We start from the raw sequence: 70167 nt of genomic DNA on the forward strand, positions 1-70167 counted from the left end.
ACTTGGGTGTAAGTGGCTAGAGAGAGAAATTAAGTAGCAATCCTTGGCTGACTTGGTAATTCTGCTCTCCCTCTCAGGGGCAGTTGTGAGCATTCAATGAGAGCGTGCATATGCAAATTCTTTGAAAAGCCCAAAGAACTATCCCCACATAAGGGCTTATTGTTAAATTGTTCATAAGTAGCCTCCATAGTTAGAGAGCTCCACCACCACTAGATGTGGTTTGGGAAAAGGGCTGAGAGGTGGAAGGGTATAGTAATAATGAAGACAGGGCCATAGGGTATTGAAGTTGTCTAGAATTAGTAAGTTTGTGTACAGAGGGGAGGTGATTCCCAAGAGATCACGCAGCTCTGATGAGCCTGATACAGTTGCATATTGCTGGTAGTAGTCCAAACTGTTTGAATTCCTCTGGGAAGCAACATGGTGATTTTATAAATATACAGAAGCTATACAATTTGCATATTTATTAACCCTATAATCCTGTACCCTGTAATCCCAGGACGGTAATTTAAGAAAATAATCCCAAGGAAGTAAAAGATGCTCTATACATGAAAGTGTACATTTTAGAGCTATTTATGTAACATCAAAACAAAACAACTTACATTTTCAACAATAGGGCGATGGTTGATTAAATTCAGGCACATTCCTTCAATGGAATATTACACACCCATTAAAAACCAGAAACATGTAAACTTTGCCACAACTAAAAGGATGTTTATGATAAGACATTAAGTGGGCAAAAAGCAGATACAAAGTTGATTACAACCATATGTGAATAATTATGCTTAAAAATTAAGAATAAAAGAGAATCCACAAACAGGTCAATGTTGCTTTGTTAGGGTAGGAAGGCTACAGGTGATTTCCCACCCTACCCTATTTTCTAGGTCTCCTTTATGTTATATCATTACAATAATAATAAATTATAACAAAGATATTATTAGTATCTTTTTAACAATCCAAAGAATTTGTGAGGGAAGAAGAGGTGTTAAGTAGCAAGAGGACTATGGATACCAAAGGAGAGGGGTTGAAATGGTGAGGAGACTTGTGGGGTTTTCAGAGGTGAGGCGAGGAAGGGAGAGCCCCTGAAAATTGGCTTTTAGTTCATAGGAGCCTTGGCTACAAGGAAATGTGAGTCAGTTAATTGGGCCTGGCAGTTCTGGGTTACCCAAAGGCAAACTAAGCATGTAACTAAGGAGCAGAAGTTCCTAAGAGTCATTAAAATCCATTTCAAAAATATTTGATATTTGAAGTTTTGAGCAAACATCAAAGAAGTCTCACAGGGCCAAGAAGATGAGAACTTCGCTGGACTTTGTTATATGTATTTTATGATTTGATCTTGTTTTTATTTTGGAATGGATGGTGGGGGAGGCATTATAGCCTTTTCTGTGGTTGGGGTCTCTGAAAGTCTGCATCTGGCCCTGGGCTGGAATCTTATTGTTCAATCAGCTACAAGTCAGTCATGTACTCCATGAGCGACAGTGGCATTCACTTTCCGGCCGGCAGATTGCTGTGTGGGAAGTTCCATGCAGTGATGAAACAGTTAACAGACCTCCTCAAAGCACCTCCACCTGCGCCCTCTTGGGACTAACTTGCTCAGCAAGGAAGGCTTGGGGCTTGGTCCTGAGGCTGTCTCTAGACACTCAACTCACTTTAATAATAAGATTGTTTACCAGGTGGTGCCATGCATAGCATCTCAGCCTGCTCCTGAAAACCCCAGGAGGGAAAAACCAAGGACGGGGTTGGCTGAATAAGTCCCCAAGGTCAGAGTCAATGGCAAAAGGTGGAGTCCGCTCCCTCCCTGAGCTTTCACCCACCATGGAAGTGGGAGTAGCATTTTATAATCCACAACCTGTTGCCTTGTCTTGGAACCCTGGTTCACCACCCACATGAGCAAGGGAAGGGGTCCCCCTGCAGGGAGATCCATGTAACTGCGGCTCCCTCTGCTCTTTCTCCAGGGAGGGAGCTGGTTTTTCCCCAGAGCTTCCTCCCAGGCCAGGGAGATGCTACCGTGCCTGACTTTGGAAAGCGAGAAAGGGGCAGGCTTCGAAGAGAGGGAGGACAGTTCCACAGAAGATCCAGAAGAAATCATCATGCTGGCTTTTGTGAGAGAGAACACTGGGATGCAAAAGGGGCTTCAGAATGCCCAGCAGCAAGGCAAGAAGAAGAGGAAGAAAAAGAGGTTAGGATTGAAAGATGGGGAGTGGGGATCCCTGTTGGTGAGAACAAGAAGGACCTAGGGGGAAAGGGGTCTGGCTGATGATGAGAGGGTAAAGAAGAAACTGTGTGCGGAGACTGGCAAAATCACACCGCTTTCAGTTCATATAAAAAGAATTTACTTTTGATGATCTGTTTTATAGAATCAAATAATGGTGTGTATAATCCAAAACCACACCTTGTCCTAATTTTCATTCTATTTGTGTTTAGAATGCCTTTTTTTTAAGTGGGTGGGAAGAGAAGATTTCCTTGTTTTAAGAAAGTGCTTATTTGTGCTGGGAATTTAGCACACCTTTGATATAACAGAAACCATGCTGGCTTATTAGGACCTGACTGCACCTTGTACATTCCAGTTCTTGTTTAATATTTCACCATGCCTTGCTCCATTCAGACTGATTGATAAATGAGAGCTTGTCCACTTTCTAATTCACAGCTTCCCTTAATGGGGCGAAGGAGGGGGAAGACAAATATTTCGGCCAAAAAGATTTTCAATTTCTGTCCCTGGTGGACCACTGGAGTAAAAGGACTGAGGCAATGATGTTAATATAAAGCTACAAGCAATATTAGCCATAATTGCAGTACAGAATTTCTACCTCGTGGGCAGAGTAATAGTCTTTTGATTCCATGTTTTCTGCCACTCTGTACCCCTTTGGATTTGTGCCTTTAGTAAACAGGGACTGTCAAACCAGGCTTCGTGTGGCAGGCTAGGTTTCATGCAGCCCCACCTGAGACAGGCTGTTTCTGGGTACAGTCCTTTATTCTGGCAAGTGTGTCTGTCTCTGTCTTGCTGTTTTCCTTTTTCTCTTTTCCAGATGATTGGTGATCAATTTATCCAGCTGCCGGTATGAGAGCGGTGAGCATCTGGGATCTATGCGGGGGACCCACAGGATTCCCTCAAAGGGCTGGGAAGGGTCACTCTTGTACGTTCTTGAGGATGAAGGGGGTGTCTCCAAATCTTGTCCTTTAGTTCTCCTAGCTCAGTGAACTATTTGAAGAAGTTGGGGATCTCACTCTAAGAATCATGGGCTTTGACCACAATGATGTGTACTTCACCTATCTGTAATTCTTATATACGGTGATTTGGGGGTCTGATTGTAGAAGAGGCAGATGTTGATGCAATCAGTGGCTGTGTTTTAGAGCACAAATCACAGACTGGCAGTCCATAAATGGATCCTGGCCTACAGACCTATTCTGTACTAAAGAGCATGGTGTTGCTGTTGTATTTTAAATCCAAATTTAAATGCTTTAAGCTGGTCTTGTATAATACTCTCCTGGTTACTGCAGGTACTTCTCCCTCTCTGGGCCCTTGAGTTTGTGTTGGAGTCAACTCCCCGTTCCAATACTACAAGGGCAGGGAAAGAAGGATGTGATAGCATATATGTGGTTTTGAAATACATTGTATACTTTTTTATATAGATATACTCAGTGTATTATGTGTAATTTTTTTTCCTGCCAATTTATCTCACTAATTCAGTTTGGTTCTGGCTGGTGTTAAGGATTAGTTTATATTCCCTGAACATTCAGAGTTTAGTGGTTTGGAGGAAAGCCAGAGGCCTGCTTCCTGGCAGGTAAAACATTCATCCCAGATAACCTTCTGTAAGGAACATTGTGCATGGGCTGTGTTCTGCAATAGCTTTCCACTCCCCACATTCCTACCTTGGCAGTGGTGTGCCCAGGCAGGGCAAGATGGCTTCCAGCCCCAAGTTCTCTCGCTTTTGTACCTGGTCTGGGAGCACCTAGAAATGGAACCTCCCCACCCCACACTGCTCCCCCACTTCCCAGACTCACAGGCTTTCCTTTCTTCACCTCCACTGCAGTGCGCAGGGCAGCTCAGCAGTATGGCCTTAGAGAGGGAGGGGAAAATGATGACTGTACTCTCTACTGGACAGAAGACTCGGTGTCGCTGGAGCGCATGATGGAAATGAAAAGTTACCAGGTATCTGGGGCAGTGCCCGTGCTCAGTGTGGCACCTACACAGGGGGGCCCTCATTTTTATAACTGCCTCCCGAGGGGATCTCCCGGGCCTTTGTGTCCCCCAGTGGTTCATGAATTCCGGCTTCTTTTGCAGAAAATCAATCACTTCCCTGGGATGAATGAAATCTGCCGCAAGGACTTGCTGGCCAGGAATATGAGCCGCATGTGCAAGATGTTCCCTAAAGATTTCCACTTTTTCCCTAGGACTTGGTGTCTTCCTGCTGAGTGAGTGACCCCTGTGCCTCCTTCTCCACTCCCTGCCTCCGTTTATTAATGTTTTCCTCTTGCTCCCATGCCCCGGTGGTTACTGTCCCTTCCCATACGATCTCCCATCTCTCTGGCTACTGTTCAGGAAGAGAAAGGATAAAGGGTGTGTCCAAGGTTGAGAAAACACAAGGCTCTGCCTATAAAACTAGATGACATTTAGGGGCTGGGTGCCTTGGAGCCTGTACTTGCAGTAGGGATGGGAGTTTTTTCTGACCCTGAAAGCTGTTGATTTTGAACTTATTCCAACCATTCAACTGTGCAGTTTCTGAATTTTTAAGGACCACGAGCACCTCCAGAGAAAGAAGGGTCATGGTTAGCTCCCAGGTTAGGAGCAGGGAGGGATGCCTGGCATTTGTCCCATGCAGTTCCATGGGTAGTGGTCAATGCTTCCTCTTCTCTGGTCTCATTTTGTCCATTTCAAAACTGAATATCCTTTCCTGGTCTGTAAAATGCTCTGGACCGCTAAGGAGAGGCTGAGAGCTCCCTGGAGCTCTTGGTTTGGGGAAGCTCTGGACCGCACCACCAAGAAACAGGATACATGTGAGATGACATGAACGTGATCTGGGGGCAATCTGGTAGTTGAGTCAGGGCAGAGGGGGGTGGAGAAGTGACACCATCAGAAATATACTCACATGGCAAGGGCACCAGAGGAATCCCACCATCTCCTCTCCACCCAGTGCTTCCCCAAACCAAGAACTCCAGGGAGCTCTCAGCCTCTCCTTAGCTTGTTGGGAACAACTTCCAGGGCTCAGCACCAACTTAGAAGGAAGTGTCTTTGCCATCAGGTCAATAGGAACTCTAGATTTCATGACCACTGAGGAGCATTGCAGTTAAGTGACTTCTCCAATGGTCACAAGGTTCCTTTGAGTTAAAATGCAAAACAAGAAGTATAGCAAGACTGGGAGATAAAATCCATTAAATTGGTTTCTTTCTTCTGAATATACTTTCTTCAAAGTATGTTCAAAGATATTATTTGCTTTCCCATATTATGGCTGAAAGGATAAGAAACTGATTGACCCAAGGTCACATCACTCATCAGGGGTTGAGCCAGATCTGGATTCCAAATCTGTATGCAAACCCAGAAAACCAAACTGCCTGGGTCATGGCCACCTTTATGGGGTGCATAGCACATATCAGCGCTTTGTCTGCCTTATGTCATGTACCCAGCCACCACAGGAGATGAGTGTCATTAGTGTCTTCATTGTAGAGATGGTGAAGTTGAGGGTTAGAGAGGTCAGATCCTTGCAAAGGGTTACACAGCCGGGAAATGGCATTGCCTGGGTTGAAATCCAGGCCTGAATTGCCTCTGAAGACCACACTCTCCACTGCATATTGCTTACCCGCCCCCATTGCCGTAGCTCTGAGTGACTGTCAACACCAGGGCTTTGTCACATTAGATAGCTTTTCTTTCTTTCTTCTCATAAAAAGTTAGCCTGGCTTTTCATTGTTCCCCAGCTAAAGATGTGTTTTGTTCCCTCCCTGCTCTGGTAGCTGGGGAGATTTGCAGACCTACAGCAGGTCAAGAAAAAATAAGACATATATTTGTAAGCCGGATTCAGGCTGCCAAGGGAGAGGTATATTCATTACCCAGACGGTGAAAGAAATCAAACCAGGGGAGGATATGATCTGTCAGCTGTATATTTCAAAGGTACTTCCTCATTGTGATTATTTATTTATCACCCATAGCAACCTCGGGCTCCACAGGACAGAATGTGAAATGAGGGACTGGAGGGTGGAGGTGGGGGTGAAGCGCAGAGCCCATCTTCTGCTGTGGATTTTGTCAGACCAAGCTTTCTGACCCGGGGTGCTGGCATGTGCTTGGGCCACAGTGTCCCTCACCCTTGCACTCTTTATTTTGTTGTTGTCAAAAGTCAAAAACAATGCACCCTTGTCATTTAGTCTGGCCTAGTAGGCTGGCTCTTTCCCTCTGACACATGCACATGAGGGCTGGGAGAGCACCTTGGGATTGTGGAAGCCCCACCTTATTTGGGAAAAGTGGGTAGAGTCCTGGGGCTGTTCATGGTAACCAGCTTTCCTCTATGGCTGGAGGTCAGAGGTCATAGTGGGATAACCCACCCTGGAAGGGAGCCCTCTAGAAGCGTGGGTGGAGGGGGAAACAAAATGGCCAAGGGACGACATTGCAGGAAGAGCTCTTGCAGAACTGTAACTACAGTAGCCCTGGATGGTGACCATATGTCCTTTCATCAAAAGACTGTTTTTTTTTTGAGACAGGGTCTTGTTCTGTCGCCCACGTCATAGTGCAGTGGTGTCATCATAGCTCACTACAACCTCTAACTCCTGGGCTCAAGCCATGCTCCTACCTTGGCCTTCTAAAGTGCTAGGATTACAGATGTGAGCCACTGTGCCTGGCCCACCAAAGGACTTTTTAATGTCACTTTGTTTAGTTGCCACAATGTCTCCTGGAGGTGGTTACTTGTGCTATTGGACAGATCAGGAAATTGAGGCACAGTGTGGCTTAGTGACCTCCACAAGGTCACACGTTGGGTCACAGAGCCTAAATCTCCTTCCCCCCCACCCTCCCATCTCCGACCCTGGCCAAGCCTGCCCTCTATAACACTAGGCAATGTTGGAGCCCACCCCATGAAAACAAGGTGGTAGCTAGTGATTTTCAAGTGTGAATTTCCCCTCTGATGCTTGTCTGACTTCTGTTCTGTCCTCCCAGCCCTTTATCATTGATGGGTTCAAGTTTGATCTACGGATTTATGTGCTGGTGACATCCTGTGACCCTCTCAGGATTTTTGTGTACAACGAAGGGCTGGCCCGCTTTGCTACGACCACCTATTCCCGCCCTTGCACAGACAACCTGGTGAGCTAAAGGGGTACCCTGCCTCAGCCTACCCTCTTAGCATGGTAAAAAAATCCTAGTTAAATCCACATTCTCAAGACACTGTGGATGTGGCCATCCTTTGTTGAGCACTTACTATGTGCTGGGTTGTATATGTTCTCTCATTTAGCCCTCTCTGGAGTCCTAAAGAGAGGGATTGTTATCCCCATTTTACAGACAAGGAGGTTAAAACCCAGAGCATTAGGCACTGGTCCAAGGTCACAGAGCTAGGAAGAGCTGAGTCTGGAACTTGTGGCCAGGTCTGCCTGACTCCACAATTCAGGCGTGCCCAAGGAGAAAAGCCATGGGTGAGCTCTTCTGCCATCCTTCCCACCCCAGGCCCCCAGGATCCCTGAGGTTGTCCTCAGGCAGGGCACCACCCAATCTCAGGAGAGCTGGAGTTTTGCAGGGCACCCCTTCCTACTTCCTCTATTTTGCTAGTTCAAGTGAGCCCTAAGTCTTCACTTTCTTCCCATCCCTTTAAGCCCCAGGGGCCAAAGGAGGGCACAGCGGGGAAGCGGGAGGCCCAAGCTTCCGGCCTGACCCCACAGACTGTGTCTCTCTCCCCAGGATGACATCTGCATGCACCTGACTAATTATTCCATTAATAAGCACAGTTCGAATTTCAGTCGAGATGCTCACTCTGGCAGCAAGAGGTAAGGAAGCGGCTTCCCCTTTCTTTCCTTTCCCCGCCAGCCTCACAGCTGCTATCTGGGATTCTACCCAAACCCCGCCAGCCCCCATTAGTGTTTCCATCTTGAGTCACATGGTCTCAGAAAATACTTCCTTGCCTCTCAGCCCAGAATAGACTCCTTCATCTCTGCCGTCTGGGCTGTTAATCATTAAAAGAAGGCCACATTGTAAACCCTAGGAGGCTGGCAGGAGGAGAGATAAACATGAGCCACTTCCCCAGCAGAATGTGCACAAACTCCAAAACATACCCTTATGACAGTTGGCCCTTCTGACATCTCCAAATCCAAAGATATTTATTGATTGCTAGTCCACCACGCAAGAAGGACTTGCCAGGCGATTGTTTTTTGGCCTGTGGTTCCCCAGGGTGTTGCTCCACTGAGATTCTCAAATGATGTGTCACTATCCCCCGACATGTGGCTCGCTGGCTTTAAGAGTCCCCAGAAGGGGGGAAATGAGAGGAATTCCTTACAGCATCTTCACAAGTGGTTTTTCCATTCATGTTATTGTCTAATCGGGTCTCATTTGGGTTTCAGAAAAAGGGGGACTGGGGAACGTGAACACGCCCAGGCACAGGGCAGAAGGGGAAAGGAACACATATTTCTGGGGTCTCCTGTGTGTTGGGGCCTGTGCCAGGTGCTGGGTGTGCATCTGTTGTTGTTGAATTTTCCTAACAACACTATGGCAAAGGCATAATTGTCTGCCCTTTGGGGGCGGAGAACTGTGAGTTAGGTGTCATCTCCATTTTACAGACGAGGAAACTGAGTCTCTGAGAGGTTAGATCCATTACCCCAGGTCACACAGCTCTGAATGCTAGAGTAGGGCCAGAAGCCTGGTCTGTCAGACCCCACATTTCTTCCTCATTCTACTGTACCGGGCTTCAAAGGATGGATGAACAGGCCGTCCATTTGGCTTCAGAGCATCACAGAAGCATGTGACATTTCACAACTTCCTCAGTGGCAAAATTCCAAAAAGCACATAGAAAATCACTAGGTTAAACCTGCTGGAAGGGGACGAGTGAGGCTGGGAGGAGGCGATCTCCCCCCTTTCAGAGCCCGCCAGCCTCCTGTGCTGCCTGAAGCTCTCCCACCCCTCCTCTCCCCACCGAGACTGCACCAGTTGAGCCGCTGGTATTGCTGCAGGTTGAGCACTGGTGCACGGTGAGGACCGGTTTGCTGTCCCGGCTCTGACGCTAGCCAGCTGAGCAAGTGTGGACAAGTTACGTCATCTCTCTGAGCCTCCATGTCTTGGTCTGTGAGATGAGGATGTAAAACTCCTTGCCCTGCCCTGTCTGCGTCGTAGGGTCCCTGTGAGGCTCAAACGACCTGTGATGGCAGCATGGACAGTGTTTGTGGTGACTGTTATTTTTCCTTAGTCTAAGGACGTGTGATGGAAGGGTTCTCATTTCCCTCCTCTGATGAGAACTGACACCCCAACAACAGGCTCTGGGCCCTCAGGCCGTGATGGAGCTGGTGTTACAGGGCTGCAGGACTAAGGTGAGGTTATGGAGACTTGGAGTATTGTTCTGCTGCCCTCGACGCCCCCTTCCTCTTCCTTCTCCTCCTGTCCTTCTCACCCCTCCTCTTCCACCCTCTGCTGGAGCAGCCATCTGCCCCCACGGCCTCCTCCGCCTGCCCTGGCTTGGCTCGGCCTCTCTCCCCGGGGCTCCAGGCCCATCTCTCCTCAGCTCCACCTGGACGTCACCCTGTTGCTTCCAGCTCAGCATTTCCCGACCTGGATGCGTGCTTTCTCCTGCTTCAAAGTGGTCTCCCCGCCCAACTTTCCATCTCTACCTTCTTTGCTCCACCGTTGAGGAGCTTGGACATTTCCTTTTCCAGAGACTCATTCAGTCCTGAAGGTTCCTCCTTCACGAGTCTCTGCACCCCTTTCTTTGTGCCAGGCCCGGGCCCTTCTTCAGGCTCAGCCCCGATGGCCGCATGGGCCTCCTCGCTCTTCTCCCCAGCTCTGGGCACTTGTGCATAACCTCTCCGTACCTCCCTTTTCTCATCTCTAACATGACATATGAAGTAGGAATGCTGGCTGGTCTGCCTTATAGATGTACTGGAAGGATTTAGTCAGGGGATGTGTACGAGTGGGCTTCAAAAACAACAACCCCACACAAGGGGCTGCTGTCGGTGTTGTGCATTCCGTACACTTACTACAGCTACTCGCAGGTGACCGGTGTGGCTCTCAGGTACCTGGAGCATCAAGTTCAAACTCCTCTGCTCAGGCTACTGTAATTTTCACTCGTATTACTACGGCACTAATACCCAATATCTTATCTGTTGAGCACTAGCTACATGGCATGCACTGCTCTAGGCAATTTACACACTTTAAACCACTGCATCTTCATGACAAGGCTATGAAGTAGGCATTTTCATCACCTCTATTTTGCATATTAGGAAACTGGGGTGTGAAAAGGTTGAGTAACTTGCCCAAGGTCGCACAGCTAGGAGATGATAGAGCTGGAAATGGAACTCAGGCTGTCTGGCTCCTGAGTTTGTGCTCTTACCTGCTAACCTACACTGGCCCATGCTATTCACGCCATCAAGTTCTGCCAGGACACCTTCTTTTGCTTAGGCCTTGCTCATTCCCAGCTCTCTGCCTTTGCTCAGTTCCAACCAAAAGCATGGGAGAGGCTGGGCATGGTGGCTCACACCTGTAATCCTAGCACTCTGGGGGGCTGAGTCAGGAGGATCGCTGGAGGTCAGGAGTTTGAGACCAGCCTAGCAAGAGAGTGAGACCCTGTCTCTACTAAAAAAGAGAAAAAATTAGCCAGGCAACTAAAAATAGAAAAAATTAGCTGGATGTGGTGGCACGAGCTTGTAGGCCCAGCCTCTCAGGAGGCTGAGGCAGGAGGATTGCTTGAGCCCAGGAATTTGAGGTTGCTGTGAGCTAGGGTGATGCCATGGCACTCTAGCCTGGGCAACAGAGTGAGACTCTGTCTCAAAAAAAAAATTAAATTAAATTAAAAAAGCATGGGAGAATATCTTTAAAAGCCCCTCTTCTGTCTCGCTAAGCTTCCATGTTGCCTTCTCTGACCTGGTCCTAGCATCTGGTCTAGCTGGATAACCACTGCAGTGTGGGCAAAACCCATCTTCTCTTTGGGCCTCTGCTTCCTCACTCACCAGATGAGAGGACTGGAATCCGCGTCCAAGGACAAGCCTATGGAATCTGAGTCTAACCACCCACAGTGACTTTCCCTCTGAACTTGCACCACTATCAGCCACAGCCCGCAACTGTTCTTTCTCTGTGCATGTGTTTGTCTTGGTCCCCAGTTGCACTTAGCTCCCAGAGGGAGAACGGTGCCCCGGCCTTTGGGGCGCTTCCCATATTGCCAGGCAGAGTTCTTCGTTCCTTCTCCCTGTCCCTTTTCCTTTCTTCCTCCCCATCTTTTGAGACAATCTGCTTCTCATCCTGTCTCACCTGCCCCAAAGTTGGCGGTGGAGGCCAACTGCCCTCCCAGTCAATCCCCCACTGGGGTGCAAACTCAGTAGGAGTGGTCCTCGGGTCAGTGTGAAAGGGAAGAGAGAAAAACTAAAAACTCGGCGGGACTCTGGGGCAGACACCAGGCCACCTTCATGTCTTAGCGTTCCCAGCGCATGGCTGATGTTGAATTGAATTGACTAACCACTGGGCGTTATGAAATTGTGCAATAACGTATAAATATATTCATCACGATGGGCCCTGAGTCATCAGGAAAAGGTTATGTTTTGTTTTATAACGTCTGCTATAAGAAGTCAGGGAAGTATATAATCTATTTAAGGAAAATTTATTTCCCAATAAGGAAAATTAAATACATTTTTTTTCTACTTGAAAGGATTGGCTTCAAACGATCTGGAAAATCCGTTTATGTGCAACACTCCATTCCCCAACAATGGCAGGTAGAGGAGGTGGCCTCTATATTGAGTGGCCTTTGCTTATCTGTCTTTATATAAATGCATCCTTAGTTGTTTCATATGTATGTTGACTCCCCAAGTGGTCCTTAGGCTTCTCACGAGAGAGGTGGCAGTTCCTAGGTGTCCCCTCCTTGCATGAAGCTTTGCATGCACAGCAGGCCCCCAGCAAAGGTGCACTGACTGGCTGACCCTGCTTCCTCTCTGACCCCTTTGGCTGGATGAGCCATATCTCTTTTCTTCATCCACCCCTCTGCTCCTCACTCTTCTGCATCTCCTCCTTCCATATTTCCACTTCCACATCAGCTTTCTGTGCACATGCGTGTGCGTGGGCGGAGGGACAAGTGTCCGTCCCCATCATTGCCTCTTGGATCTGTCAGATTATTCCTCTCTCTGTACTGCCCAGCTCAGAGCTGACTGGAGCATCCACTCAGATGTTCCTCATGAACCCCTCCGCCTGGGGCAGATGTCCTCTGATTTCCTCCGTGATAGGGTCACTTTCCTTTTGCCTGCAACTGAGGGGTTTCCTGGAATGTGGGACTTTCAGTTCTAAAAATGGGATAGTCCAGTTTCCTTGGGACAGTTGGTAGCCCTATCTGTGGAAATGCGTTGGGGCTGCCATTTCCCCATAAGAAGCCCTAAAACAAGATTTCTGTGTTTGGTGTCCCCAGAATCCCCTCAGATGGCTGAGGTGGGACCCGAGTGTCAGTATTCCCAAAAGGCTCTCCAGGTGCTTCTTTGTTTTTTTTTTTTTTGAGACAGAGTCTCGCTCTGTCACTCAGGCTAGAGTGCTGTGGCATCAGCCTAGCTCACAGCAACCTCAAACTTCTGGGCTTAAGCAATCCTTCTGTCTCACTCTCCCAAGTAGCTGGGACTACAGGCATGTATCACCATGCCTGGCTAATTTTTTTCTATATATATTTTTAGCTGTCCAGATCATTTCTTTCTATTTTTAGTAGAGACGGGGGGGGGGTATCACTCTTGTTCAGGCTGGTCTTGAACTCCTGACCTCTAGCGATCCTCCTGCCTTGGCCTTCCAGAGTGCTAGGATTACAGGCGTGAGCCACCGCACCTGGTCCAGGTGCTTCTGATATACACTAAAGGCTGAGAAACCATTGCCCCCCAAAGCAAAACCATGATCTAGGTGGTTGATTGGTTTGTTTCATCCAAGCTTCTGCTTGTGATACCCAAGCCCGTCCCTGCCCACAGGTGTTTTCTGGGTCATAGTGAAAGTGTGCGGGCCATGTCTTACGTGGCTTTATATCTGTGCCCACCTCAGGGCTCTGGAGGCTTGGGAAGGATGGCCCTGTGACTCCTGCAGGCCTCCTCTCCTGCCGATACAGCCATGGTGTCACCTGGGCTGTGGGCAGTCACCCCACTGGCTCTGGAGCCTTCTCTTCTCCAGCAGATTCTGGTTCCAGCCTTGGATGACCAGAGGCCACTGTCTGGCCTGATGGCCTGTGGTTCCCTTCCAGGAAGCTGTCCACGTTCAATATGTACATGGAGAAGCACAGCTACGATGTGGAGCGGATATGGAGGGACATCGAGGACGTCATCGTCAAGACGATCATCTCGGCCCAGCCCATCATCAAGCACAACTACCACACCTGCTTCCCCAACCACACTCTCAACAGCGCCTGCTTCGAAATCCTGGGCTTTGACATCTTGCTGGACCGCAAACTCAAACCCTGGCTGCTGGAGGTAGGGGGTTTGGGCGAGGGGGGAAACTGATCCTGTGATTGGGGTCAGCCAGCTTCAGGGACTCCGCCCTCCAGGCTCACCTGGATTGTTTTAATCAACTTCCGGAGCCACTTCCTCCGCTGGTGCCTGCCGCCTGGGGCTCCTCGCTCAGCTGAGAAGTGGCCACCAGAGGGGGGTAGACGGCTGGGAATCAGAGAATTCATTGCGCCTTCCACCCAGACTTGGAAACGCTGATCTCACGCACAGAGTGTTTCTGAAGACACCTCTACCTTTTGTGACAGAGTTGTCTCCCCAAAAGGGGGTGTTCTTCGTTAGAGCTGGGCCAACAGTGTTCAGTGTCAGACAGGGCCTGCTGTGCCCGGCTCTCGGGGGCCTGGACTACTCAGTTCTGAGCCCCAGCAGAGATGGGTGGGAGAGCCACTCAGTGAGTTTCCTGCCTCCCCCAGACCCATGGGGCCGTGGGAGGAGGAAGAGAAGCTTTCTGGGTGGCTGCCTCTCTTTCTTATCAGACCTGTCCTCAGGAGCCCTTTTGAGTGGCCATTCAGTGAGCAAAGTGTGCGAGAAGTCAGGGGTGCTAGTGCCAGGTGCCAACAACACAGTCAGACTTCAGAGTGGAGAACCCAGAATTACAGATCAGATTCCTGGGCTCCGCCCAGCCCTTGTTCCCAGGCATGGTGGGAAGCGGGTAAGGCTGTCTGGAGCTCTCACCGAAGAGCAGAATAAGCTACTAGGAGCCAACTTCAGGAAACTGCTAGAGAGGCCAGGTGTGGTGGCTCATACTTGTAACCCCAGCACTTTGGGAGGCCGAGGCAGGAGGATCACTTGAGGCCAGGAGTTCAAGACCAGCTGAGCAGTATAGTGAGACCCTGTCCCTACAAAACATAGACAAATTTAAAAATTAGCCGGATGTGGTGGCACATACCTGTAGTCCCAGCTACTAGGGAGGCTGAGGCAGGAAGATTGCTTCAGCCCAGGAGTTTGAGGTTGCTGTGAGCTATGATGAGGCCACTGCACTCTAGCCCGGGCAACAGAGTGAGACCCTTTCTCAAAAAATAAATAAATAGAATTAAAAAAAAGGAACTGCTAGAAATTTACAAATGTCACCTAGTGCCTCTGAACAATATAGACTTTTTGGTGGGCAGGAGTGAGTCCCTGTCCACCTGTCTCCCCTCCACCCCAGGTGGCTCCTGCGTTCCTGCAGCAGTATTGGTTCTCTCGGGAGATCAGGTGCAGTTGCACCCACTGGACCCCAGGGGCCTGGTTCTCTGACTTCCCTGCTCCCGATGAGACTGGCCTGTCCTGGTCCAAATTATGACTGGAATGCTCCGTCCTCTCTACTCCCTGCCTCCCAGGCTGCCCCTCCGGACTGCCCTTTCCATCCTGCCCCGTGGAATGCTCAGTGTGAGTGAGAGAACACATGCACTCCAGATGGAGCGGAACACGCACACCAAAGAGAGGGCAACCGCCGATGCTGCCAGAGAAGAAAGGGCTGAGATAAAAGCCAGTTTAACTAGAGGGAATTCCACTTCCTCCAGTCCAGACACTCTCCTCTCCCTTCCACTCATCTTGGTAGCCAGGGCCCTGAGGTGGGCTTTGGTCGCAGCCAGGAGGTGGCATCTTGGCTTCAGTCTCTGCTTTCACTTTGGACAGCCCTGTTCCCATCTTGCCCTACAGGTCAACCACTCTCCAAGCTTCTCCACCGACTCCTGGTTGGATAAAGAGGTGAAGGACAACCTGCTGTATGACACCTTCGTTCTGATCAACCTGAGAAGCTGTAACAAAAAGAAAGTCTTGGAGAAGGAGAGACAACGAGGGCGGTTCCTGCAGCAGTGTCGTTCCCGGGAGATCAGGTACAGTGGCATCCCAGGGGCCTGGTTCTCTGACTTCCTTACTCGCTCCCAACAAAACTGGCCTGTCCTAGTCCACGCTCTGACTCCACAGCCTACTAGTTATGTGGTCTTTCTGTCACTTCTCTGAGCCTCAGTGATCTTTCTGTGAAATGGAGCTAATGATTCAGAGGGTTCTTGGGGGAATTAAATGAGATAATGCATAGAAAAATTTTAGCATGGTGTCTGGCATGATAATTTACATTAGAAGTTATTAAGCATCTTGTCTATAGTTGGGGGAATCATTTCTAACAAATGATAATTCTGTTTGGAAAATGGGTTCCTACTTGCAGAATGTAGCAGTTTGAATGGTTTTACTATGAATATTCTTTCATTCCTAGAAATAGGAGGTTAAGTTGCAGACATATAATTACATATAATGGATAGAAATTGATTAATATCATGTGAAGATTTAAGAATTACCAGGGCTAGGTGCAATGGCTCATGCCTGTAATTCCAGGACTTTGGAAGGCTGAGGTGGGAGGATTGCTTGAGCTCAGGAATTCAAGACCAGCCTGGGCAACACAGAGAGATCCCATCTCTAAAAAAAAAAAAACTAGCCAGGCACAGTGCTGGGCACCTGTGCCCAGCTACTCGAGAGGTGGAGCTACTCGAGAGGAGGAGCTACTCGAGAGGTTGTCCGAGCTACTCGAGAGGCGGAGGTGAGGCAGGAGGAAGCTTGAGCCCAGGACTTGGAGGCTGCAGAGAGCTATGATCATGCCACTGCACTCCAGCCTAGGCAACAGAGCAAGACCCTGTCTCCAAAAAACAACAAAAAAGAAATTATTGATCTAAAAAAATAAAGGCATTCCTTTATTTTTACTGAAGAGAAAGATTTGCTGGCTGCCCCGTGCTCCGGTGCTGGCAGGAGATAACGTCCCCCTGCTTCCTGCTCAGCATCATTTACCTTGTAATTGGAGCCTTCACTCTGCAGGGAGATCCTGGTGTCAGAGACTCCGAGCCTGGTCCAGGAGATGCCTTTGTGGCTTTAACGATCCCACTACAGCCCCCATCCTCCTCCAGGCACCCTCTCCAGAGCAGAGCCAGCCTCACCCTTCAGGACCGAGTTTCTGGAACTGAGGCCATACATAGTGTTTATGTTTGGATGACACCGTGTTTCTCAGGCCCTGTCACCCGTGCTGTCTTCCCTGTAAGGAGTGGGGAGGTGGGTGGGTTGGGGTGTCGTGTGGTCCTGTGCTTGAAGGCAAGAGACCAAGACTCCAGAAAGGGAACTGACTTGCACAAGGTCACCTCGCTGGTAAGTGACAGGTCTGGATCCAGAGCCCAGGGGTTTTGCAGCCTGGGATTCCAGGATCCCTTCCACTGTGCCATGTCATCCCTACACTCCTTGGGAAGGAGGCAGCCTCATATTAAGGATCAGCCATCAGGGTAAGGGTCTCTTCTGAAGCAGTCTGCTCCTTACTGGGCCCCGGATGTCTCAGTGGCTCTTGGTTTCCCTGCTGTAAAAGGAGGCCAATCGTTCCTCCCAGCCTGACCTCCACCTCCCTGGGGGGCTGTGAGGAAGAATGAGATCATGACAGCTCGTAAAGGCTCACCAAGCCCATCCAAGCAGCCTTCAAATTTAGCAAAACACAAGCTGCCATTCTCCAGAGAGGAGGGGGATCAGGGCTGTGGATGGGAAGGTGGGGACAATCTGCCTGGGCAGCACTGAGCTGAGGGGAAACAGGTTTTATTTGTAACAGGAGAGACTTTGGTGAGCTGCCAGAAAGACTGTCCTAACCAGCTCTTAGTGCATTTTGACACTGGCTGCCCTGGGAGGGCTAGAGGGAAACACTCACGCATTTGTTTAGCAAATACTGATTGACCGCTATTATGTGCAAGGCCTCCATCTGGCCCTAGATGACATCCAGCCTGGACATGTCCCTTCCAGGCTTTGTCCCAAGAAAACTGAACTGCAGCCCTGTGTTCCCAATAGAATTGAGGAAGCCAAGGGTTTCCAGGCCTCGTGGTTACAGAAAACTGAGAAGTACGAGAAGGAAAACTGTGGAGGGTTCCGGCTGATTTATCCCAGTCTGAACTCGGAGAAGTATGAGAAATTTTTCCAGGACAACAGCTCCCGCTTCCAGAATACTGTTTCGTCCAGGGCTCGGGAGGTGTATGCCCGGTAGGAAGGCTCCCGGGTGAGGTGGGCGGGGTGTCCTGGGGCTTGTGCCTGACCTGCTGGCTGACTGGCCTGGGGTTGGGGGGGGTGCGCGGAGAGTCTCAGAGCCATGGTCCCCAACCTTGAAGCTGCCAGGGGAACATTTACTCTGGTCTCACAAGGACCAGGAATTGGAAAATTCCCCAGTGCGGGGTCTAGAAGGGTAGCTGTTTCTAGAAACTCTCCCCTGAGACAGACACCCCCACCCTCCTCCTGGGCGTCCACTCCCTCAGAGCTGCCTCGTGGACTCACCCAGACACAAAATCTAAGAGCTGGACGGACTCATCCCACAGAGTCCAGCCGCTACTCCCACCTCGTTTTATGGAAGGGGAGGGCAGAGCAGAGAGGAGATCACATAGAAAAATGATGGCAGAAGAGCGCCCAGAACCGCCCTGCCTCCTGAGTCACGAGTCCAAATTATTTCTACTATATTATGTCACATTTATCTACTCTTGGGACCCATTGGCCAGAGAGGCCCAGCATATGAAGTGGCCCAACATGGGAGCCCCCGGCTTTAGCCTCCTGAGCAGACCCTCTTCCCAGCACCTGCCGTGGTGGGGAACCAGCCTGCTGGGAGGTGGGAGGAGATGGGGTGTGGTGGAGTGGGGGCGGCCCCTCCCTGTGCATCTCTCCTTGGATGCTGTTCCCGAGACTGGGGGCAGCCGGGTTGGAGGGATGACTCTTCCCTCCACACCCTGCTCTTTGACCTTCAGTCACTTGTGCAGACTGGACATGCTCGGGGAGGGACCGTGGTGCACTCCGCTGCCTCGCCCAGGCTGGCCCATCCCTCAGGGAGAACGCCTGCCTGCTCAGCCTGTCCCTGACCTGGTGACACTCACTTGTTCCTCAATGGGCAGGCAACTGATCCAGAAGCTGAGACTGAAACAGGAGAAAAAAACCTTCCAGACCAAGGAGAGGAAGGTAGAGATGCCGGGAGAATTGGCAGGCGAGCAGGCCAGAGGCAACGGTGCGAGGACCTGGCGACAGAAGCAACAGAAACGAGAGGCTGCCACCCACAGCACCTCCAAACAAGTAAACCCGGATGGGAGGGGAGCACGCATGCCCAGCACCCTTCCCCAGCTGGGCCCGATCCGCTGTGGGGTGCTGAGGAGACCACTGCTCAGAGCCCAGACACATTGAAGGGCTGCGCAGAGGTGTGGGGAGCCCCGAAGGCACACGGGCTGCTGTCTTTAGAGGATCCCTCCATCCAGGCAACAGGGGACTCTCGCTGCTCTGTCCTTCTTGCCTCCTCCAATAGGAGCAAAAGCAGCCAGGCGGGCCACTCTGGGAGGCTGGGCATGAGCCCCATTACGGGAACGGGCTCCAGGACTGCGTGCACCATGGTCCTCTACTCCTGCTGGGGTTGGAACACTCCCCTCCAGCGGGCCAGGGGCACAGCTGAGAGAGCAGGCCACTGGGAAGGGCTTCCTGGGTGGCGGGACTCTGAGAACATCACACATGGGATGGCGACCATGGCAGGTCCTTCTGTGCAAAATGAGGCACAGCCCCAGGCTGTGGGCCGGCTGTCCAGGTTGGCCTATGATCTAAGTCTTTGACTTCCCCTGCTCTGCCCAGTGCTTTGGTCTAGCTCAGTGGAAAGATTCAGTTAACTTTTCAGTCCATCTCCTTTATCTCAAAGGCTCACCTGAAAAAACAAGATTAGACCAGGGTTTTTTTGGTGTTTTTCTTTCTAACTTTCTTAGGGTCATAGACCCTTTGAGAATCTGATAAAGGCTACGGAATCTCTTGCTGTAAAGCCCACAATGCACAATTTTGAGACTGCAGTTTCAAGTGGCTCAAAGATCTCCTGAAGCCATCCATGAGCCCTCCAAGGGTCCCAGAATTCCTGGTTAAGAGCCCCAGCTTAGAGAGACTTTGCTATCGACTGCTTTCTTTCTCCTCATCTTCTTTGCACCTACCTCTGGGTGCACATGAACCTGGATGTGGACAGAGCTGGGTTCCCATGGGCTGTGTGTTTGCTCTCCTTCCCAGTACTCCCAGCCGTTGACATTAGTGTCCTGCACACCTGACTTGCTCTTGAGTGTCAGAGATGAAAAGAAAAATGAAACAGACAGCAGCCTCGACCAGGAGGCCCCCAAGGAGGAGGCTGATCCTCTTCCCCCAAAGCCTACATCTGCAAGGCAGTACAGATCTGTACCCAACCTGAGGAATTCAAGTCTCAGCTGCTCCAGGCTGGAGTTCGGTAAACCCAACCCCCAAATCAAGGAGGCCAAGTCTGCCACTGCAGTGAACATATGCACTGGCATCATGGTAAGCAGAGGGCCAAGCTCTGGGAGGTTGGGAGTCTTGCTTTGTGGTCACTTCTATACCCCTGACTTGCTGGCCCTTTTAGTAAGCCAGTGAGCCTTCCAGGGTCTCCATTTCCCAGCTTTCAAAACCCATGTGTGGAGGGGTGTGCCTGCTGGGAGGATAGGCCTGGGATGGCTTTTAGAAAGGCTCTCTAATGCACCCCCTCTTCTAAAGCAGGTTGCCACCTCAGACATGGTGGTTTCCTAGGGGTGCTATGCCGAATCTGGCTGTGTACAACGGCACAGTGTATTCTCTCACAGCTCTAGAGGCTAGAAGTTTGAAATCAAGATGTCTGGGGCCGTGCTCCCTCTGAAGGCTCGGGAGGATCCTTCATTGTTCTTGATAGATTCTGGTGGTTGCTGGCAATCCTTGGCATTGCTTCATTTGTGGCAGCGTGATTCCAACCTCTGCCTCTTCTGTCACATTGCCTTCTACCCTGTGTTCCTCCTCTGGGTATCTTTACATGACATTCTTATAAGGACACCAGTCATTGGATTTAGGGACCACTCTAATCTGGTATGACCTCATCTTAACTTGACTCATTATACCTGCAAAGACCCCTTTCCCAATAAGGTCACATTCTGAGAGGTGCCGGTGGACACGAATTTTAGAGTACTCCTCTGAACTCAGCACATGACCTGAACAGCGTTTTTCAGACTCCATTGATGTATAGACACCTTTTGAAGGAAAGAAAGCTCCCTCAGACCCACATTGTAGACCTAAATTATTTTTATAAATATACATAAGCATAGAATCAGATATAAAATATTTATACTTAGAGCTCTTATTTAACTATAGAGCCAAAACAAAACAGCACCAATAAAATTCAAATAAAAATGTTAATTTAAGGTGACAGTTGCTTCTCTATTTTTGTAAAAACAGAGTTGTCATATGAGTATGGTACTGACTGCTCTAGCACAGGTCCCTTTGTGCTCCTCACACTGAGACTCACTGAGGGCCGTGTGATGACCCCCCTGTAACTACTGGGAAATCTTCGGCATTGCTGGGCCTTTGCTGGGTCCCAGTGCAGTAGAGAGTAGTGCAATGTGTTTCAAAAATTTTACCCATAGCCCACAGTAAGATGTCCATTTTATTTTACAGTCCACTATACACACAACCAGAAAAAAGTTTCTGAAACAATGCTTATCCATACTACACTTAATGACTCATTTAATATTTTCTATTCTGTGCATTCTGTCCTATTCTGTAAAAATTACCAGTTACAACCCAGTAGATTAATTTCATGACCTATTAATACGTTTATGACCCATAGTTTGAAAAGTACCTTTAACAGAATATGCTTTGGATCTTCATGACATTGTATTGTCAATACTTTCTTGGGCATGACACCAAAACACAGGCAAGAAAAGCAAAAATAGACAAATGGGACTACATCACTCTTAAAACTTCCGTGCAGCAAAGGCAATAATCAACAGGGTGAAAAGGCAACATATGCAATGGGAGGAAACATTAGCAAACCATATATCTGATGAGGAGTTTGTCTTGTCTGTTCAGGCTGCTATAACAAAATACCTTAGACTGGGTAGTTTATAAACAACTGAACTTTAGCTTTCATAGTTCTAGAGGCTGCGAAGTCAAGATCAAGGCACTGGCAGATTCAGTGTCTGCCAAGGGCTCATTCCTCATAGCTGGCAGCTTCTCACTGTTGTCTTCACATGGTAGAAGGAGCTAGCTAGATCTCTTAGGTTTCGTTTTAAGGGCACTAATCCTCTTCAGGAGGGCTATGCCTTCATCGCCTATTCATCTCCCAAAGGCCCCACCTCTTACTACCATCACCTTGGGCGTTAGGACTTCAACATAAGAATTTTGGGGGATGATAAACATTCAGACCTGCCTCCAAAAAAAACCCTTGCATTGGAATGCTCAAATCTTAGCCATACAATTTTAACCCACATGTCTACCATAATATAGAACATTTTGATATATCCAAAAAGTTCCCTCCTGTCTCTTCCCAGGCAGTCTACCCCCCATCCCTCTGCAAGGCATCCACTATGCTAATTCTGATTTCTCTGCCTTTTTTTCCACTTCAAATTAATTTTGCCTACTTTAGACTTTTATGTAAATGAAGTGATACAGTTGTATATGTGTTTTGTGTCTAGCTTCTTTAGCTCAGTATTATATCTCTGAGATTCATCCATATTGTGTGTAACAGTAGTTTGTTCTTTTTTATTGCTGAGTTTTATTTCATTGTACAAATATGCTGCAGTTTGTTTATCCATTCTCCTATTGATAGGCTTTTGGGTTCTTAGTTTTTTGTTTGGGATTTTTTGTTTTGTTTTCTTTTATTTTTTGCTGTTGTCACTGAAGATCCTATGAACATCCCTGTACATACCTTTTTGTGGGCATACGTTTTCATTTCTCTTGGACAACTACCAAGGAGAAGGATTGCTGGTTCAAAGGGTAAATCTATGTGTAACTTTATATGGAACTCCAAAATCTTTATCCAAAGTGATTATAGCATTGTACATTTCAACTAGCAATGTGTGAGAGTTCCAGTTGCTCCATATCTTTGTCAACACTTGGTATTAACTGTCTTTTACAGTTTAGCCACTCTAATGGCTATGTTGTGATATTTCGTTGTAGTTTTAATGTGTATTTCCCTGATGCCTACTGGTCATTCAGGTATCTTTCATTGTAGAGAGTCCATTCAAGTTTTTGCTCCCTCTCTTTTTTAATAGGATTGTTTGCCTTTTTATTATTGAGTTGTAGGAATTCTTTATATATTCTGGAAACTTGCCTACTTTTTCTTTTCTTTCTTTCTTTCTTTTTTTTTTTTTGGAGACAGAGTCTCAGTCTGTTGCCTGGGTTAGAGTGCTGTGGCATCAGCCTAGCTCACAGCAATCTCCAACTCCTGGGCTCAAGTGATCCTCCTGCCTCAGCCTTCCAAGTAGCTGGGACTACAGGCATGTGCCACCGTGCCTGGCTAATTTTTTCTGTATATTTTTTATTGTCCAGCTAATTTCTGTCTATTTTTTTAGTAGAGACGGGGTCAGCTCAGGCTGGTCTCGAACTCCTGAGCTCAAATGATCCACCCGCCTCGGCCTCCCAGAGTGCTAGGATTACAGGCGTGAGCCACCGTGCCCGGCCAGGTGGTATTTTTTTATTGCGTTGCCTGGGATCCTCTCCTCCCTCCCCGCCACTCACACTACCTCACCCCAGCATGTGTAGTTTATGAGTCAGCCAAACTGCACATTAAAGGATTTCCCCTTCCACAATTTGCACCCTAGCTCTCTGAATTCTCTGACTGCTTCAAACTCTATCTTTTCACATCTCTTGCTGCCCATGTTATGGGGATTATGGGTGTACTTGGAGAAAAAGCTGCAAAGCTTCAAATCTCATTAAGTGAAGTTCCTTTTTTTCCAAGAATAGGTTTCTTGCTTGATACTTTATTATGCTGGAAAAAAAAAAAAGAATAGGTTTCAACCATTCATTTCACCCTATCAATTCCCCAAGATATAGACATGCAGATTGCCCCACTACAAATAACACCGCAGTGAACATCCCTCTATATGTTTTTAAAATTATGATAAAATATACATAACAAAATTTACCATTTTAACCATTTTTAAGTGTACAATTCAATGGCATTAAGAACAGTCACAAATGTATGCAACTATCACCACTATCCATTTCCAGAACTTTTTCATCATCTGAAACAGAAACTCTGTACCCACTAAACATAATTCTTCATTCTGCCCTCACCCCCAGTCCCTGGTAACCTCTATTCTACTTTCCATCTCTATGAATTTGACTCCTCTAGGTATTTCATATTAGTGGAATCATACAATATTTGTCCAGTTTGTTTCACTTAGCATAATGTTTTCAAGGTTCATTCATGTTGTAGCATGTATCAGAATTTTCTTCCTTTTCAAGACTGAATAATAGCCCATTGTATATATATGCCACATTTTGTTCATTCATGGCTTGGTAGACATTTGTGTTGTTTTTGCCTTTTGGCCATTGTGAATGATGCTGCTGTGAACATTGGTGAACATGTATTTTTTAAGGGACTCTCTAATAACTTCTTTAGTATACATGCTTAGCATAGACTTGCTAGGTCACAGAGTATTTGTAATCTTACTTTGCCAAGTATTTCTAGATGGTTCAGAATGGCTGTACCATTCTACATTCTAGCAGCAGAGAGTTCCTATACCTCTGCATGCCCACCAACACTGGCATTACCCAGCCTTCTAATTTTTGCCAGTCTAACAGCTGTAAAATAATACTTATTTTTCAGATTACCAGTCTCTAGTATTTATAATCTTCTCCATGTTTAAAGACCTCCAGAGGAGGCTGTAGGTTTCTCTTCCATCTTCTGCCCTAGTATAACCAATTGGTGGTTAGAAAACTATTCGGACCTAATCTTTCTTGCTGCTAATGAACCCAGCTCTTTTTTTTTTTTCTTTTTTTGGAGACAGAGTCTCACTCTGTTGCCCCGGCTAGAGTGCCGTGGCGTCAGCCTAGCTCACAGCAACCTCAAATTCCTGGGCTTACACAATCCTTCTGCCTCAGCCTCCCAAGTAGCTGGGACTACAGGCATTCGCGACCATGCCCGGCTAATTTTTTTTCTATATATTTTTAGTTGTCCAGATAATTTCTTTCTATTTTTAGTAGAGACAGGATCTTGCTCTTGTTCAGGCTGGTCTCGAACTCCTGACCTCGAGCGATCCTCCTGCCTTGGCCTCCCAGAGTGCTAGGATTACAGGCATGAGCCACCACATCTGGCTGAACCCAGCTCTTAATCTGTTGGTTTTAATCAAGAATAGCATAGGAAGGAGCCCTCTACTTTCCACAGTCTCATTTTGGACTATCTTCTCTTCTAGCCCTTAACCTCAGTAGAAACCTCCCCAGAATCCACCACCCAGATCTCAGCCTCCCCAAAGTCTCTGCAAGCCTGGTCCACATCCGCCAGCTCTGAGTGCAGCAGCCCAGAGATTGATGGGATGGTCTCCTTTAAACACAACCAGCAGCAGATCTCCCAGCAGTGCATCCAGGAAAAAATCCCAAAAACTTCTCTGTCTACAAAATCCCTTAGCTTCTCAGGTCGTCTGAACCCAAGCTGGGTGTCACTAAAGAATGACATGAAGAAGCAGCAGCTGATGTCAGAACTATTCACCAACGTTCACCCGAGGAGGAAGCTGTCTGTGTTTCCAGCTCACTACGACACAAAGCTGGTGGCCAGTAACCAGTCACGTGAGTGCCCTTGTGTCCAGGGCTGTGCCAGGAGCTTAGGGGTGAGGTGAACCAACAGAACCAGTCCTAATCTGTGAGGACCCCCCAGTCTGGGAGCAGGGACACAGCTTCTACCCTCAAGGAGACCGCAGTCTGATAGTGGAGCCATAGTCCGTGCCCTTAGGTGTCTCTAGTCTGATTGGGAAGACAAAAAGGTAAAATAAAATAGAATGATATGTCTGAGTCCACTTTCACTTTTCAATATTTCCTGGTTCCTTCAGATGAGGCCCATGTAGCTGTGTCTGTCCTGGGTACGGACGTTAAGTATGGAAACTGGGGCAGGAGAGCTATTTGGAGGAAAAGAGCAATGGCTGACTCTATACTAGTTCAAAGAGCTTCAGCCACTCCCAGACCATGGGATCCTAGTGGGAGGTGGCCTTTACCAGGAATCTGTGCTGAATCCAGCAGCACACGTAGATGATGCCGATGCCTTTGCCTTTCCAGAAAACTCCTCCCTGCCCATGGATTGTTACTTCCACAGCCACAGCTCTGGTGAGAAGAGGCAGCTGGATGTGCCCTCCCTCCTCCTTTTGCAGAGTCCTCAAAGCTACAATGTTTCTCTGAATGACCTGCTGGTGGCCACTCCAGCCCGCCTGGACCCGAGGCCCAGCAGAAGCCATACAGGTGCTGTGAGGGACCTGAGGACACAGGATCGGGAAGCATGCAGCCACTGCCTGATCTCTGGCCACAAAGGATGTGAGAGGAACTAGGTAGGCCTCCCCATATTCCCTTAATGTAGTTAGTGCATTGGCAGGCACTCTCTGTATTTTTCTGGAATGCTGGGTAGGTAGGAGGATGGAAGGACTAATGGAGACATATAAGTAAGTGGACAATTAAGACTCAGATCAGTCAAAATGTGACCCCTGTGCTTTGTGTATTTCTGATCCGACTGGTCTGCCCTCTCCACAAGGGGCACTTTGCATTGTCTTCCACTTATGGCTAAAATTGAGGGAGTCCAATGTGCAGGTCCCAGAAATAGAACCATGCCAACCACCAGGGGTTGATTTTCACACCCTTCACACTGAGCCAGCCTGGCCTAAGTCCCTTGCCCCAAAGGCTAGCCTGTAATGGGGTACGCTGAGGGGACCAAACAATAGGACAGTGGACCTAAGAAGATGTGGAACCAAAGACCTTTGAGAAGCTTTGATTCCACCATGTGAAAGGACCAATGACATAGTCAGAGCCCTCCGTCAGAACTTTAGTGCTTCTGAAAGAAGGTTCTGTGTAACAACTTAAGAGAACGCTACAGCATAGCATTGCATGGGGTAGAGGGAGCTGTGCTGCTTGGCTGCCTACAGAAGAAGGTTATAGATTGTCTCCCTCACCCTTGCCACCTAAGGCAGACTGTGCCCAGACGCTCTGACCTGGCCCCCTTGTGCCCAGTAGCTCACATGGCTGGAGGGCCTTTGAGGAAACATCAGCCCACAGTCATCACCTTGGGTGCTTGTAAAAATGCACATTCCAGGGCCCAGTCCCAGAAATTCTGATCCAGTAGGGCCTGGCTGGAATGTCCAGGAATCTGCATTTTATGAAGCTCCTTTAGTTGATTCTGATACTCTTCTCCCCATGCTCAGAGAAGAATTGGGTCTGATGTTCCCCAAACTTCCCTGCTGATAAGAATCATGGCCGGGCCTTGTTAGGCCTGTAGTTTCGCAGACCACACACACGCTGGAAATTTTGGCACACACAAGAGGTCTGGGATGGGGCCCTGGGAATTCATCTTTTGGTCAGGTATCTTGGGTGTGGGTGGTAAGAAATGTCTTGCATCTACTCCCAGGCCTGGGCAGAGAAGCCTGTGACAGCTAGCCCTGACCCATGGGCCTGTCATTGGAGTGAAACTCCCTGGTCCTTGTGGAGCTTCCCATCACCCCACTGTCTTAAGCACAAGATGCACAATATGCTGGTACTGGAATTTTAAGTAAAGATGCTTACTGATATATTGTTATTTCTGTTCCTACTATTACAAAAAGGGATGGTGATGTAGCAGGTTGAAATGAAAACTTGTCTTCAATAGGACTATTAAAAATAAGAACAATCTGAAGCCACACAAAGAAAAGGAGGTGATAATTAGACTGAGAGGGTGTGATAAAGTGCACTGACCATTGAATTTGGCTCTGAATCTCGTAGCAGAAAAGGCCAAATATAGCATTCTGTTTTGGTCTTTTTTTGTCTGTCCAATCAGAAAAGAGCCTCCCTAGTGGCATGGATTATATCTCTACCATCAGACCAGGGGCTCCCTGAGGGCAGGGGCTGTGACCCTTCCCCCCAGACTGGGAGCTCCCCAAAGATTAGGACTGGTTCTGTTGGTTCTTCTTCCCACTAAACTCCTGGCACATCCCTGAATACACGGGCACTCACTTGCTTTGGGCTATAGTGAGTTCCATATCCCTGTAGACACTCGGCATCAGTTTGGGTTGTAGTGAGCTGGGAATGAGGAGAGCTTCCCCCTTAGTTGAATCTTGGTGAATATTTCTGACATCAGACGCTGCTTCGTGCCATTCTTTAGTAAAAGCCAGCTTGGGTTCAGACTCCCTGAGAAGCTCTGGGATTTTGTAGGCAGAGAAGGTTTCAATATTTTCTCATAGATAAGTAAAAATAAGTTAAGTAGTTCTCTAGGAGAGACTTTTTTTCCCTGGCTCTGATTTTTAAGAGCAGTGTACCATGTGGAGTCTTGTAGACCTTTACTACCATAGTTGGCAATGTCTGAAGGCACTGCCATACTTTTTGTTAATATTAATGATGATAATAGTTACCCTTTTGTTTTATTCTTTGTTTTTTTTTGGTTTTTAAAATTGTTTTGTTTTGTTTTGAGACAGAGTCTCACTCTGTTGCCCAGGCTAGGGTGCAGTAGTATCATATAGCTCACTGCAACCTCAAACTCCTGGGCTCAAGTGATCCTCCTGCCTCAGCCTCCCCAATAGCTGGGAGTTCAAGCTCATGCCACCATGCCCAGCTAATTTTTCTTTCTTTCTTTTTTTATTTTCTGTAGAGAACAGGGTCTTGCTGTGTTGCTCAGGCTGGTCTCAAACTCCTGGCCTCTAGTGATCCTCCCACCTTGGCCTTCCAAGGTGCTAAGATTGTAGGCATGAGCCACCACACTCAGCCTTAGTTACCCTTTTTTTCTAGCCTACTGTATAGGTGCCAGCACTCTTCTAGATAAATATTTTATCTAATTTAATTCCAATCACAATTGTATACTTTAGAAAAGAAAAAACTGAGGCTCAAAATGCATAGGCTTAACATTCAGAAGGACCCACAGCTTTTACCTGGCAGAATAAGGATTCTAGTCAGTTGCTTCTGATTCCCAAGCCCCACGTTTTTGAAGCCACCCTATTTGTCTTTCAAGTGGCGCTTTTCATATTAGTCTTTGGTTAGAGCTGAGGATACAATTAATGACTGTTGAGTGAAGGCATTTCTGCAGGTAGCAGATAGCAAAGTCCAAGCAGTCCTAGAATGCCATGTGGGGTCACCAGATCTCAGAGCTGGCCCTCTGCTTTTAGGCCAAATAATGGTTTCTGAAAATTCTCTCCAAAATAATCAGGGCATTAGGACTATACATAAGAAAGCAAACTCACAGAAGACTAATTATATACAACAGAATGCCCATCTACTAATGCATTGATTCATAAATGGAGCAGGGTGTGGTATGGGAAGAGGGGTTCTGCATCATAAATAATGGTTGAAGGAGAGAAGGAGGAGCAGGTGGAAGTCCCAGTTGTGGTTCAGGGGTTTCCTTGGTCAGTGTCATAACATTAACACCTTCCACGTGTCAGGTCTCCAGACCATATCTCACGGAATCCTCATGCTGCTACTGTGAGGTTGCAAAGCAGATGTTTGCAGGTGAAGATAATCAAAGTTTTGAGGACATTAAATAACTTGCCCAACCTCACACAAGTGATGGACTCTGGACAAAAAGCCTTGTCCTGACCCACGTGAGAAATGGAACCCTGACAAATTCCTCCATTTTTCTGCATGTCACTATAATCTATCCTTCTTCTGGACCCACTTTCACAGTGGGTTCGCCACAGTGTCCAGGGTGTGGATCTGTATAACAGTTGAATTCGAAGGGATAAATAAATATAAACCATCTTGTAGGATTTTAATGGTAAGTCAGTGGCGTGGTAAAGTGGAAGATGATGTCTCATGGAATAAATGGTAGTTGCACTGAGAGTGATGATGGTGATGATGGTGATGATGATGATATTGTGCTGATGGTGATGAGCCCAGCATGGACTGGACCAAGACACACTTGCTTTTGGTGTACTAAAAACTTTGCATATATTATCTCAGTCCTCAAGGCATTGTTATTCTCTCTTTTCAAACGGGAAAACCACACTTAGAGAGGTTAAGTAACTTGTCCAAGGGCTGACAGCTCCTTAACCACTATCATATATAATCTCCAGCCAACCATATTGGCAGCTCTTAAATGATCCATATCAAATGTTTGGGGCAGGAAGCCTGCAAGAATGCAGGAGAATGTTGTGTAGGTAAAATGAGCTTCTGGTGACCGCTGATGTGAATCACCAAAGCACCTTTTGATCCACTAGACAGCAATGGTGACGATGAGTTAATTGACTTTAATATTCTGGAGGTCATTTTAAAAGAAAATCTAAGAAAAATCTTTTTTTTCTTCTTCCCCAGAACCAGGCTGTATCTCTGCCATTTTTTCCTTCCTACCTCTTACTCACTCGCAGGAAATGATTTGTCTCTTCCCACGGTATCTCCCATGTTCACAGAATCGACTGAAAGTTTCATTTCCTCATCTAGATGTCTTGATCTTACAAATATCTCCCATCAGCAGCACTGAGGCTAGCAGCCTTGCCTCTGTGCCCACCCAGTTGGCCTACAGTGCTACCAGACTGCAACTTCTGCGCGTTGATGGGTGCTGCCCCAAGACTCACCCTGGTTGCCCTACCTGTGGCTCTTCTCTGGGTCCCTCATATGGCACCACCATCCAGAACATTTCCCCGGTAGGAATCATGTTTCAGAGATGGGCTCATGATTTCCAGGAGTCCAAAGCCCTCAGGTCACTGCCAGGACTGTGCCAGTTAAGCCTTCATCTCCAAAGATAAAACACAGGGACAGGGCTGGACATGATGGAGAACTCTGAGCCCTGGATGAGGGAATTGAGGCACTTGCAACTTCGCCGGGTAAAGACCAGACCTCCTCCCACTCTAGCGAGCCCAAAGACCTGCCACCTTGGTGCCCAAACATCTTCCCGCTACCTCCCTTGCCAGCCCAACTCAATCTCGCCAGCAAAGGCAGAGGTGAGGCAAGAGTATCCAGCCTGAAGGTCTTTCTTCCGTCGACATGCAGAAACCATGCACCACCCCCCCGTGTCCATTAATAAAATAAATTGCCATGCTCAATGCTGGGACGAGTAGCCTGATTCAGAGGGAGAATGGGAAGGGGAGGTGGGGGAGATAATTCTCCTGAGCACCCCTCAAAAAGCTCCAGTTACATTGAATACGTGGCAGAGCCTTGGAAGAATATCTCGGGTGAATAGTGTACCATAGGCCCTGCCCTCCTTGCTGGTTAATTGACTTTAATATTCTGGAGGAGCCCAGATTCTGAGATGGCCCTCTCTGTGACAGTGGCTCTGCTGACTCTGCCCAGCACAGGGCCTGGCTAGACCCCAGGCATAACATCTTTCCACGTCTGCCAGTTCCCTCTCTGCCCTTTCCAGAAATGGGATACAAGATTTTTGCTTCACTTGCTCTTCCTGAGTTGGATCCCTGGTGAGAGATTTGGAGAAGTCTGGGCAGGGGAGGAAGAAGAAGTGAGGTCGGAAGACAAGCTCCTGCTTCACGATGTTGACCCAGCTTTGCCTTATGGGCTCCCAGGGGGATGAATTTCTGGCCTCAAGGATGTCAGGGGAGTCTGGGATACTTGAAGCCCACAGTATCTCTTAGGCAGAAGATCTTAATCATCCAAGATATTGAATGGAGATGTTAGACTCAAGCCATTTGTGTTCAGCCATGAAACACACATGTACACAACATCTGCATCCCCATCTGGGCCTGGCTCTCAAGGATCCTGGTACAGTGTTCTTTGCAGTAAGTCAAGGCCCTCCTGGATGGCAGAAGCAGCAGGCCTGGTTACCACAGGCAGATGAGTAAAGGCTTGATTGTCACCTCAACTTCCACTTCACTGGCTCTTTCCCGATGCCATTCACAAGGCTCAAAATAGACTGATGCAAAATAGATGAGGCCACTTTTCCTATTGTTGTTCTCAGGTTGCCAGCCCAAGCAAAAGATGTAAGACTTGCTGGAATGGGGCTTCCTAGAAGCTCTACATCTCTCCCCTTTTCTTCCTGGTCACTAATCCCAGCCAGTCAAGGGATTCTGAGCTGATAAAAAGAAAGTCTTTTAATAAGGTGAAGTCAGAATTATTTGTCTTTCTAAGGAACACTTTGGAGCCAGCACTTTTGATCCTACAGACAGGGTATGCAATCCATGCAGTTGCACAGGGCCCTGCGCTTAGAAGGGCCCTGCACTTGGGTTAACATTCTGTTGCCACGATCTTGAAAGTGTGAATAATTTCTGAACAAGGTACCCTGTGTTTTCATTTTGCACTGGATCCGCCCAGTTATGTAGCAGTTCCTGCCTGGAGGCTTTAACAGCTCTGGGTTATCCAATGAGGAGGCAAAAATGCCAAGCTGCCTTCGTAGCTCCACAGAACAGACCTCCTGGCTGCTCACCCTTAGGGCTATGCAGAGCAACTGTTGAATGCTTTTGGGGGACAAAAAATGCTTGTGGCAGTCCTTGCCCCTATAGCATGTACAGTGGGGGAAGGCAGGTCCATAGATGACTAGCCTGAGTTAAGTGCCACTAAAAAAGAGTGTCAGTAGATGAGAAGGAAACACCTTCATTCCCAGCTGGGAGGACCACATCCATTCATTGGAAGAGGTGATGTTTGAGGTGGTAGCAGGAAAGGATAAATTGGGTTATAAAAAGTGGATATAGGGTGTGAACTGAGGTATAGAGGCCTGGAAGAAAATAAAAACAACCCTGAACATGATTAAGAGGTAAAGTCTAGTCTACTTTGGCTGGACCAGAAAGGAAAATTGGGAGATGAAGTTGCCAGGCACCCTTCATTCATGTCACTCCCTATGATAGTGATTTGTTTGTATGGCTGTCTCACTACTGGAATGTATTATGTCTTAAAAACAAATTTTTTTTTTTGAGACAAGGTCTCACTCTGTTGCCCAGGCTGGAGTACACTGACACAATCATAGCTCACTGCAGCCTCTAACTCCTGGGCTCAAGGGATCCTCCCATCTCAACCAACAGAGTAGCTGGGACTACAGGTGCATGCCACCATGCCCAGCTAATTTTTTTGTACAGACAGGGTCTCACTGTGTTGCCCAGGCAGGTCTCCAACTCCTAATGAGCTCAAGCAATCCTTCTGCCTTGGTCTTCCAAAGTGTAAGATTACAGGTGTGAGCCACCACACCTGGCCTCTTTACATATTTATATTCCCTAGTTTTAGCCTAGTACCTAGGCCATAATAGGAATTCAGTAAATATTTACCAAATGAATTAATATGGTGGAGAGTCTAAAATGTTATCCTGGGAAGTGTTTACCTAACTTACTGGGCAGTGGGAAACCACTGAAGGTTTTTGAACGAGAGATTTTATTTAGTGTTATGAAGATGAATCTGGTAGCAGTTGGTGGAATGGCTTGGCAAGGGGAGAGGCCCAAGGTGGGAGAGCAGTGGGAGGCTTGTGCAATGGTCCAGGCTTCAAGCCCTTGCAACCTCTATCAGGGTGGCCTGCGAAAGAAAAGGAGGCAGATATACCTCAATAAAGCCAGGAAGGTGGGAGAGGAGGGGGAGGCAGGTGCAGAAAAACATCAGAGAGCTGGAACTTAGCAACTGAATTCATGGGAAAGAGAAAGGGAACAATAGAGCAGGCTTCAAAAGAACTGAATCCCTTAAAAGAAAATAGGAACATTGGGAGAAGGAGCTTTGGGGGGATGGAGATTAGGGTATCTGTTTCTTAAAGCAATTGGAAGAATTCCTGTCCCCAAATGGATTTAAAATAGCAACACTGAGGGAAGTTCCCAAGTACAAAAGCAATGTTTCCGATTTGTTAAAAATAGCTGTCTTGGACTGGGCAGGTTCTCTGATCCCCAAGATCAGAACAATTTCGGCAGCTTAAAAAACATGTGGTTCTCCCTAGACCTAATTAATCAATGTGGGAGAGGGAGGAGGTTGAGTTGGATTTTAAAAGCTCTCCAGGGAGTTCTGATGCACAGCCAGGTTTGGGAGTCACTTATCTGGGTTACCCCCACACTGGACAGCCCCTAACCCACCTCGGACAGGCTGGGTAATTCTTGCTAGCGTTAAACAGGTGATTTCAGACTCCAGTTTTCCTTCCACCCTGGCAGGAAGTGTAAAGAAGGAAGATTGGCAGCTGTTGCAAGCATCCTGCCCACCCCACCCCCACACCCATACTGAATGATTACATGAGCTGAATGTAATCATTCACAGCCCTTGTCTTTACAGCTGGCATGTCACTTAGCTTAATTACAGCACACAGTGGTATTTCAACTCGAGGAGTCTAAAAAAGCAATAAAATGGGTTTTGCAAATTGTTAGGAAGGCAATGAAGATCTTGAAACTGCAATTTACTAAGCATTGCTTTCAATTATTTTGCATTCTCCAGTGATGACTCTAAGTCATTAACTAGCAGCCTGGGAAAGCCAAGGGGCAGTGTGCAGGGTATTTCGTATCTCCTGAATGCACACTGTGTGCTGGGGAGGTGGCTGAGGCTTCGGGAGTTACCTTGGGTGTGGGAGGGGATGTGATTGTTCTGAGCACATGTTCTTCCCATCAGGCACCTGCCTGTCATGCTTCCGCCACAGTACTCTCCAACCATGAGTTCTGACCGGTCTAGGGTGATCTTCATCAGAGATCCCCTTCCCCTTTACTCTCCAGTATCAACTACTGTCCCCAGAAAGCATGAGGAGAGACGTGTAGAAAGCACAGCAAGTCCTAGGCGCGGTGGCTCACGCCTGTAATCCTAGCACTCTGGGAGGCCGAGGCGGGAGGATAGCTCCAGGTCAGGAATTCGAGAAGGCACAGCAAGTCCTTTAAAGGTCTAGGATTGGTACCTGGTTTCTTTGGCTCTCTGGCTCACTTCTTTTCCCACCATACTTCCTGATTCTTCTTAGTCCTTGGGTAAGTATTTCTAGGGCAGTCGTTTTAAAGAGAAAGACTGTGGTATCCCTCCACCACCTGCTTTTCCAAGCCTGAGAGGCTTGTGATAATAATTTTATAAAATGGGACCCCATGCCTCTGAGAAAGGGGCAGAAGCAACAGGAAATTGGCAGGAGCAGGCGACTCTGAGACAACTCCCTCTTGCCGGCAGCAACATTAGCCGGCAAGATAATCAGGAGCAGAATGCCAGCTGCCCGAGCAGCCAGGCCAGGCGGGAAAGCAAACACCTAAATCCTGTTGGCAAAGCCAGCAAGACCATCACAACATGGCCAAAGCAAACAGGGGGCTGAGACAGGCCCGCAGCAATGGACTTTCACTTCCCCTTGGATCTGGCAGAGGGTGACACTGAGCCAGCTAACCCTGCTTGTCAGGGCATCAGATAACCATGGGAAAGCTCATACCCATTCCTGGGTTCCGGCCCAAGCTGGACACCTGCCCCGCCTGCCATGGTCTCCTTTCAGTTTGGCCCAGGCCAAAGAAAGGCTGATAATGAGAAAACATTTTCACATATATTCTTTTGTTAATTCTTCACAGCAGTCCTGTGAGATCAATATTATCCCCATCTTACAGATGTGGAAACTGAGGCTCAGGGGCATCAAGGACACAGAGCCAGGGGTTAGTCTTGGGCCTCTGACTCAGTGTCTGCTGTATTTCTCATTCTCTCTACCCTCCCACCTCTCCACCCCAATTCCCCATGTCAATTCCCACAGTCCCTTCTCTGGCGGAGCCCTCACAGTCTAAATGAGACTCAGTTCTTTTTTTCCATTTCGTAGCTAAGAAGCAAAGACTCAGAGGAGGGAGGGGATTATTTTTCTTTTCAAACCAGGAAACAGTTAGTTGACACCCCTGGTCTTGTCTACCACACTCAGCAACACAAGTGGGGGCCCAGTGAGAACATGTTTACATGTATTTTCAATTATTTAGATATTTCAATAGTGTTCCCCCCTTATTTAAATGCAAAAGATCTGAATCAAGAGCTGCTGTTTTTATGTGGGTCATGGTTTGATTGTGTTTGAACATAGCCTGAATAGGCCCCTTTATGACCCCAGGCCCTTGGTGTCTCTAGGGCCCAATGTACCTATGAAAATTCCTACCTCTTGCCACATGGGTGGGACATTTATATTTTTTCAGGGAGAGATGCACAGTAACGATATGCATATCTTATGGAAGGACTATACTCCTATGAAGAGAAGAAACCCCAGCTGTTAGATGCATAGGATGCTCTCTTCCCGGGCTCCATTTCTCAGATTTCCTGATTATAAAATAAATGATTTCTCAAAAGCTCTGTTTCCAGAGAGAGAAGGACAGGAAAAGGAAAGAGTAATTATTCACTGGACTCCGAGCCAATTAACCAGTTCTTGTTTCCCTAGTATTTTCATTTGTGCTGCTTCTAGCAACCCTGCGGGAAAACGCCATTCGTCGGAAGGGAAAGTGTAGGTGGAAGGCGCGATATTCTCGCATCTCTGAAGGGGGGACTTAGACGGCAGATGGAGTCGGGGAGGGTGTCCCCACAAAAGAATGAGGCTTGTTCGGGCTGGGTTGGAGGTTCTGTTGGAGAAGGAGCTCTGGGGAAAGCCCATCGTGGCGAATTTGTCTGGAATTGGAGATTAGGACGCACTCCCCACCGCCTAGGCCAAGTCGCTGTTCCAAGCGGCAGGAAGGACTACGGCTGACTCCGGGCGCTGAGCCCCGCGCTCCTTGGCGGAGAAAGATCCCGGGTCAGCGGCTACTCTCAGGGTGCCTCCCGGCCGTCGCGGCCGTCTACACGCGCTCTCCCGTCCGAGCGCCACGACCGGGACCCGCGCCGCGGCCGCGGGCACCTCGGGGCCAAAGAGCTCCGCAGGAGAAGCCGGGCCTTCGCCCCAGCAGGGTCGGAGGGATCGGCGGAGCTAGGCTGGAAGAAGCAGGAAAGTGGGGGGGGTCCCAGTGGAAATGCTCAGGGCCGCCCGTTACCAAGCGCTTCCCCCTCGCTCCTTTGCCTGCTTCGCCCAGGCGGCTCCCGCTCGGACGCCCCAAAGCCGCAGAGGTGAATTCGGTCCCCGAGGGAGCGCGAAATTGGCTTCCTCCTGTGCGCCCTGCCAAGGAGTGGCATTGCTGTTTGTGTAGCTCGAATTATGTGCCAAGCACTGGGGCGAAGCACTTTATGTGCTTTATCATCCCCCAAACCGCACAATAGCCCCGTTTACAGATGAGAAAACTGGACCCGAGAGGCCGTGTAAACCAGTATGTGTCGCAGGCAAGAATGAACACGGCCGGTGACTCCAAGTCCACACGGGACCTCAGCGCGGCCCTTCCTAGACCATGGTTGTTTGAACTTGAACTGCACACACGGAATTCGTTTCTAGTGTGGCGATCAGTGTAAGGCCACGCAGGGGAACAGAGCTGCATGTTCCAGTGTGGTCACCTCCCTTCTATCACGGCTCCCGTTAGCACTGAGGAAGAGAGGTGAGAATGGCCATTATGCCAATTTTACAGTGTAGGAAACTGAGGCTTGGAGGGTCCAGGTCATAGCTAGTGAAGAGACCAGCTCCCAGGAAGGTCTTCCGATGTACCCAACCCAGGAAGGACTTTTAGCCAGGCTGCTCTCTGAAATTTTTTATCTGCAAAGAAAACAGGCTGGGAGGGGTGTGGCTGCCACAGTAGCTACCCCTTTGCAGGGCCGTTAGACCTCCCCGTGTGGGGACCACACCCGGACGCCAGAAGAAAGAGAAGTGAGCTCTCTCCTTCCTTCCTTCTTTTCTTCTACTTGGGGGCTGTGGAGAAGAGTGGAGATGGGTGTTCCTTTTTCTTTAATTCCCTTCTCAGTCTCTCTAGTCACTTGGCTGGGACTGGGCAGAGGGCAAGTGGCTGAGGGTTTCTCTGGGACACATGCAGTCTGGCCTTGGCAATATCCAAGAGGAAGCTGGGGCAGGTGGGGCTTTTCTTTTTTGCCACCAAGTGCTGGGCTCTGCAGTGCTAGGCACACCACTGTATTATTTTGTCCCCATCATCAACACTGCAGTTGTGTTCTATCCATGAGGAGGCTATCTATGCTCAGAAAGAGGAAGACACTTGCTGGGGCCTGAAGCTGGTGTGGAGTGGGGCTGGGGTGTGTACTGGGCCTATCTGACCTCACAGCTTCCCTCTGCTCTGCTGGGCCTCTGGCCCAAGAACAGGTTGGAAATGGGAGACAAAATAAGTTCCCTCCACTCCATCTTCTACATTAGAAATGGTAGCCACAGTAACCATTTTCTTAAAGTTTGGCCCTCCCTAAGGAGTGGGATTTCCTCTCTTAGCCTGGAGCAAGTTGCCTGCGTGTTCCCCTAACCCTTCACAGAAGCGGCCCAGACTCCCTCCAGAGAAATGGCCGTCAGGTAATTCTCAACAAATAGGGATCTGGAACTTGCCTACTCCTTCCCCCACCACCCTGCCCTTCCAGCTTCCCCCACCACGTCCATAGTCACGTTTCGGAGGCCCTTCTTCAGCCGAGAAAGAAAGCCCCAAGCAATGCTCCTTCCTCAGGCCCCAAGTAGGCAATGTGGCTGCCCCCTTGGAAGGCCACTGCTGGTTTCCTGGCAAGAAAAAGAGAGGATTTCAGAACCTTCCCTCCTCTCAGAATCCCTTCCTTCCTCCCTCCTTTCCCCGCTACCCCCCTCAACTTTCTCATCTCACCAGTTTCTAATGTGTAAAGGATGTTTACCCTGCAGAGCGAGGCTGCCGATGGCGCAGGGGGCAGAAGCTTGATTCACAGCAGGGAGGCACCGAGCTCTGCCCCCACCTGGGGCCAGAGCCTGAGGCTGGAGGAGGGTGAGGAGCTTCGGGCTTGGAAACCCCACCCCCCACCTCCCCCGGCCAGGCCAAGAAATGTCCTTGCAACTCCCCAACCTCCCAGGTATCCGTATCTCCACCAGCCCATTCCTCCCAAAGGCACCAGCTAGGCCTGGATGCACTAGACCTGGGGAGAACTCAGAGGGGGCCCTGCGTGCTCCCCCACCCTACCCCACCCTGTCACTGTCGCCACTGCCAAGGATTGAGGTTCAGGGCTGAGGAAGAGTGTAATCTGCTCCATCCCAACCCAATTTACTTTAAAACCAGCATAAACTAGCCTGGAGCATTCCCTGCTGAATGACTAGAGGTTTCCAGTTTTACCCACACCCTACCCCCAACCTGGGCTGAGTAATTCTTATTCACCCCTGGGGACCGGGAGTCAGGAGGCAGAGGAGAATTTGCTCATTCCCCCCATTCCCCCTTACCAGGGATTAGGGGTTCAAGGGGTTTGGAAGTGAGTCCAAGATGAAGGGAAGAAGAAAGAATAGCAGCTGCCCCCGACTTCTCATCCATTTCCTATGAGGATCCTCCCTGATTCCTTCAGAACCCCAAGGGGGTTAATATTTCTCCAGCCACCCCCTTCCTCTGTTTCCTTCTACCTGGAGGCTCTGACAGGCATGGCCACTCCACAGCCCAGTTGCTGTGTTGTCCCCCATGTAGCCCCTCCTCACCTGCACTACCAGGACCCTGGCTGCTGTCTGCCTGAGAGTGTCACCTCGGCCCCTGCCTGACCCCGTCTTGCTGATAAGCCCCCAGACGGCCAAACATCGTTAAGTTCTTTGCCTTTCTAGACTTCTCTGCCTGTCCTTTCCCTGACCTGGGGCTGGGGGGTCGCCTAGAGGTGTGTCTGTACTTCCCTAGGCAGCGGGGACTCCACTACACCACAGTTCTGCCTTTCCACGTATACCCCTCCACTCCAGCCCCTGCCACTCCTTCAGGCTTCTAGACCACAGCAAAGTTTCCGTGGCACCTAGTTGCTCCAAAATAGTGTCCTCTCACCCTCTACCCCCACCACAACTCACTTGCCTGCATAGGCACTGCCTCAGAAGAGCTCCAGGAAACAATAAAACTAAGGGAGAGAAAGAGGAAATTGATGTCAGAGAACTTCAACAATGATTTTAGAAATTGAAGCTTAAAATCTCTCTTAGCTCAACCCCGAATGTGGGGGGAGGAGGGAAGTCTTGGATTGTCCACTTAGACTGAGTAACTCAACACTGCCCTCAGCTTCTTGTGTCCCTTTGCTTTTTTAGATCTTCCTCACAAACAAGTGGGGGCCACTCTGATAAGAGACAGCATCTACACTGAAACAATCAGTTGCTGGGAAGCATCAGGATGAGCTTGGTTTTCTCCTGGTATCATGGAGTGTAGACACAAAGTCTGTGTGAGTTAAGGCTAGGGGTTCGGGTTCACAGACCATCTGTCCAGGGTGGAGGGAGCCGCCATTAGAAATATGGTCTTTCTCCCTCCCTGCAGCTGTTTGTTTCAGAGTCCCCCATTGCCACCACCCCTGCGACACTGGTTCCACCCTTAGGTCCCTCCCCAGCTCTTTCCCCAACTCTATCTCCCAAGAAAGGGAAGGCTCCTGGCAGAGACCCCTGGAGGACGAGCTCTGTGCAGAGAGGGGGGGGCGGGGGCAACGGAAGTGGTACCCACAGGGGAGAACAGAGGGTCTCTACGGTGGGGATGGGGAGCTTTTTCTTCCCAGAAGTGCCACCTCCCTTTCTAGACAGGAGCAGACATCATAAGCACAAGAATGTGGTTTACACTAATTCAAGCAATTATTTGGATAAATCAGAATATTTTCTCACCTGAAATAATCTGATAATGGGACCAAAAAGTTAAATGTCCTTTGATCAGAAATCAGATAAGAAAGACTCTCAGGCCACCTCTGATAGTGGTCTTTGACTTAAAAAAAAAGAAAGAAAGAAAGAAAGAAAGAAAGAAAAAGAAAGGCAAATCATCGTCTGAATAACTTTTAAACAAAAATTTAAAATTCAGTTTACCAAATCCATACTTCACTTCCAACAATTCCGAGGGGTAAAACTGAACAAAACCTTGGAGAAAGTCTATCCCAGTTTCAAACCTCAAACTCTGCCATGAGGCATTTGAAGCAGCCTGAAGGTCGCCGATTTGGAAGCTGTTGGCAAGTCCCTAGCTCGCAGTGCATGCTCAGTAAGTGTCCGCGATGTCCTCTCCCTGACTCTGCACCGTGGAGTCCTGCAAGGACAGAATTTTCTCTTTACCTTTCCTCTGGAGGTCTGCATTCCCTTCTTTTGTTTGCCCAGTTCTTTGTCCGTGCCCCAGGTAGGATAAATGGGCACAAACCGTTCTGCCTTCCAAAGAATTCAGGAAAGTGGCGGGAATGCGAAGCTGAAGCACAAATCCCCAACAAAACGCTGGCGGTGGGTCCTTGTCACGCCAGGGGAAATCCGGTGCAGTTGAAAAGGGCTGCGTTTGCTAACGAGCCTGGGAACGCGGAGCGCCCACCTGGAGTTTTGGTGGCGATTGGCTGAGCGCGGGGGTTCCACTATTGGTGCGGTGCCCCTGGGGGAGCGAGACGCGGCCTCTGAAGCCCCTCGCATCCCATCCCTCCGACCCCTCGCTTTCCTCCCTCGTCCTCAACTCCAGCCCCACCGACCCACCGGCCGCAGCCTAGTTCTTGCTGTCCCACTCCTATGTACCCCGTCCCCAGAGAACGTAAGCGCATGGCCGTCACTAGGTCCCAAGACTGGCGGCTTCCTCTTAGTTCACTGGAAACTGGAGGCCGAGGCGACAGACACCCGCTGCCCCCCGGTAGAAGGGGGAATAGTCACATCTGCCAGGTGCCTGGAGGAGCCGCATCTCTCCAGCTTCATTTCCTTCTAGTGGTTTTTGTGGGGCTCTTGCGTGACAATCTGGTGACCTGCGAAGGGCAGTTTGCCCCGGGTTGAGAGTGGGCGACGCGGGGGCTGAGGTCGTGATTCTGTATTGCTGAAGCCTTTTCCATCACAGTCCAACCTGGGACTTTTCCGTGTCTTCTAACCTTAAAGAGAGTGAGAGAAGACGAGAAAACGATTAAGAAAAAACAAACCTCTTCTCATTTTCCAATAAGGCCGGAATTCCACAGGAAAAAATTCCGAGTGGCAACAGTCCGGATTCTACATCTCCTCCATTCTGTCCCACACCTCCACGAAACAATTGTCGGGAAAACTCCAGTACCTATAGACAGAGGAACTTTACATTGCTCATAAGTATAATAACTTTTATTGACAAAACCAAACCACATCATTGGGTGTTGAGTCAGAAAACAAAACAAAATAAGCCACAATCTCACATTTTAGCAAAATACCATGAAAACAAAATTTTTATTTTTATTTAAAAAAATTTTTTGGAGACAGGATCTCACTCTGTTGCCGGGACTGGAGTTCAGTGGCATGCATCATCATAGCTCCCTGCAACCTCAAACTCCTGGGCTCAAGCTATCCTCTGCTTTAGCCTTCGGAGTAGTTGAAACTACACCCTTAGTGCCACTATGCCTGGCTAATCTCTCTCTCTCTCTTTGGTACAGACAGGATCTCACTATGTTGCCCAGGGTGGTCTCCAACTCCTGGCCTCCAGCCATGCACCTCAGCCTCCCAAAGTGCTGGGATTGTAGGCTTGCACCTTGCTCAAAGAAAACAAATTAGTAAGAAACTAGAACAACGAAAAATAACAGGAAATGGGAGGACATAAACATAATTTGTATAGTCTCTGGAAAAGAACATACAAATTGCTTTAACACTTGAAAGTATGTTCAACATCTTTTAAAAGTAAAGAATGCATAAGTACTTTGATATCACCCATTTCTTTTTCTTTATTATTATTTATTTTTTTTTTTTTTGTAGAGATGGGGTCTTGATATTGCCCAGGCTGGTCTCAAACTCCCGGCCTCAAGCGACCCTCCCACCGCAGCCTCCCAAGGTGCTAGGATTACAGACATGAGCCACCACGCCTAGCCTGATACCACCCATTTCTAAGAATGTATCATACAGATATATTTGCACATATACACAGAATAGTGTATATCATGTGCAAGCAGAAAAAAGAAAAGAAAATTGGAAACAATCTAAATATCTCTCAATAGTCTTCTAGTTAAATAAAGTACACCCATACAATACAGTGGAGCCATTAAAAACAAAGAGGCATTAATTAACATATAGAACCATCATTAAGGTGCATGTTTTTTAAATAAAGGGCAAAATATAAAGCTGTGTGTATGACATTCTGCAATTTGTGTTAAAGGGCTATATTTATATACACTTGTGTAAGGATACTCTGGGAAGAGCAGTTGCTTCTGGAAAGGGGAGCTGAGATAAGAGGCGGAAGGAAAATCTACTTTCCTTTTTAATGTAACTTGAATTCTTTCCTTTAGCACACATTACTTATTTTCTTAAAGATAGATTAACATCAGGAAATTACTATTTTAGTAGCATTTGAATTTAAAGAAAGGTTTTTGAATAAAAGTAATAAAAGTTTGTTATGGACAATGTTGAAAAATTTAACATTAATTACATCCCTGGCTTATTAGGATCTGGTCTACACAATCTTTATAACTTAATTAAAATGCAAACTTTTCTCAGATAATTAAAACTAATAAAAATCAGACCGTTTACTTGAAAAATCGTTTTTAAAAAATCAAAACGTCAATGGTGTGTGTGGAGACTTGTAAAAAATACGTAAAATTAAAATTTTTAAATTTAAAAATCAAAACAAAACAAATCTAAGGCGAGTTTGCAGAGCTTGATTCAACGAGCGTGATGCCTAAGCCGTTACTTAGGCTGGTAATCCAGGTAAAAAAATTTATTCGAGGTGGAGGGATTGGGAGAAAATAGGTACTTTTTTTTTTTAAGCTCTCAGGCCAGCCCTATATAGCTGAGATCTTCTACCGAAGACATTATTTGCACCATTCGGATAAAAACTTAAGCCAAACTCTTTGATTTGCTTTCAAACCATATTTTTCCTTGCTGGGCTTCCCGAGTTCTCCTGGTCGCCACTGCAGTGTCGATCCTCGGACCTTTTCGCGTTGGGACCCGGGGAGCCTGCTCTGGGGACAGTGTTTGGCGGCAACTTGGCCGCGGGCGGCAGCAGACGGAAACGAGGGCTGCCGCGCGGGTGGGCGCCTCCGGGGGACCCAAGAGAGACCTGGGAATGGAGTTTGGGCGGAGATAGCATTCACCCTGCCGCGATGGGAATAAATACTCCCTAAGGCAAAGCCTCCCTCTGCGCCCCTCCCGCCCCGGCAGGAGGTGAGGGCCGGGTCCGAGCAGCCCGGGAAGGAAGCGGGGAGCCTCTCGCTCACTCTCCCGCCCGGCCCGACCGCGGGGGCCCGCTTCGGGGCCGTCTCACCTGCTTGGACTGGCTCCCGGGCGTTGTGCAAAAGACAGCCGGCCCTTTGTGCCAGTGCCGGTTCTCCGGGATTTGGCGAGGAAGCCCGCGGGCCGGGAGCTCTCACGCTCTCTGCAACCAGCTGGGGCCCAGGAAAAACAAGGGGCGGCGAGAGCCAGGCCAAGGCTGGGGGCGCCTGTGGGTCCCCTGCTCCCCGCTGGCTTCCGCAGCGCGACTCTCGGGATGTCCCTGGAAAGACCAGAGAGACCCACTTCAACCCACGCAGGAGAAACCTGGGTTTGGGGTCTAAGCCCCTCCCCAGATTCTCCCCTGTCTTGCCCAGGTGGTGGCCTCAGCTGTCTTCTGAGTGCCCCTTGCTAAACATATGGAAATGAAGGCAGAAATAGATAAAGAGAATGTTGGGGATGACACTGTGGTCAGCAGGGCCCTTGGCAACCCTGGAGGAGGAATTACGTTAGGGGGAAGCGGCAGATAAGGAAGGCCCAAGTTGGGGGGGAGGAGGGATGTGAAATCTTTGCCAGGAGAGGAGTTGCAGGATGGACTGAGGGATCCCTCACTCCAAAACCCCCAAACGGAGCTCTGAAGGGGTACTCTGACTTAAGAATCCGCAAGCCAACCTTCCAGGCTCCTGGTGTCTCTTCTAAGAACAGCCTCTCAGAAGCTAAACTGATCCAAACATCACAGAATTATAAACTGATTGGATTTATAAACCAGCACCGCTCTCCTTCTTTCTCCCTTTCACTGGTGGCAACACTCCACCTCCCCCACTCCTTTCCTGGGGATCCTGTTCCTCCTTGTCCGTCCCTGCAAAGCAACTGCTAAATGAAGGAAGAGCAGAGTCGCCAAGCAGGGCCCTTGGAATCTCGTTCCTCTCCCCTCCCTCCCGCTCCTCTTTGGCTGATGGGGCTGATCCAGGTGTGGGGGGAGCTTGGAATCTCAGTATTTACCCAAATGCTCTAGCTTTTTTGGTTATAAATGTGGCTGTGGCCCAGGCACACCAAACAAGGGGAGATGACTGAGAATGAGACAAATAATGAAAATGAAAATAAAAATAAAAAACTTGTTGGCTTTTTAGGACTTTAAAGTTGTGGGTGAATCTCTGGTTCTGCTTCTGGCCCCTATAACTTGTTGAAAGAGGTAAGATTTAGAGTTGATAAAACTTCTGGATCGCTCTAGGTTGTTTTATTTATAAGCAACAAGCCAAAAACACTTTCCCCTCAGTATTCAATCAGTAGAGATGAGAGATTTCTCCCGCCCCACCCCACAGGTCGGTCAGCTCCTGGCTTGGAGAGAAGGGGCTGGAGGCTACTCTTAGATAAAGGCAGCAGCCTTGATCGACTCCTAGCAGGAGCTAACAATGCAGGGAAAGTGAAAATTCCAGCCAATCAACTATTATTTGGTTGAAGAAAAGCCAAACAATGGCTCTGGCTGACTTCTCCTGGAACTGGCAGGGCTAGCTGATGATTGTGGCATCGTAGAAGGCCAGCCTAGCGGTGCGATGTGTATCTGTGTCAATCCCAGCCCTGGCTGCCAGCTTTCTGGGACTTCCCCTGGGCAGGAATTTCTGCCCACCCTGCCCATCTGTCCCTCTGTGGGTCTGTCTGTCACAGACTGCATCCATTTTTTTGGGAAAGGGGGATTCCTCTGAAGGAATTAACCGGGTCTCTGGCAATGAGCTCTTTCAAAGGCTGGATGGGATCATCTGTGTGTGAGGACGCAGCTGCCACCCGTTCTTCCGTCAGTGTGGTTTTTTGCAGGGGGTGCCTGTGGGCACTGTTTTGGATGCTTTATATAGGGGGCAGACAAATTTGTCTTCACCCTCCACCTCCTGCATTTATTAAATTCCCACATATTTTGAAATTTCTTTCCTCCTAAAAGTGAAAATTCAAGTAGGTCAGAGAGAGGAAGATAATTTTATTTTGTTTCCATTTGGAGTCTCCTAGGCCTGGCCACAAGTGAAAAAAAAAGAAGAAATTCCAGGCCAAGATTCTAGCTGAGACCCAGATCTTACCTACCATTAGGAAGACCTGGGGGAGCTTCAGGGACCACCCAGAACAGAGCTCTGGGGTCTGGAGGGAGCTGAGGGGTGTTTGGAATCCAGCCTCTCTTTTACTTAAAAAAAAAAATTCTGGCTTCCAGGCTAAGGAAGAAAAGCAAAGGAGGCCAAAGAGAAAAGAAAACCGAGCAGAAAAAGTTGAAGGTGGTCTTCCTCAGCTCAGAACTGACTCCCTGCAGGGCCCCTAGCAGAGCCTTCCGTGCCCAACTCAGGGGCCAAACAAAAACTTAGAGAAAACAAGCCATCCTGCTATTCTTCCTTTGGTCCCCCTTCCTTCCTTCTCCCCAAAGACGCTACCCTCTTCATTGGGGCAGGAACCCAGGTAAAATGCCAGTGTCCTACTCCTTCTCTGGTTGAGCTCTGACTAGGGGGTTCTATGTCTTCCCCACTCCCTCCTCCTCTCCCACCCTCCCATCATCCCCCAACCCACTCTGCATGGCCTTGGTCTGGAGCAGGCTCCTGGCAAACAGGTGGCACTGCCCAAAGTAGCCAGATGTGTCCTCCTCCCCCATATTTCCACATTCTGGTTAAATCAACAGCTCAGCTCCTCAACTCTACCATCCCAAAGAGTTTTCAAAAACGTAGACTCCCAGATGCTATGGACCAAGAGGCCCCGACATGTTAATGGCTCTATGGGGACTCCCATGCCCATTCTGGGCAGAAGGCTGTTTTGTAGATATGGGGCCTGGAGTAAAGCACTTTTAAAGTTAGACATAAAGGAGTATAAACCCCAGACAAGAACAACTCCATGATGCACAGAAGAGACCTCCAGGTGTGAGACAAACATGCATCTTGGCTGATAAAAACTGAATTTCAGAGGCCCAGCCAGTAGGAGGCTGCCAGGTCAGTGGAAGCAAAACTCAGCATAAATTTCTCTTCTGCAATGAGAGGGCTTCGTATGTCCTTTGCAGATATTGCAAAACAAGTGACTAAAATATGTAAATGTGTATGTATGTGTGTATATATATGTATCTGTATATATATTAATATATACAACATCAGATTTCTAAGAAAGAAATCTTATCAAATTAGCAGTTGAGAAAGTAAGACCCAATCTCTTAGTACTCCTAGCTGGCTGAATGAACTCTGTTGAAGCTGAAGCCACACTTACGTTTCACCCAAGTCCCTCAAAGGATAAATATAAGTTTTGTGTAAGTCTCTAGAGGGGACAGCAAGCAGCCAGTTACTCAGAATGGATTATGTGAGATTCAGTTTACGAGAGCAAATTGCGTTTCACACATGAGTTACCTTGAATAACCCAATAATTAATTAAAACCATGTCCTGCAGGGGAGAATTTATTACATTCGCTGGCTTTTTATGAGCTAGGTGTAGTTTGGAAATGAAGAATGTGCGGTCGCTTCAGGGATGTCTGCCCTGCATTCTGCTACGCCCTCTCACCAGGTCCCGGAAGCAAAATTGGAGGGAAGAGAGACTTGGGCTTGGAAGGTTAAAGCAGATTTATTGCAGCTGGTTTGGACCCCCTTCCGCTTCTGTAACCAGGCTGGTCAGTGTTGCTTGGAATTCCTCTTGGAGAGAAGCTGGGGCTTTGGGGTGGTTTGTGCACCAAAGCTGGGAACGCTGGAAAGAAGGAAGGGGTGTGGGTAGTGAGAGAGGGGGAACGAATTAACAGATGGGATAAATCCAGGCCCCAGGCTCCTTGGCGGTTCCTGGGAAAGAGGAGTGGGCATCTGGTCTGCTTCTCCATGCAAAGAGGTCACAGCTTCTCCAGATGAGTACCACCAAGCCCAGGTCTCTTCCTAGCTTGAGGTGGCAGGGGGGTGGAAGGCTGGAGGGTGGTGTGTGTTATGGCTTCTCTGTAGAAATGAGGACAGAACAAGGTTGTCTGCTGGCTCCTCTTCCAATCAAAATCCTCACCTTCTTCTTGGACACCACCAACTACGAGAGAAACAACCCTTTATTTATGTTGGCATCAGACTCTTTATAGAATCTTCACTTCCCTCATCTCATTTGCCTGCCAGTGGCCCCGTGAGGAAGGCTGGGCAGAGACAATCACTTCCATTTCACAGATGAGAACACTGAGGTCAGAAAGAGGAGATGGCCAGCCCAAGGACACACAGCTGGCAGTACAAGCCAGAGCAGAGACAGTGTCCAGGCTATCCGTGTCAGTGATCCCCTAGGGACGGGAAGGAGTGAGAGGTGGCAGGACTAGGCTGGCCACTCCACCTCAGAAACAGACCATGCTCTTTGGTTCCCCAGGGAAGCATGCATCTGGGTGCATCCCCAAGGCAGAAATTGAACAGTCCTGCCTCGAGAGCAGCAATCTTGCCTCTAGATCTACAGCCGTGTGTTCAGTCTTCCACATTCCCTGAAATCTAAATAATCCAAAAGTCCATCAGAGTATCCCATTCTTGGCAGCCTGGGAGTGGGAGAGGGAGGGAGGTCCCCCATTCCAAGACCAATGAGGGAACCAAAGGGAGTCAGGAAGTGGCCTAGTGGGGTAGGGAGGGAGAGGAGAGAGCGATGCAGCACTCCTGTCCACCTCTGACTGCCCCAGCTAGAGAGTCAGTGGGGCAGAAGCCTGTAAGAATAAGTTGTCCAATACACAGCAGCAATCTCCTTTTTTTTCTTTTAATGACATTGGTACCAAGAGTGGTAATCTTTTTTGAGGATGACTAATACCATCGAGAATTGGGTTGGCCCAAGTTTTATAAATAAATAAATGGCATGAAAAAAAGAGAAGAGGGAATTGTTAAGATTTTAAGAAAGTTAAGAGACATATTAACCAAATGTAATGTGTGTGGGCTTTGTTTATATCCTGATTTAAGCAAATTAAGTGTAAAAAGACATTTTTGAGACAACTGAGGAAATTCAAACATGAATAGTATTAAGGAATTATTGTTCATTTTGTTTGATAATCACCTAAACATTATGTAAAAAAAAAAAAGAAAATAAAAGGAAGAAAAAAGGAAATCCCTATCTGTTAAAGATTTGAACTGAAGTATTTTTAGGTAAAATGATATCTGGGATTTGCTTCCAAATACTCCAGGAATAAAAGGCAGTAAGATTGGCTATGAGTTGCTCCATGTTGGGGCTGGATGATAGGTACAAGCGGTTTCATTATCATTTTCTGTTTACTTTTCTGAATATGTGAAATTTGCCATTAGAAAACATATCCACAAAGCTATGGGCCCACAACCCAGAAAACCACATGTACACACCTACTTTCGGTCTCAATTTCAAGGGGTGGGCCTTTGAGAGACACCCATAAAAAAAAGTTCAGACTCCTCAATGCCCACCAAACACCTCTTTTTCCCCATGGAGAGGACAAAATTGGAAGGTGTTTTGGCACCAAGTTGAACCAGCCATGCGTTCCTCCTCTGCGCAGCTGTTGGTGTGGGCTACAGGCCGCTGGAGTTTGGGTCTCCCAGGATACAATTATAGGCGAATTTTTTCCCGGCATAGCTCATTTGTTGCTTATATGGACTCAGTCTCTGAAATGAAACAGGGTGGCTGGGAGTGGGGTGTGAGTACAGGGGCAGGGTTTAGTCCCCACTTTTGTAGTTTTAGAAGTCATGGGAGGCACTGGTAAAAAAAATTACTGTATGTTAAAGGGATTCTTTGATTTTGGAGCCAATGTTATGATTTTTCCAAATCCCTTTATTTTTCTCTTTTCTCTTTAATAATTTACCAAATACATTAGGTTTATTTTTTAGTATCAGTTTGAGCTACTAATCAGATTTTAATGAGATTTATTTCCATTAAAAAATTTGTCAACAACTTGGTGTTTGAAGAGGGAAGAGACATGGAACTCTCAGAGTTGGGATTTGGTGCCATAAGGACCCGGGTTGGAGTCCAGGCTTCCTTCATTTATTAGCCTCTAGAAGTTGGGCAAATTAATCTCCTAAACCTCAGTTTTCTTACCTACAAAAGAGGAGTAACGATTGCCCTGCCCCCCCCCCCCACCCAGTTCTTTTGTGAGGATTAACTGAAAGGTACTTTCAGGACTGCTACAGTCTCTTACAGTACTGGGCACATCCGGATGATAATGCGGATTCTGAAGGGACTGTCCCAGGGAGCCCTAAAGGGCAACAGATGCAGATAGGGGTCTACCGGGCTCAAGATGCTGGCCAAAGTGGGGTCCAGGGAGCGCCGCGTCCGGGTCCCAGATCAGGTAGGCGGCAGCGCGCCGCGCTTCGACGTACTAAGCGGGTTTTGGCCCAGAAAAACTTCCGCCTTCAGGGACAAACTGCGCTCAGGGAGAGGGATCCACCGAGGGCAGGTGCACCTACCAGCACAGAGGAGGATTCCGTGTGAGTGGAGGCTCCCACGCTCTCCAGCGGCGCGGGCTGGGCTGGGCTGGGCGGTTAGAGACCTCACCCGCCGGCGGGGCCGCTTTGCCGTCTAAGAGCTGGCGGGCAACCCCCTCTGGGTGCTGCCTTCAGTCTCATTACTAAATAATCTGCTGGACCAGGTGAAAGGAAGGAAAGACAGTCTCTTCGACAAAAGCGGAAAAAAATCCTTAGGCCGGCCTCTAGCCTTGACGGAGAGGAGAGTTTGCGGGTTCCCGTTGGCTCCTATAACTTCTCCCACCTGCTAGCGAGCCGCCCAGGCTGCCTGACCCGCACAGAGCTCGGGTCACGCAGGGCCGGTCTGCGGTCCGGTCCGTCTGTGCCTTCCTTTGTCCAAGGCTTGGCTTGCACTTCTGGGGAAGACGACTCCCAAGGCTAGAAAAACCATGCGGATGGAAGGGGGCAGGGGTCAAAGGAAGTAGAATCTGCAGGTAGGGTGGTGCGGGGGTTACCACCCCAGGACAGAGAGCATCCCCTAATCCTTATCTGCACCCTCCCCCAACCCTGCAGCTGGAGATTTGGGCTGGGTCTGTACCAGACAGGGGTTATTTGAGAGGGTGGAGGGGATGAGAGATGGGGGTCCGCTTCCCATGGTTCTTCCCAGCCTGGCATCTGATAACAAGAATAAGAAGCCAGCCTGGCCTAGTAGAGCTAGACCATCAAGACCTGCAGTCCCTCAACCAGAGAGGGCATGGCACTTGTGACCAAACTTTGGTTCCCTAGGACCTGATGGACATGGAGCTGGGATCAGAAAACCACCCTGAACATGTGAGCTTCTACGTACTCAAGTCCCAGTCTGCCTGACTTTTTGGACTCCCTGGGGCAGGCATGGAGGACAGTCAAGGCGTCAGTGGAAGCTGCCAAATTGCATGCAGCACCATGGCTGTCTGCCTTTTGTGTTTTTCATCCTTCTCCTGCTCCAGCTGCATGGAACCACGCAACTGGTTACTGGTTTCCTGAGGTCGATTCTCTCTGACTTGGGTCAGACAGCTTCCTTCGCATCTGCTACCCAGCCTCCCAAGCACGTAGCTGGCTAGAACTGAATGGTCTCTAAGGATTCCCTCAACCTCAAACACCAACTGGCCAGTTTGGGTAGCTAGAGAATCTGGAATTTTCTGTTCTTCAAGAGAAGAAAGGGAAAAAGGAAGGCCCCACATATCCCCTAATCAGAGACATCCCTAATTAATGATTTCACAGCAGAGAACTGTTCTTTCCTTTTAAGCTTCTAGATCCTTATCCCTGGTATTGGTTTCTACATAGTAGCCTCCAAAACTGGAATCTCCTCCCAAGCCCCAGCCCTGCCTTGTAAGCAATGTGAGGGGAGAGCAAAGATTTTCATGTCTCCAAGGAAAGATTTCTGGATTAGGGGCCAATAGTGGCTACTGTCTCCTCTGATTATGGACAAAGCCATAGACTTGATAGGGACAAAATAGGAATATTTTTTTGTGCAAGTCATTTCACCTGTCCTCTCAGAACTCTTAGAAAACCTCTGCAGGAAGTGGAAGGGAAGAAGGACCAGTTTAAACCCAAGTGATTCAAGAGCCAAGGCAGATTAAGAGCCCAGAGCTCTGTTCCAACCCAAATCCCACTTTGATGAAGGGGTCTCATGTGCATGGCCTGATATTAGCTCAGGACTAGTCAGTGTGGACACACTGCAATCAGCTAGACTTCTCCAGTCTCAGAAGGTATTGGGGTCTGGGGTAAATGGTTGGCCCAGAACCGCGAGGACCTGGCTAAGATGGACTTTCCCCCAAGTTAGAGTCCACAGGGCAGTAACCAGGAACTGCCCAATGTTCATCTCAGGCTGGGGCTGAAATTCAGAAAGGCAGAGAGGGTGTGTGTGTGTGTGTGTGTGTGTGCACAGACACTTTGGGAGGCAGGAGGGTTATTTTTCAAGCCTTTATTGAGTCTCAAGGGGGTAGTCCTTTGTGGCATTTAAGGGCAAAAGCCCATGAGCACCCTGAACAGGACAGGGCTTTATAGGGATGGATTGTGGGCCATTTTTCTTTCCTCTACAGTGTGTGTGTGTGTGTGTGTGTGTGTGTGTGTGTGTGTGTGTGTGTGTGTGAAATGTCTGCCTTCCTCCTATCCCAACTTTTTTTCTTGGAACAGATAATTTAGTGGGAAGAGAAGAGAAAGGAAAGGCTTTTGCTGTGGTGGGAGGGAGGAGAGAGACAGAGGAGAGAGGTGGGCCCCAGATGCTCAAGTTCTGGGTTTTTGGAAGTGTCCCAGGATTCTCAGCAAGGGAAATAGGGAAATCAAAGCAAGAAATCAAAATTTTCAAACTGTTCTTTCTCCTAATCCTGAAATCTACCACTTCATTTTAGGCCAAATGGGTGGGTTTGTGGCTTGAGGGGCCAGGGCCTTGGCACTGACATTCCTCTTGATTTAAGGAGTAAAGTCTCAGTCTTTATCTCTGGCAGAGTCTACATTAGCAGCCCCAAGAGGAGTCAGCATTTTCCTAATAACTATCACCAACACCCACTTTCCCTGGAGGGAAAAACAAAGCACAAACGGTGGAAAAGTTGTAAGCAACTCAAATAGCTTTCTTAAATTTGCAGGTAGTTTTTTTTTTTTTTCCTAGACAGAGTCTCACTCTGTTGCCCAGGCTAGAGTGCCGTGGCATCAGCCTAGCTCACAGCAACCTCAAACTCCTGGGATCAAGTGATCCTCTGCCTCAGCCTCCTGAGTAGCTGGGACTACAGGCAGGCGCCACCATGCCTGGCTAATTTTTTCTGTATATATTTTTAGTTGTCCATATATGGGGTCTCACTCCTGAGCTCAAAAACGATCCAGCCACCTCAGCCTCCCAGAGTGCTAGAATTATAGGCATGAGCCACCGCGCCCAGCCCTCAGGTAGGTTTTTTGATATATTTCTCATTCCTGAGTTCCATCCAGGATCCTATGGTTGGAACAAAGGAAGCCCAGTCTCCCAGGACCCTGAAAGCTGCTGCAAACCCCAGAGACACTGATTGTGGGTCCCCATTTGAGGATCCCATGCCAATTTGGTCCCAGTTAATGAGCTCCTGTGGAGTTTACACCCTGGGGCTGACTTTCCTGAGTCAGAACATGAGGGTTGTCTCACAGAGGCCAAGGTCACAGGGTTGTGCTCCCTCAAAGTCTTAAGAACCTAATAACCGTGCCCCGATCTGGATCTTCATGGAAAAATCGGTGGCACCTTAGTGGCCTCCTTCCTCTTCTGCTCAAGGTGAACCCTGACCTGACCAGGATTTAAAAGGCAGCTGGTCCAGCCCCTCTCTCCTTACACAGTGCAAACAGGAAAACTGAGGCACAGAGAGGGGAAACAACTTGGCCCCACACTCCAAGCTAGAGCACAACCTCGCATGAGACTTTTGCTCTGTGGTGCAGCCATCTAGGTCCAGATTGCCCAATTTTGAATCAGGTTGAGCAGGATCTAGGCTGGGCTTCTCTGGGTTAGGTAACTCCCTAGCAAAGCTCAGGATCGGAGAAGGGGCCTGGGGACTCTGGGGCCAGCCAATCTTCCTATTCAGCACTTCTAGCAGGCAAGAAACAGCTGGCTTGTTCACCTAGAGCTGCTGGATCCGAGGACAGGAGACTCTTGGTCTCTGTTCAGTGACCTTTATATTTGGCCTCCCTTCTTCCCTCCCTCTGCTTCCGACCCCACTCACGGTTCTCTGGGCTTGGCTAAGTGCTCCTCCAGTTTCTAGGCGCCATCAGGGCCGGCAGCAATGGCTGTGCAGCTGGAGCAAGGCTCTCCGCTCAGCCCATTCTTTCATTGCTCTTCAGATCCATTTGTTTCGTGGTTTTAAGGCCACGATCGGCTCTAGTTTTGTAGCTGACTCCTTCAACCCTGGTCCCTGAGGCACTTAGATTTGTCCTGAAAACGTCCTAATCTTGAGGATGTCCCTGGGTTTCCCCGGTCGGTCGGGGAGAGACGGAGGAGGTGACGGTGGTCTCTTCCTGGCCAGCCGTGCCTCCACCCTCTGGGCTCTTAGCTCTTGGACCCTGCTTCAAAGTGTCCAAAAGATTTTCCTCTAAGGCCAGGAGAGGCCCTGCTTGATTTTATTTCAGGAAGAAAGGTCCCAGTCTCTCTTCATCCCCAGCCGGCGGGCCACGCTGTTCTAGCTTCCGGCAGCACTCCCAGGCAGGGCTCCGCAGCCTGGCCACGCCGAGCCAGGCGGCCCCCTGCCAAGCAGAGTCTCAGGGCTGCTCGGAGCTGTCGCCTGGCAGGCCTAGTCCAGACTTCAGAGAAGAACAATGGAAAATCGTAGGGGAGAGGGCCACAAAGGAAAAATGTGTGTGTGGGGGGGAGAAAGGAGTAAAGTAAAATAGAGACAAGAGAGAAAGAAACAGAAAAAAGAGAAAGAAAAAAGAGGGAGAGATAACAGACAAAAACAGAAAAGGAAGAAGGAAGGAAAAAAGAGAAAACGAAAGAAGGAAAAAGCAGAGGAAGCAAAGAGGAAAAATAAAGCGACAGATAGGGAGAAAGGAACCAAAAGAAAAATAAAGGTAGAGCAAGGGTTGGGTGGAGAAGCCAGAAAGTGAGTGACAAAGAGGAAAAGAAAGAACACACAAAAAGCAAGATAACCGAAATGGAAGAATAGAAAGGAAGAAAGAAAAACACCGATATAAAAAGAAAAGAGGATATCGACAGACTTAAGACAGATGAGAGAAAATTACAGACGGAAGGAAGGAAAGGAGCGCATCCCAATGAGGCCATTTCTGTGAAACCGACAGAAGCCAAGAGACCCCAAGTAGTTCAGCCAGGCCGCACCGCTTGGCGGTTCAGCCGAGTCCCGACCTTTGGAGAGAAGGAAGCGTCGCCGCTACAAATAATCCTTGACATTTATCATGACCGACCCCGGGCCGCCATCGTCGTCGCCACGTACGTTGTTCCAGTTGGGAGAACGAAGGCAGCGGGCTGCTCACTTTATTTTACAAAAATTGAAACATAATTTAGCAAATACCCCCAAGTGCGGCGGGTGGGTGCCTCTGGCCCACTCCCCCACCCCCATCCCCCTCGTTGGCGGGTCCCTAGCACGGGCTGGGGCGGGAGCTGACACGGAGGTGCCAAGTCCGCCTGGCCGGAACCCCTGGGGGCGCGGCGGCAGCTCTCAAAGGCCGGGCTGTAAAGGTCACAGGCGGTCTGCGGGGCTGAGCTGAATGGGATCCCGGAGGTAAACAGACTCTTAACTTTCAACTTGGCCTTGACCTTCCTGGAGGTGTCTGGCCGGTATGTAAAGGAGCACGCTGAGGCTTTCGGCGAGTTTGGTTGGGTCAGTAAAGGAGGTTGGGGGAGGCCCCCAGCTCCAGGAGGGTCTGCCCCCCCCCCCCCCAGGCTCCCAGCAGGACACAAAGGCATCTGTGGGGCTGGGGGAAGGGCAAGCTCAGCCCAGACAGGCTGGGAGATCAGAACGCCTGAGTTGTGCACAGACTTCATTGCTGAACTCCTGTAGAACCGCAGGGAAGACTTGGAGGCTCTGAGCCTCAGTTTCTCTCTGAGAGAACTACATGGCTTATTTTCAGAGCTTACAGCAGCAAGTGAGAAGTGACCGGTGCTCTTTAGGGCAACTGTCTTTTTCTTTTCACACAAAAACAGGTGGCTTGTAATTCATTAGAAACAGATACACAGACAAGAACACAGAATTTATATTTATTCAGTTTCTGAAATGCTTTTAGGTGCAAAATCTCATTAAATTGTCACAGCATTCCTGTGAGGTAGGAAAAATTATCCCCATTTTACAGATAAGGAGACTTAATTTTACTTTATCTGACTCCAGTTGAGATCTATGACGGGTCACAGACAGATACACATACATGCATGTGTACAGGAAATAGGAGTGCATACCCATGTATTAATACATATGAGATCCAGAACTGTTCCCTGGGATCTATTAGATGCTAAATAAATTGTAGAGTAAACAAAACAAAAACAAACCCCACAGTATTTAAGCATATTGAAAGGTATCTGTTTACATTTCAATAGCGCAGCTAGTGACCCTCTCCCAGGCAAAGTTTAAGTTAATCATCTTTTCATTTCACAACAATGTAGAATTACATGCACTTAGCTGCTTATTTCAATGAACAGGGAAAAGAACTTTATGTATCCAAAAAGCACAGTTATAGGCAGTGATACTATGAATTTAAAAATTTTGTTTTTAATGATTTTTCCTTTTAAAATTGATATAACTGATATACAGTAAAGTGCAGAAACCCCAAGTGCACAGTTTGACTAGTTTTCACAAAGTGAACAAACCCATGTAGCTAGCATCTAGAAAGATAAAGAACATTTCCAGTACCCCAGAGACCTTCCTTATGTCCCCTCTCAGTCAGAAATCCACCTCCCCAGGACAATCTCTACTCTGATCTCTATCACCGTACACTATTTTTGCTTATTCTTAAATCACATAGTAATGAATCATACCAAAGTTACTCTTTTGTGCTTGGGTTCTTTCACCCACATATCTGTGTGATTCATCCATGTTGTGTATAGCAGTGGATTGTTCTTTTTATTGTTGTGTAGTGTTCCATAGTTTAATTATAGCATGACTTCTTTTCTCATTCTACTGTTGATACACATTTGAGTTATTTGTCCTTTTGAAGTAGTATGCATTAAAGCTGCTAGGGACCTTCTTGCACATGCCTTTTGATGGACATAAATATTCATTTCTGTTGGGTATATGTCCAGGAATGGAATTGCCAGAACATAAGAGATGACTATGATTATTTGTTTTTTAAAATTCAGGGATCTGGCTAGGAGCAGTGGCTCACACCTCTAATCCCAGCATTTTGTGAGGCCAAGGCAGGAGGATCACTTGAGGTCAGGAGTTCAAGACCAGTCTGAGCAACATATCAAGACCCCCATCTCTACAAAAAATAAAATTAAAAAATCCTAGTTGGACATGGTGGCATGTATCTGTAGTCCTAGCTACTTGGGAGGCTGAGACAGGAGGATTACTTGAGTGCCACCGTGCCTTAGCCTGGGTGACAGAACAAGACCCTGTCTCTTAAAAAATTAAATTAAATACAAATCTATTCATGTGTGTATTGTACAGGCATGGATAAATCTACCCATACAAATTCTACCCATACATATAAACATAAATATATATGTTTGCCTAGTGGAAATTAAAACTGTGGCTATGCCCCATGTATCCATCATCTACCAAGTAAAAACGAATGAAACATTCCTAGTGTTTAGGTTAAAATCCTGATATTTCTGCCTTTATAATTAGCTAAGCAAAAGACTATGAAGTGCAACTGGAAAGCATTGACGAGACATATCCTTCCTTTTTCTTCATATTGTTTTCAAATGCCATAAAATCTAGCAAGGATTCGATGCTTGGCATCTTCAACTATTAGCAGTGTTCATTAAGTTCATTAAGAGTGATCTACACTCTCCACTATAGCTCCACAGCTTGGAGAAACTCTGGTTTGCATCAGGGCTCTTTCCCACAAGGTGGCTCAAGTTCAAGTTTAGGTTGGTGAGGGGGACATGGATGAGCACACTCAGAGCTAAGGGTGGTCTGTTCCATATAATGGCCAAGATCCTGGTGTAGGATGGAAAAATTTCTGTCTTCTCCAGAAAAACTGGGGGTTCTAGGAAAAGCAGACACAAGGATTTGGTTTGAGAGGGAGTAGTAAAGGAAACAGAAAACTTCTAAAGATGGATTTGTGAAACAAACCATTTGATTTTCTGAATTGCACTTCACAATAGGCCCCAAGAGAGGGGCCCCAAGCAATTCTGCCAGTGGTTGGGGCTGCCCCTCCCATTCCCTTTCCATTCTCAGAAAATGTAGAGCCTAGAAGAGGCAGATAGATGTCCTGGGCTTTCTGGACACTCAGCTCAAGTGGGAGTGTGCCAATGCTAGGGACAGTTTCCTGGACCTCCTGGACCATAGGAGGAGGAGTGCATGGCATAGAAGCTGGGCATCTCCATGCAGCCCAGGCGCCTGCATTCTTGGGGTCTAGAGCTCTCACAGTTGGTTCATGGCAGTGAGCCAGGCCTAGCTTCCCCAGACTTCCTTAGATCCTAGAAAAGTGAGGGGAGCGGGAGTGTTTTAGTTTTTTTCAACTGGCACTTCAGAATCTTATAAGATTCTGTCTCATGCCGTCCTTCAACTTCTTTCCCTCTTTGTGCTGCTGTCCCTATATCTGAGATTCTCTCTCTCATATCATATGCGTCTCTGTGTGTCTTTCCCCACCCTTAAACGGAAATCCAGACCCCTCATCACAAGCCACGTATAGAGGCTCCATTTCCCCTACAGGTCCGGACATTGAGTGTTCTGAGCTCCATCCACATCGCACGTTTTCTGCGTTCAAGTTCATTTCCCCTCCCTCTGCCTCGCCCCGAATGGGGGCTTCCAGAGCCTTCTGGGCAGTAGCTGCGAGTCCCTGAGGAAGAGGCGTCCCGGACACGTCCCTGGGGCCCGGAGCAGCTCATTACAGCACATCCGAGACAGGAAGGGCACCTGAAACGAGCTGGGGTGCTAGTACCCCGAAATCAAAGCAAAGGGCTCCCAGAAACACCCGTTAACCTCTATTTCCCGGCTTCCTCTTAGGCGCATTCCCAGGTTCTCCTTTGAGGCAAGGAGCGGCCTCCCAGCCCCACCCCCGACTCCCCTTCCCCCCATGAGATGGACACTTTATAGGGACGGCTTTTTATTCTCTCATTAAACCTGCCAAAGCGCAGGAGACAGAGAGCCAGGGAGGGAGAGGAGGAGACAGAGGTGGGGCCGGGCTCCTCGTACCCTCTCACTCCACCTACCGCAGCTCCTCCTCCCCCCCGCCCCCAACTCCCGACATGGTACTGGGTCTCTCCAAACTGGAAAGCAGCAAAAGGACACCTCCTCCCTTTTCTCTCCTGTTGTTTTCAAATGCGATGAGAGAGAGAGAGGAGAGAGAGAGGCGGGGGAGAGAGAAAGTAAGAGAGAGAGAGAGAGAGAGAGAGAGAAAGGAAGGAGAAAAGCTGGGCTAAAGTATTTTCGCAATTTCTGCCTTGAGGATTTTATTAGCTTCTCTCCCCAGGCCTCAGCCAATCAGCGCGCGAGCCCGGGCCCTGCGTCTCCTGCGTCAGGACGGCCGTGCTGAGCGAATGCAGGCGCCTCGAGAGCTGGGAGCGATTTAAAACGCTTTGGATTCCCCGGGCCTGGGTGGGGAGAGCGAGCTGGGTGCCCCCTATATTCCCCACCCGCAGCGCCCCATGAGCCGACTCTCGGCCCCATGGAGCTCGGCAATTATGCCACCTTGGACGGGGCCAAGGATATGGAAGGCTTGCTGGGAGCGGGAGGCGGTCGGAATCTAGTCGCCCATTCCCCGCTGACCAGCCACCCAGCGACGCCTACGCTGATGCCCGCTGTCAACTATGCCCCCCTGGATCTGCCAGGCTCTGCGGAGCCCCCAAAGCAGTGCCATCCATGCCCCGGGGTTCCCCAGGGGGCGTCTCCAGCTCCTGTGCCTTATGGCTACTTTGGAGGCGGGTACTACTCCTGCCGAGTGTCCCGGAGCTCGCTGAAACCCTGTGCCCAGGCGGCCACACTGGCTGCCTACCCCGCGGAGACTGCTGCGGCCGGGGAGGAGTATCCCGGCCGCCCCACTGAGTTTGCCTTCTATCCGGGGTACCCGGGAACCTACCAGCCTATGGCCAGTTACCTGGATGTGTCAGTGGTGCAGACCTTGGGCGCTCCCGGGGAGCCTCGCCATGACTCCCTGCTGCCCGTGGACAGTTACCAGTCCTGGGCCCTCGCCGGTGGCTGGAACAGCCAGATGTGTTGCCAGGGAGAACAGAATCCACCGGGTCCCTTCTGGAAGGCAGCATTTGCAGGTAACCTTCACTACGCTGGGTCCCCCTTGGCTATGAGCTGGGGTTATTGGCCTCACTGGCACTTGCCTGGGAGAAGGAAGGTGACTTGGGGCCGGTGAGAAGGAGCTTGGTGCTTCTCTGTTGGTTGTCAGGACTCTGAAGGAGTGTCCAGGCAGTGTGAGGGGCCTGAGCTGGGTGCTATCTGAAACCTGAAGGCTACCAGTCCGCCTCACTTCCCCAGAAGGCCCTGGGACCAGCCTTTCAATATGTCGAGAGCCTTGGATCTCTTTGCTGTTGGGTGGGGGTCAGCGTGTCCCTATCCAGCCCAAACCTAGTCTAATTCCACACAAAGGCTAAGTAACTCTCAAATAGTGAATGAGGAGAGGTGGGTGTGGGAGCTGGATAGGGAGGTATTGGATGTTCTGTAGAGGATACAACCAGTCACTTTCTTTTAGATGAGTTTTTCAGTTTCCAAAGGAAAATTTAGGTTTCCTGCATCCATGACTTAGGCGTGCACATTGGGGTGGGTGAATGTGTGTGGGTGTATGTGTGCATGCGTGCCTGTGATGGGAGTCAGGGCAGAAACATGTTTCCTCTCCTACAGAATTTGTCTGTAGAATCTACAAGAGTGGTTAAGAGTCTGAAAATGCATGCAGGGTGGACATACATGTGGGCAAAGGCCTGGCTGTGTGTGGTGGGTGTGTTTGCAGACCCATGGGTGTGGAGGCAGTGATGAGTGAAGGTGGCCTGCAGGAGCCTAGGCTAAGCGGTGGCCAGAGAACCAGCCAGAAGTCAGGGCGTCTCTGCCTGCTTTGGGGTTGCAGAAGCGCACGTTCGCTTGTAGGGGGTGACCTTGGTGGGCCTGTAGGATGACTTAGCCTGGAGCTTGCAGGACCTAGGTCTGCACTTGGGCACACGCCAGGCAGGGGTTTGAGCGTGCCTCTTTCTCCCTCCCTTTTCCGCTGCGCAGACTCCAGCGCTCAGCACCCTCCTGAGGGCTGCGCCTTCCGTCGCGGCCGCAAGAAGCGCATTCCCTACAGCAAGGGGCAATTGCGCGAGCTGGAGCGCGAGTACTCGGCTAACAAGTTCATCACCAAGGACAAGAGGCGCAAGATCTCGGCGGCCACCAGCCTTTCTGAGCGCCAGATTACCATCTGGTTTCAGAACCGCAGGGTCAAGGAGAAGAAGGTTCTTGCCAAAGTCAAGACCAGTGCTACCCCATAAAGGATCTCCCTGGCTGAGGGTGGGAGGAAGTGGTGGTGTCCTGGGGAGACCAGGAGCCTGGGGAAAAGGACTCTGATGAGGGGCCCCCAGAAATGACACCCTTCCCAGGCCACCAGCTCCTGGACTGTTAGCTCAGGGGTGGCCTGGGCACCCCATATGTGCCCAGAGAGCAAGGCCTGGTGTTACAGCCCACTCTGCCAGCATTCCCAAAGAACTTATCCCATTCATAATCATTCATCCTGACAGTGGCGATAATCACGATAACCAGTACTAGTTGCCATGAAATTAGCCTCGTATTTTCTATCTAGAGCTCTGTAGAGCACTTTAGAAACCGCTTTCATGAATTGAGCTGATTTTGAATAAACTTGGAAGGAGATCTCTTGGCAAGGCAACTTTCTCTCAGATCCCCTTCTGTTTACACCTCCCATCCCAGTAACATCAGGAAGACTGGGGAGAGGGGGAAAGGCAGATTCCCCTGTGTGGCTTTCAGGCACATTTAACATTCTTCTAAGATGACAGCTGGACAGGATGGACAATGCTAGAGGGTGCCTCTTCCTCCTTCCATGCCCCGCTCTCCAGGTTGTACACACTGGTCTCCAAAGCCCCCATACCTAACTCAGATTTTGCAGTTGTGTGAAAATGAAGCCGCTGGCCTCCCTAGTCAATCCTCCTTGCTTCCAGAGAAAAGGAATTTGAGAAAGTGCCTAGATCATTCACCATTCCTTATTTCCTAGTCCAAACTCTCCAAGTCTTCCAACGTTCCTGGTGGTTCTGACTGAAGCAGATCATGGTTTGTTGGGCATTTGGGAGCCGCATGAACTAGATATGTGTGGCCTTGTAGACGTGACCCCTCTGGGGCAGAAACAGTGGTTACAGAACAAGAGAGTGGTGTCCTACTCTACCCTTAGGCACATCCCAAACACGCTGGTATCGCCAAACAGGAGAGAAAACCAGAAAATGGCCCCTTCACCGCCCATTTTCTCCCGTTTGTTTTCCCCTGACACCCAGAGGACAGAGGAGCTTGCGGGCAGCAGGGCTGGGCCATGCAGCAGGTCCTTTTGAGGTGGAAAGAATAGTGGTTGGTGGAGGGGCAGAGTGGGGGAACCCCAGGTGGCCAGTGCGACAGTGGCCGCAGACTTCGTTTAATTTTCACTTTGCACACTGAATCCCAGGTGGGTGGAGGGCCGGGTGGCGCCAACTCTGTTTTCCAGGTCCACGTAGACAGACCAACAGTGTGGAATTCCGGAAAACGGGGGGCGGGGTGCAGACCAGCTGTTTGCATAGCCAGGACGCTGAGAGAGACGCGGGGTCTCCGCCTCCGTGCCTCTTCCCCAAAGTCTTGTACTTGGACCCAGTGCCTGGTGGGCCGCACAGCAAAGCCAGCGGGTTTGTGCCGGGCCTTCCTGCAGCCTAGGCTGAGGAGGTCCCTGCAGACAGGCGCCCTCCTATTGAGAGCACCGGCCTGACGTCCGGAGAACCCGCCCGACCCAAGTTCCGAGCAACGGGCAGGCAGCGAGCAGTCGGCGGCGCGCCACGGCCACCATCTCGACGGCCTTTCCTTCTCAGAGCCGGCTCTCGGAGTTCTCCAGGAAACCCCGGGGCAGTCGCCACAGCCAAGGGATTCGAGTGTTTACGGCCCGCGGTCGGGTGGGATCCCAGCCCTGGCTCCTCTCCGGGGAAAGAATGAGGTGGGAAGTGACGCAGACTCTTCTAAATCTATTTACCAAGGAGGAGCTCCGACTGAGGGAAGAGGCCAAAGACGAGCGATCAACCTTCCTCCCTGGGTTTCAGAGTGTGAGTGCTGGGGGCGGGGGTGGAGGAGATCGATTTCGTGATTTAAAAAACCCTTTCAAGCCCTGGTCCAGTTTAAGCTCCTTGGCTACGGCTACGCGCCCAGCTCAGAGGACGCCACTTTCTGCCCCACGTTCTTCAAGCGAAGCCCCATGCGGGTAGCTTTTAATACCGCAGGTTCTTAGTTCTGTCTCTATAAACCCAAACCCAACCAAGGATAACGCAAGCACACCCTTCCCTTGCCGACTTCAGATTTCAGCGCAGGCGGGCTTATGGGAAGTGCGCGAGATAAATGAGGGGGAACATCATGGTGCGGGGTCCCTGCTTGGGGTGGGGAAAAACGGCTACAGGATGGGCTGTCATGTCGATAACCGGAGATGGTCCAGGCAGAGAGATCTGTGGGGGTCAGGGGCCTCTGGACTCCCAGGGCTCTAACTCCTCCACTCTGCTATCAGGAGCTTAAAGTTTCGGGGCTCCTCTATTTTTCGCTTGCAATCATTTCAGAACAAACAAAAGAATTGGAATCTTACGGATTTATTTCACCAGTGTGTTAGGACTATTAAAAAGACAAGGGTGCCCCCTCCCGGCAGAGACTCGCCACTTCAGGGGAACCCGCCGATAGGGCCCTAGGCTTTGATTCCCCTCCTAGCTTCCGGCTTCCCGCCGTCTGGGGCCACAAGCCTCGGGAGGTTGGGGGTTTCTGGGCTGTGTGTGAGAGCCCCAGGACCCGGTGTCGCCTGGAATTCGGCCAGAGCATCAGCAGATGTATCGGTCCAGCCTCCGAGAGACCCCAGGAGGAAGGCAAGGAGGGCGGCACGAGCGATCTCGAATGGAAGAACAGGGCGGTCAGGGCTCCGGGAGCAAGGCCTCGGCGCCAAATGCTCTCTGTCCAAGTCTTCGTTCCACCAGAGTAAAATATTTATCTTTCTCGAAATAACAATTCGCAGTGGACCCCCTCCTGTTTTTTCTGATCTACTTATATGGAACCTGTACAAAAATATTTAATTTCGTTTTGTATTAAACCCTTTTATGGAATCCCTTAACAACTATCAATTTTACTCCCTAAGTGAATTATAACCACTCACCCCCGACCGACCACATTGAAATCTCTCATATTTGTATTTAAATTACAACAAAATACATGTATCCAATTTACTCCACCTGCAGCTATTTGCTTTTAAGTAAGGGCTGTTTTATGCTACAATTATATTGCTAAAATTATTCAGACAAACATGAACACTGTCACAAATAGGTAAATCCAGACAACATTCTCATGGACAAATAAACGCAGAGGCACACACAAATACTACAGAAAAAAAGCAGGGACCTTTTCACCAACAAGGCCTAATTTTATCTCTGCTCAGCACTGGGATCAAAGGGGAAAAAAATAAAAAATAAAAAGGCCTCATTTTACTCTGAGCTACCCTCCACGCCTTTCCCCTTCCTTGGAGCCAAACGCCCCTCCGGCCAAGAGTCTCAGCAAACAACGAAATAGGATCGGAGGGTCGCATCTATGCGGGCACCAGGACCAAAATCACTTCTATTCCAAAGCAGGTGAATTTTATTAGGCCTCCAGACGCGGAGTAGGGGAGTAGTGGTGAACCGACTCTACTTCTGAAGGTCTTTGAATCTAGGTTTTGGTAGCAGCAAAGCGGGGAGCTAACCTGAGGCTCCATCTTTCACGTCTTTTACTCTTACTGGCAAACGCTTCCAACAGCCCAAGACCCTGCGTGGCCGCGGCTGATCGAGAATCTGCCCCGTCTCCCCTCCACCGGCTACCTCTACTCGGAGTAGTAGTTCCAGGGCCGGAAGCAGCCCCTGCGGCAGGGGAAAGCCCCCATCAATCCTCCCAGTCCTCAGGGGCCTCGTCGGCTCCCCTCCTCCAACCCGAAGCAGACTTCCCTCCCCGCCTCCATCTCCCCACCTCCCCTTCATTAAAGTTTTATTCAAGGTCCTAAGTGCTGCACTTTAATTAGGTTTCCTTCAGGGGAAACTCTGTGCTCTACCTCCACCCTGTCCTGTTTAATAGAAACCCCAGAGCTACAATCGCGAATTAAATAAATGAACTCGTTACCGTAAACTTGCAATAAAGCGCGGTAGCAACTGCTGCGGAGGGGATGAAAGGAGAGGGTTTCGTTGCTTTTGAAAAAAATTGATACTATATTCTCACCCACCTGAGCAGTCGCTCTCAAGCAAGAGGGGAGAGAGCGCTGGAGCGGCTCTTGGCCTCTTGCCCAACAGCAGGACACCCCGCCCCTCCCCCCAGGCGCTGGCTTGGGCCTGGAGAGAGATTTAAAACGTCCAATGGGGAACCGATACCAGTCTGTCTTCCTCTTTCCGCTACCAGTTAATTCTGCGCTGGGGTGGGGGAAACGGGGTGGTCGGAAGACACATGAAGGAAAGAATTCCATTACCCCCTCCCCTAAATTGCCCCCCAAAATAGGAGGACAGGGGGCAACAAAAGAGTTCTGTCGCCCCCAGAATAATGGGGAGGCAAAGGCAGCAACTGCTGGCGCCCAGCCTGTGGGGAGGGTCCCGGACTTTGACATTGAACTTGAAGTTCCAGGCTGGTGGTCTCCACCACCTCCGCCCCTACTTTCCTAAACGCTTTGTGGGAAGAGGGAGGAAGAAGAGGGGAAGAGGAGACATCTTTGGCCTTGGGAAACAGGGACGAAGCCAAACAGCAGGGGCAGGGCCACAGTGACCAGGAGACCCGGTAGGAGTCTCGGAGGTTGGCAGGAAGGCGAACGCGCCTGGGGATGCGCAGAGAAGAAGCTTCATCGTTCGCCCCGATTTACAGCTACGAGGTGGGGAGCCACCGACTGTGCGTGGTCTCATCGAGCCCCGCCCCAGGCTCTGCAGGGAGGGGGGCACCTAGTGCGGCGCTCCTGTTGTTCCTCTCCAGGCTTAAGGTGAGCTAGCACAGCCCCACGCCGCTGGGAGGCTGAAATCTTCAGGCCGATGCCTGCGGAGCCCAGGGCCTCTAGGTTAGCTGGACTCCAGTCCCGGCTTTTGCAGAGAGAACAGCAGTGCTATGCGCCCATTTCTCACACCAAGGACCTGCCCATTTTGCTACCTCCAAGTGCGTTTCTCTGTAATAAGGTAAACTACTTGATACGTGGGCCGAGGGCATTACCGATGTCTCAGTCTGGTACCTGCTTCAGGAGGCCCTGGGGAAACAGGGAGGGGGTCTTAGGAATTGGGGGTCTTCGATGTTTCAGGGGCAAAGGAAAGGCGAGAGGCGGGCTTCACAGAGACCACCGGGCGTGAACATCTCCTCGTGGGTTCCTGGAGAGACCGCAGCCGCCTGGGCAGAAAGGGACAAAGAAGATGTTACGCTGCACGCGGGACCTGCACGGCCTGGGCGGGGAGGAGGCGTGTGGGTGGGAGTTATCACCCGCGGGCTGTAAGGCCCCCCCATAAGACCTTACCTTCTGGATGGAGTCTTGGCACAAACGAAACTAATATCGTTAATGTTATTCTTATTTAACACTATAATATTTTAGAGAACACCTACTTTGGAAATCGGGCAAAAATAACTGTGATAACAATGATGATTTCCTAACTCACCCTTAAGGGAAAGGCTGTGGCCCTTAAACAAACAAATCAGTGCACCTTATTCTTTAGGCACCTGCCTTCCTAACGAACCCCCCCCCCCCCTGCCCCATTCCTGGCCCTCTCAGAAGCTCCCCGGGCTCTGCTCCATTCCCACGTCTGTGTACAGCATCTCCCGACATAGCACAGCAGCAGTCTGGGGCTAAATGCCCACGTCTTCAGCCACTGACACTGCTAAATTGGTCTTGGGGTGGACAAGGTAATGGGCAAACACACTCAGGACTCACCTAACCCCCCTTCTGCTGCAGCTCGCTTTGTCCCTACCAGGACCCCCTCAGCGCCCCTGCTGCTCTTACACTGACAACACCCACAATTGAGTAAGCACTTTATGAAACACAGAAATTGAGAAATTGAGGAAAAGAGGGTAAGTTACTTGATCAGTGTCACAGTGGCAGAGCCTGGGACCCCGAAGAGGAGCTCTTAACCTTTCAGCTCTGGGTCTCCACCGACTGACAGAGTAGAAAGTCCAGCCTCTCCTTCACCCCCGACATACCTCTCCCCTCAGGGTCACTCCAGACACCGACAAGCACATCCTCCCATCTGGGGCCACCTAGCTGAGGTCACACAGGTGCACCCAAGGTGGGACCCTAGCCCCAGCCCCACCTAAGAGGGCAGATTTACCTAAATGCAAACACAAGGCATTAACAAACATGTGGAAATTTAGTTCAACTAACTACTCATTTATCCAGTGCCCATGGCATGCAAAACCTTCCATTGGGGGTGGAAGGTGGGAGGAGAGACGATGGAAATACAATCTCCCTTCCCGCGAGGCCTGCCTCCTATTCGCCGCCAGATCTTGAGCCTGCAACCTCCCCATAGGTGACCTGAGGCCGGGTGACTATATTCCATAACCTCTGGCATTGCAAGCTGGGGAGACACCTCAAATGGCTACAATCAGCACAAATGGGGAACAGGGAGTGGGAAGTACCTGGGGAGGCTCCCAGGAAAGATTGCGTTGGAGAAGGACGGTGAAAGATGGCCAGAGTATCACTCTGGGAGGGAAGATGTGAGGAACACTGGGGTTAGGGGGGTGGAAGAGACAGGAAAATGCAGGTCTCAGTGGGAGAACGGTGTGGATTCCGGCTCCAGAGGAGTGAGAGCTGGCCCGGAAGAGGGCAGGGGCATCTCACGCGGTCCCGGACGCCAAGGCGAAGCCAGGGCGGTAATTAGACATCCTCTGTCGCCTATTGAGGCCCTGATCGCCCCACCCCCACCCAGGCGGGCACGCCCCGGCACTACCCACCCAACTCCGCAGAGCCCAGGCGGGGGGCAGAGGGGCAGCTCTCGGACCGCGGGTGTGTGCCCATCCGGTGGACCCTCAATCCCCTGACCCTAGGTGGGCCCAGCCTGTCGCCCCCGCCCCAGAGCTGCGACCAGCCTTTGTCTGGTTGATGGCTGAAGTTCGCCGCCCCTCCCCCTCCAGGCAGGGTTTTGTCAGTGAACTTGAGTCAAGCTATAAACATTCCTTTACCCCTCCCGGAGCCGGACGGGGTTGTGGAGGGGGTGGAGAGGAAGGGGGCGGAGGGGGCTCTGGAAGGACCTGGAACGTGAGAGGCCGGGCCTCTCCCACCCAAGCCTGCCTGCTTTATCAAAGAGCTTCTGATCCTTGCTTTCCGGGGAAAACTCGCCAAGTCTGCATTTCAAAACCCAATTATTGAGGCGATACGTCAAGTTAGACCAATATTTTAGTCTGTATCAACATAATGTAACATTTTCGTTTTCACTCATTCGTAATTCGTGCTGGTTTACCTTATTTTAGGCAGTCAAGCCCTTCATTCTGTTAATAAGCAAGATAAATACATAAATAAACGAATAATAATAGCTAAAGCTGGTGAATTAGAGAATGTACGAGTAGGTCGTCCCGAGGCTGTCGCCGCTCTGTGTTTTTACAAGCGTCCCTCCCTTGGCGGGGTAATGCCTGTGGGCTGTCGCCCGCCGCGCCGGTCCCAGGCTGCCACCAGAGCGGCTGCCGGGCCCCGAGGAGTTCTCAGCCTCCTTCTCAGGATCTGGAAATTCAGACTTCCTAAATGGGGCGTCTACCCCCCTCCATGGCCAAGGCGGAGGAAATATTGGCCCCGGGAGCCGCCCGACCCGGGAAACTGGCACGTCTTTCCCTGCGACCCGCACACTGCTGCGGCTGCGAGGAGCGTCCCGCTGACACGGTATTAGTTGTATTCTTTTTTGTTTTCTTTCTTTCTGTCTTTTTTTTTTTTAATTTAAGAATTTAGGATCCTGTGCAAGGGAGGATCAAAGGCAAGACCGGATCCCGGGGGTCTTTTCCAGGCTCAGTAACACGCAGTCGCAGGGGAACCGGGTGCGGGGCGGCAGGCGACGCTGGGTCTGTTCTGCGTCCTATGAGGCCGCGGTGCGAGCCGGCCTTCCCCTCCAGCCAGGAGCCCCCAGCGGCTCGGCGACACCGGTTGAGAAGACACTAAATCCCGGCAAACCAAACAAAAACTCCCGGACTCCTCATTTGGGGCCAGAGACGTGCAGTAAGGCACATCTCCACTGGCAAATCGAAAGAGGCCTGAGGGATTTATTCGGATAAAGCTCTCCGGCTCCTACCTGCCCTCCGCCCCCCATTTGGCTTTTACCTGGCACAGGACTTCCTTGCACCAAAGGGGTTTGTTGTCCCATCCTCCTCAATCTTCCATCCCTGGGCCTTCGGGCCCTGGAAAGAATCCAGACAACCCCTCTCCCTTTGTCTGACCTTTGTGGAAAAGAGGCGTGGGCGCCCGGGTCAAGTTCAGGGGCCTGGACTGCATCTTTTAGGGCAAATGAGGCCACCGTTCTCGTGTGGAAGAGGAGAGTCCTAAAATCGGGGTAAAACAGAGAAGCTGTGAGAAGGGATTTTCCATTTTAATCTGTTGTTTCTTTTTCACGTTCCTCCCCGCCCCTCGCCCCAAGCTCTGTAGAGGATAAATAATTCGATTCTAAACGAAGCCCTTTAGCTGAAAAAACAAATGCGAAGGTCTTACAGAATGAGCTTCCTAGAAATGGTCTTAAGTCTTTGGCACTGGGGTAGTTTGCGTTAGTTAGTTCGGTGCTGGGGTTTATGCAAGTTAAGGATTTACAGTACAGAAATCGGTACAGAAATCGGTACAACCGTTTCTGCGGAATTTGATTCAGGGCAAAAGAGGCCACATCGACACTGCTCCTCAAAAAGCTTCAGACTTCACACATTGAAATAATTTTCCCCAACATTCTTGCTCCTTAAAAAACAAACAAAAAAACTTAAAGTGAAAAAAAACCTATCCGGATTGCAGTAAATTGAATATGGCACTTAAAACAGAGACGCACTTCTAAAACCTTTTATAAACAACCCTTTAACATATTTAAAAATTCTTTTCAGTGCCTCTGTTTTACAATTGCAACCATTGTTATTAGTTACTTTGGTGTTCCGCTATCCCCCAATGTGGTTATATACATCCTAACTTGGTTTTAAAACAGTATGCTGTTCATTTGCTATGTCATAAGCAATTTCCCAAGTTATTGCAGTCTTCTAAATGCCATTTTAAAATTACATAATATGCAATGAAAAGAGTTGTCATAATTTAGGAAACCATTTCCCTAATGGTGGTCACCTAGCCTGTCCCGACATTTAAAAAGAAAAGTTTTTTTTTTCCTGATTAGAAAAGTAACACATTCTTATCATTAAGAATTTCAAAAGTATAAAAAAATTATCAAGAAGCAAATAAAACCGACCCCACATCCTAATACCCAAAGTTTACCAAAGCTGATCTTGTGTTGTATTTTCTTAAGTTATTTTTCCTTGCACACGTGTATAATTTCAAAGGTGA

General features: G+C 49.2%; 3 protein-coding genes across 3 annotated transcripts; 2 read left to right on the top strand and 1 right to left on the bottom strand.

The window, feature by feature from the left end:
• Window positions 1-2394: 2394 nt before the first annotated feature.
• On the top strand, window positions 2395-30573 carry TTLL6 (tubulin tyrosine ligase like 6). The gene is made up of 14 exons (XM_045526263.1): window positions 2395-3064; window positions 4029-4147; window positions 4280-4410; window positions 5944-6100; window positions 7136-7279; window positions 7868-7953; window positions 13359-13584; window positions 15259-15434; window positions 17407-17595; window positions 18489-18663; window positions 19624-19902; window positions 24786-25155; window positions 25639-25904; window positions 29836-30573. Exons 2-13 carry the CDS (start codon window positions 4124-4126, stop codon window positions 25902-25904), a joined length of 2223 nt encoding a protein of 740 aa, XP_045382219.1. The 5' UTR covers window positions 2395-3064; window positions 4029-4123; the 3' UTR covers window positions 29836-30573.
• A 28418-nt stretch (window positions 30574-58991) lies between these two features.
• On the top strand, window positions 58992-61350 carry HOXB13 (homeobox B13). The gene is made up of 2 exons (XM_045526264.1): window positions 58992-59758; window positions 60708-61350. The coding sequence occupies exons 1-2, from the start codon at window positions 59158-59160 to the stop codon at window positions 60959-60961; spliced, it is 855 nt and encodes a 284-aa protein (XP_045382220.1). The 5' UTR covers window positions 58992-59157; the 3' UTR covers window positions 60962-61350.
• A 1961-nt stretch (window positions 61351-63311) lies between these two features.
• Window positions 63312-64593, bottom strand: PRAC2 (PRAC2 small nuclear protein). Its single transcript, XM_045527011.1, is given in 3 exon segments — window positions 63312-63599; window positions 63601-63679; window positions 64538-64593. Coding segments are annotated over 3 exon segments (423 nt in total).
• Window positions 64594-70167: the final 5574 nt, after the last annotated feature.

Source organism: Lemur catta, chromosome 15 (assembly GCF_020740605.2).
Source record: "Lemur catta isolate mLemCat1 chromosome 15, mLemCat1.pri, whole genome shotgun sequence".
Classification (NCBI taxonomy): domain Eukaryota; kingdom Metazoa; phylum Chordata; class Mammalia; order Primates; family Lemuridae; genus Lemur; species Lemur catta.

Excerpts from the sequence above, each read along its gene's own strand:
- HOXB13 (XM_045526264.1), top strand. The coding sequence starts at position 59,158 with ATGGAGCTCGGCAATTATGCCACCTTGGACGGGGCCAAGGATATGGAA. Across the intron at positions 59,759-60,707 it reads CTGGAAGGCAGCATTTGCAG|ACTCCAGCGCTCAGCACCCT; the intron begins GTAACCTTCACT and ends TCCGCTGCGCAG.
- TTLL6 (XM_045526263.1), top strand. The coding sequence starts at position 4,124 with ATGATGGAAATGAAAAGTTACCAG. Across the intron at positions 7,954-13,358 it reads GCTCACTCTGGCAGCAAGAG|GAAGCTGTCCACGTTCAATA; the intron begins GTAAGGAAGCGG and ends GTTCCCTTCCAG. Across the intron at positions 25,156-25,638 it reads GGTGGCCAGTAACCAGTCAC|AAAACTCCTCCCTGCCCATG; the intron begins GTGAGTGCCCTT and ends TTGCCTTTCCAG.